This window comes from Indicator indicator, chromosome 8, assembly GCF_027791375.1.
Source record: "Indicator indicator isolate 239-I01 chromosome 8, UM_Iind_1.1, whole genome shotgun sequence".
In the NCBI taxonomy this organism is placed as follows: domain Eukaryota; kingdom Metazoa; phylum Chordata; class Aves; order Piciformes; family Indicatoridae; genus Indicator; species Indicator indicator.
Window position 1 is genome coordinate 13489566 of NC_072017.1, and position 70874 is coordinate 13560439.

The 70874-nt window shown below is 39.0% G+C and overlaps 3 protein-coding genes across 4 annotated transcripts; 2 read left to right on the top strand and 1 right to left on the bottom strand.

The window, feature by feature from the left end:
• The first annotated feature begins 2764 nt into the window (after positions 1-2764).
• Positions 2765-30868, top strand: ACSL1 (acyl-CoA synthetase long chain family member 1). Of its 2 annotated transcripts, XM_054383060.1 has the most exons (20): positions 2765-2959; positions 7226-7340; positions 7676-7740; positions 8975-9076; positions 12522-12621; positions 12772-12950; positions 15667-15699; positions 15877-15928; positions 16713-16786; positions 17793-17870; positions 19997-20131; positions 21640-21774; positions 22505-22600; positions 23556-23628; positions 24259-24347; positions 27348-27464; positions 27807-27950; positions 28446-28547; positions 28627-28698; positions 28894-30868. In XM_054383060.1, exons 1-20 carry the CDS (start codon positions 2765-2767, stop codon positions 29032-29034), a joined length of 2097 nt encoding a protein of 698 aa, XP_054239035.1. In that variant the 3' UTR covers positions 29035-30868. The 2 variants fall into 2 exon arrangements, with proteins under 2 accessions (XP_054239035.1, XP_054239036.1); XM_054383061.1 differs by lacking the exon at positions 8975-9076.
• Positions 30869-33295: 2427 nt separating this feature from the next.
• On the top strand, positions 33296-44416 carry CENPU (centromere protein U). The gene is made up of 11 exons (XM_054383313.1): positions 33296-33346; positions 34570-34684; positions 36080-36185; positions 37356-37462; positions 38167-38238; positions 39261-39378; positions 39744-39822; positions 40759-40806; positions 42105-42166; positions 43411-43567; positions 44279-44416. Exons 1-11 carry the CDS (start codon positions 33296-33298, stop codon positions 44414-44416), a joined length of 1053 nt encoding a protein of 350 aa, XP_054239288.1.
• A 698-nt stretch (positions 44417-45114) lies between these two features.
• On the bottom strand, positions 45115-59750 carry PRIMPOL (primase and DNA directed polymerase). Its single transcript, XM_054383118.1, has 12 exons — positions 59571-59750; positions 58457-58548; positions 56989-57130; positions 54418-54565; positions 51065-51355; positions 49246-49408; positions 47978-48075; positions 47590-47673; positions 47401-47509; positions 46503-46585; positions 46373-46419; positions 45115-45417 (listed from the first exon to the last, which is right to left on the bottom strand). Exons 1-12 carry the CDS (start codon positions 59748-59750, stop codon positions 45115-45117), a joined length of 1740 nt encoding a protein of 579 aa, XP_054239093.1.
• Between the last annotated feature and the right edge of the window lie 11124 nt (positions 59751-70874).

Sequence of the window (70874 nt, forward strand, 5' to 3'; positions counted from 1 at the left end):
TAAATCTAGGTACTAAATTGCCTTTGTCATGGTAAAGACCCTGGATGTCTGATGTGATTGGTGCTTGAGCCAGGTAGATACTGAGATGAATCAGAGAAGTCTGGGAGACATTGAAGCCTCCTTTCCTGATGGGGCATATTTGGATGCATATTTTAAGAACTAATTTGTTCTCCCTGTTGCATCTGTCTCTGCTTTAAATACAGAAAACAAGAGTTGATACGACTGAGCAGATAGCATTAAATGTAAGAATTGCTTAGTCTAGCAGAAAACTCTGTCCTAACTTTTTGAGTTTTGTGCTGACAAGGCAGAAGGTGTAATAATAAAAAAGTGATCCATCAGTATAAAGCTAAGCAGTAAAACATCATTACGTAACTGATAACTGTGGTATAACTGCTCAAGAAAGGTTTTCTGTTACAGGTTCCTCTGCAAACACCTGGCCAAGGAAATGAAAAGTAGTGGTGTGCATTTCTTTTCATCTAAGCTGAAATCATAGCAGCTCTTTGACTACAATGGGAAATGAATGAAGTGATCATGTTTACTTCAGTTCTTGTTAGCTGTAATGGCACCACAGCCTCTTGAAAGAATAACTCTCTAATTACATTACATTCCTAAATCTTAGGGGGGGTGTGTGTGTGCAGGACACATCATGACTAATGCAGAGAGGAAAACAAGTCTGTTTTAAAAGTCAAAGGTGCTTATTGTGGGGCTGGAGGAGAAGAGCAAGCTTAGCTGTGTGTACACAGTTAACTTGTAAGCCAAGATTCCTTGTTAGAATGACTTCTTATTCTCACTGTTCACCTGTGTATCTTGAAACTTAATTTCATGCCTTAAGTGCTAATAAGCATGATTTAATGCATAAAAATGCAACAGCATGGTAATCCTAACAATTAAGTCAGTTTATTTATTTATTGCTTTGTGCTAAGGGAAGATGAAGAGGTTCCTTGTTAATACATTTTTTTTTCTCTACCTTCCGTTACTACAGCCTGATGCATTGTGGATTTTAAGTACAGTTTTCTGTGTATCACAGTGCAGACAACAAAAAAGCATTTCTCTAGTGACCCTGCACTTCATGTTTAGGTGATTGAAGCCCTATATCCAGGGGCTATGCCATAATAAGAAAAGGGAGGGGAGAGGGAGAGAGGGCAGTGCTTGCAGTCTGGGCTGTGCTCCATGGATCTGGGACCCTTCCAGAGATGGAACCTGATTCCATCCTGACACTGCCCCTATCCATGACCTTATTCCAGCCTGTCCTTCTGCTAACATTGTGAAACTGTGGACCCTTTGAACTAATTTTATGGCTTTTTTGCTCTTTAGCAAATCTTTGGTTAGGCATTTTGTGAACTAGACAGCTCTTCTGTAGCCTGGTTAAATAACTGCAACAGAGAAGACTTGAAAGGCAGACTGCAAACTAGGAATCCTTATGGAGAAATAAGAAATCTTAGCCTGGTACAGCTGGTTTTAAAGCAAGCATATAGGTCTGTCTGTTTAGATTTCAGTGTATCCTATGCTGCTGTCCTGCAGCAGGGCATTGTTATGCAATCATGTTCCAGCTATTTAAACACAGTTGGACATTCTTTAGGTCTTTTGTTTAATTTTTATTGTCCATAGGAAATGGCTGGACCTAAATGATCTGAATAAATGCTTGGCAATTCAGGCAAGCAGGAAAGTGTCACTCCCTGCTGCACCACTGGGATGGTGGCAGTGGCCAGCCCCTGGCTGGGCAGCTGAGTGGGTGACAGGTGCCTGTGGGTGCCTCTGCCAGCTAGGCAAGCAGGCCCCATTGGTGGGGTGACAGGGGTGTGGACTGCCATTGGCCCCAGGCAGGCTGGCTGCCTGCTGCTTACCTCTCACCTACTGGGCAGGAGCTGGTGGGTTTGGCATGTGACAGGCGTCCTGGGAGACCTTGGCTGTAGAGGAGAGCACCAGCTGAGCTGACTGCTATCCTTTTTTCCATGGCTGGTTCTTGCAATGGAATATCCGTGTCAGCAAGCACTAGCAGGGAGCAGCCTCTTTTGACTCTTCCTTCTGTGTGAACGTGACAAATCAAATGTGCTTCCTGTACTTGATTATACTGCTGTGTGCTGCTGCCTTGGGCCCCCTTAGATGCTGCTTTCATCTGCCTCATGGCCAGATATAAATTGTGGGGAAAATAGGAAGCTTGCTAGCATGGAAGAGCTGTGGGAGCATATCAGCTTTGAAGGCAGCTTGCTGTACTGAGCTTTCTGTGCATGATGGAAGGAAGGGTAGAAGACAGAGAGTTTATTTTACTGGGTTTAGATGAGAAATCCTGCTATGCTACCATAGGATTAGGATGATTAATGGAAGCAAGTTTACATCTTGCAGCCCAGGTCTCCCTCTCTCAGACTTCCCTGTTTTACACTTACTGTTTAAACAGTATTATGGTACAGTTACTCTACAGACAACTATTTTGCAGTTGTGAAATGCTGTCCTTAACAAAGCTTGCCTTTTTTTTTTTCTTTAAATGCACTGTCTGTTAAAAATAATATTAAAACCCTGAAGAAATCACCTCCAGTCAGTCCCACCTGTTTTTATGCAGTATGAACCAGTAGCTGCTTGCTCAAATGCAGCACAGAAGTCTAAAGGTATCGCCTGCCTAGTGGCAGGTCAGGTTATCTTGATAGTGGGAAGCTGGTAGGACAGAGCATACATTCAACAATGAATGGAAAGTGATTTTCAAATCTTTGTCTGTAACCTTCTTTCATATCAACAGATCCCAGCCCTGGGCCAACTGCACTGAGTTGCAATGCAAGCACATGAGTTGTTCAGACACCTACGAATGCCGGAGCTTGGGGATGTCAGGCAGTATGTGCGCACCCTCCCGACAAATACGCTGATGGGCGTCGGTGCTTTTGCAGCTCTCACGACCTACTGGTATGCAACAAGACCTAAAGCACTGAAGCCACCATGTGATTTAGGAATGCAGTCTGTGGAAATAGAGGTAAGTGTCACGTCATGATGCAGAATTTTGAAGCCTAAGAGACCAAATACTGATTTACATAAGGGTGTTTCTAAACTCTTAGTGGAGTGGGATACATTTCGGGGCTTGGTGTATCTGTGTGTTTGGTTTTGTTTGTTTTTTTCCTGAACTATGACTTGAACTCAGTTTTTCAGCTTTCTGAATTTGGAAACCAGTTTGATGGTTGAAGTCAGTGGTAGTAACTAGCATGGGAGAAAGACTGAGAACAGTTTTTGATCTGACTGGTGGCAGAAAACTTGTGCATATTAGAAATTGTCACAGGAGTTGTTTTCAGTTCCTGGCTATGTTAAATTAGACCTTGGTCAGTATGTGTGCTGGTGTATCCTGATTAGGCTAATACTTTTCTGTTACAATATTTTGTTCATAATAGCTGACAGATGAGACTTTATATTGGGTTACAAGCATGGAGAGGATATTAATTGTCCTCAGATGATCTATGGAAAGATCTATTAGTCCTGCCAAGAGATCCCAACCATAAAGTAAGTTGAAATTAAAGCTGTTCCAGGTCGCTTCCCATCTCTGTAAAGCTTTGATTTGGTAGGCCAGCACCCAGTGACCCATTTTAATGATCATTAAGTAAGCATAAAAATTGCATACTAGGTTGAGTATCAGTACAAAATCTTCCTGGAGGTAGCAGAGCTTTTAATTGTGGCATCTACTCTAAATGTGTGCCCATGGCCTTCAGAGTATACATACTACAGCTGCATTTGACTGAATGATACCCCATGTTCTCCAAACGCCCTACCTGATCTTTCCAGGGGAACTTCTCAGAGGTATAGGTGAATATCTTTCAGAATTCACTTGTATCCCTTGTCTGGAAGAGGGGAGATTAATGAGGAGTGATTCTAAATAAAGTCTGTTTGAGACTGCATTGCTGAGACTCATGTGGTACTCAATCACACACTATATTGTTAAGCATTTTAGTGCTACAGTAATGGTAGAAATAGGGTCTTTAGTCCTGTATTTTGCAAAGCTTGTGTACCTTTAATGTCTGTAGTTGTACATCTGAATCTGTCTGCTTGTAGGTTGCTCTTTTCATTGGTGACCAATAGCTGAATGAGTTTGGCTATTGATTTGAGTGCAGGTGTATGGCTGTCAAATATATTAAATTTTGCTTTATAAATATAAATGCTTCTATTTGTCTCGAGTTCTAATAAAGCATGTCAAGGGTAGGATATAAATAAACTGGCCTGTCTAGTAGTAAGAATCTGGATTGATGACTCTGGCTTTTTTTGTCTTTTAAGACATTCAAATATGAAGAGAGGCACTAAACTCATGAACACTTTTAAACCTAGTTACATTCTCCTGATACATTAACAGAACTCTAGCTTACCTTAGTCATGATTGTCTACATATCAAGTGATCAGTTTTACCTGGTGTGCTTACCTAGAGATTATAATCAAAATTATAAAAATGTATGGCCAACTCAGAATATTTATACTTCTTTCTGCTCAGAACGTGATGTTGATGGCCAACGTACCACTTGCTAGTATACTTGCCTGCTCAGAAAAGCCAGAATTTGGTCTTGCCTTTGAGGCAACAGTGTGTTTTGACATTACTGCTTATCCTAAGGAGCCTGTGTCAACAAGAAGCATGCCCATGGCTCAAACGAAAGCAGCTGTCTGATGTGACTGCACATGGAGAGTAACGCATGCCTCTGTAGCACAAGTCTGTTTCCTTCAGCTGTTACTGTTCTAAACCAGTACCAAAGTCCTACTTAATATGAAGCACTCACTGTGTAGTGGGTCAGTTTCCTGCAGCTTCCTGAAGTGCTGCAAGGGCTGCCTTTCATGAGTAATGAGAGGCTGTTCTCAAATTAATAAGATTTTATTGCTTAGCTCCTTGACACTTTGGTAATGCTGACAACCCCTTTGAGCGCTTACCTTTGTACCAGTCAGCTCTGTTAGATCTCACATCCAAATAACTTGTGTGAAATCAGCCAAACATCCCAATCCTGAGATTCAGATCTTTGGTTGTAATGACCATTGATTTTTAGAAGACACTGCTGGGAACAGAACTTTACCTGATACTGCACAAATTCTGGATGAGGACCCTTTGGATAGGCTCTTAAGACAGAGTTCTTGATACTCAAGCAAAATGTAGTCCAATGCCATAATCTCACCTAGCAGATTAATTCAGACCTGAGAGCATGAGGTAAGATCTAAATGATCTTCAGCATATCCAGGTGTATTTCACTGCATCTCTGAAGAAAATACTTGAATCATGACGGGCTTCACACAAGGTGCTGAGTGTTTTTAAGCGGAACTCTTACTCTAGAACTGTTGAAAAGTCAGGTAATTTCACCTCACTTTGTGAAGAAGAAAAAAGTAACCAGAACCCTAAGTTGGATATGCTTCCTTTTACTGAAAAATCATGAGAATGGATGGGGTCTTCTCAATAGTAGTCTGTTACAGCTTCTGTTTCTCAGAAAGACAGTGCAGCCGACCTTGTATCAAAACAGTGTGCTGGCTGTTAAGTTTTCTCCAACTTTGCAGGGCCTGAGGCACTGACCAAAAACTGCTTTTGTGGTGCTGAGTAATAGGGTGTGTAAACAAAACAGTAGTAGTTCAGACTAGGGGAAAACAAACACTTCTTCATTGTAGCTGGCTTAGGATATTGTTTCACCTCAAGTAGAAACTGTAGCACACCAAGCATGGTACCGATACATTGTACTTGTTGACATTACCAATGAATGTGATTACAAACTACACTCTAATCTTTCTCAGAGGAGTTCCAGAGGTGATAAATCAGGAAAATAGAAGCTGATCTTGGTAAGCCAAGATCTGTGAAACCAGTGCAATAAAGCAACCAGTTCTGTTTTTCCTTCCCGACAGAGACATGTACTAGTGATCTGTTTATTTCTTCTAGAGTAGATGTTGGTCTGAGTGCAAGTATGCTCTTGAATTTCTAATGTTATGAATTTTTAGAGGTAAGCCAGTCATTAACTTGTTCTGGGTCATGTTCACAGTGTAGGTTTCAACTTACTGTCAAAGGAGTGGCAAGCACTGCATTACCCAGAGTGTTTTGCTGAAACAAGTTAGACTTGTTCTAGTGTTAAAATATTTTTCTGTCTTTGTGTTTTTCTGTGGACACAGACAATATGACATCTTCTGCAGATAAATCTGTCTATGTAGCTTATACATGAGCAAATGCTCTCTGGTCTTCCAGGGTACTTTGTAAACAGAAAAATAAACCAGTGGTTGGGAAAAGCCTATGATTCCATGTGAATAGATTTTTGACATTGTGGGTAGTAGCACAATTTGGGCACAGATTTAGTTAATCCAGAATTTGACTTTGAAAGGGCCAAGAGTTGACTGCAACCACTGGTAGATAAACTTAGTGTTTAGCCAATATCCTCTTGTTTGACCAGCTAGGCTCTTCCTGCTAGGAATGTGCTTGTAGGTGTCTGTCCTTATAGCAGGACTAATATGTCCCAATAGCATAACTACAGTTTGTGAAACTTGATCAATATAATGAGATTTAAGCAGTCAACTCTAAAAAGGCTATGTTAAAAGTATGAACCATTAAATTCTTGCATTGACTCCCAACTGTAGCCTATAAAATGCTCATTTGCTGAAAAATGGTGGTTTTAATCCTCAAGACAGTGTTGTCCTCTAATTAGATCAGGAGGAAACCTTTGGTAAGATGGAACTTTAAACTGGATGGATTAAAGGACTCAATTTTTATCTGGTACAAAGTAATATGAGAGCAGTTAGAGTGGTGTTGGCCACCTTTAATCATTTAGGTTTTGAAAGCACAGTATGGATTACGTTTTGTAATCTTAGAAACAGATTAGAATCTCAGCATTCGTATTGTATCTAGAGAGCTCTGAGGCTCTAAATCAAAGAGCTTTAGAAAGCTTGGTTGAATTAATTATGCTGTATGCTGCAACAGAGTAAAACATTTAAGAAAAAACCTTTGTCTAGTAAGGAGTGTCAAAGAGCATTTTGTTGTTCTCATTTGTTCTGTGCTATCACGGATATCTGAGGAATATGATTTTCCCTCGCAGATTTTGGTAATGCAGGGAGCAGTCTGACTCTTCAAACAGTGTTCTGGGAAACCTTGCAGATCTCTGCCCTGATGGTGAAAAGAACTGAAGTTGTCTCTGGCAGAATTTGCCAAGGCTTATACCAAAGCTTAACAGAGGAAGTGTTCTTGTTCCTTGTGGAAATTCCTGTTCATTTATAACTAACAAATGTGTTTAACCTTTCTAACTGGTTTTCTTAGGGTAGTGAGCATGCTCGAAGATCTGCTCTTCTTAACAGTGATGACCCGTTGATTTACTACTATGATGATGTGAGAACAGTTTATGATCTCTTCCAAAGGGGTTTGCAAGTATCAAGTAAGTCTAAAAATTTTCCCAATGTGAATAACTAAAGGTCTGGACTCTGAAAACAGTTGGGGTTAGGGGATATCTGCTGAGCAATACAATAAAATGTATTGGATGTGAGCTTTCTTGAAGGGACCTCTTGTGAAGCAGAGTTGTGTGACTGAAATCAGTGCTGTTCTGTAGCCTAAACATCTGTCACCTTCCCCAGCTTTCTCTTTTGAAAAAAAGTTTTTCTGAAGGTTTCTACGAGGAATGTAGAGGCTTAACACTGCAAGTGTAGTTAGTATGATGTCAAGACAGAGGAATCTGGGGTTACATTTTGAGTAACTTTTTAATATCTTTTTTAGATAATGGTCCATGTCTAGGTTTTAGAAAACCAAACCAGCCATATGAGTGGATCTCCTATAAAGAGGTAAGTAGTCTCTCTAACTTAGTGCTAGACCTGCTTTTGTTTGCTGATACCCATTGATACAGCATCCAGTAATGTGATATGACAAATCTTAATTATTTATAGATGCTTTAAAATAATAGAATATTGCAGAAAGGTTCTAGTTCCTATCAGTGTGTTTTAAAGAAACATCCTCAAGTATGTACAAGGGGGAGAAGAATATATCCTGCGTTTGGTTTAATGGTTTTATTTGGGATTTTTTTAATCTTGGCAGCTTTTAGCATCTCATTGCTGAACTGTTTAGAACTTTGGACACTGCCTCTAAATGACTGCAGCTTTAAAGTAGTATTCAGGGACTCAGACTGCTACTACTTCAGGTGCTGATTGAGAGGCTTATCTTACACTAGGAAAAGTCCTATCTACAGATGTTACTTGTACTTCTTGGAAGTGTGTCTCCATAGCACTGAATGAGGGTTGTATAGAGTGCTAAAAAATGTTTCAAACTAGTAACATGCTCCTTCATGATTGCTAAAAATCTTTAACAGTGGCATGCTTTTAGGTAGTTCCTGATTTTACCAATTATTGTGTTCCAGGTGTCCATAAACCTTCCCTATTGCCTACTGTTAAGGTTATTAAACACCTTCTGTATGTAGGAGACATCACTTTTTCAAAGGTGATTTTGCTGATCACTTGTTAGGTGCTTTGCTGTTTGAGTTGTGTGACTAACATTGGTTCAGGTCATTCCATATGGAAAGAATTTAGAAAGTTGTCTTCCCAGCCTTCTTTTATAAAACCAGCTGGGTTTTGCCTCCCTGATTCTCCCACATTTTGAAGAGAGAAATGCCATTCCCATAGGCACCGAATGAAGCAGAAGTATGGCACGTGTAGTGCTTGTGATAGAGTAGGAATGTAATGCTAAATCACTTCAGCATCACATCTGGATTTTAATACAGGTACAACAAAACAACCCTGCCTTTGTCTGTGAATTTAATGTTTGCACTTGCATTTAATACTTTCAAGTCCAGCTGGATCAAGTGTGTCTTCCACAGACAAAGTGTAAGTGTAGTATCTGCAATCAGTGCATTGTAATGGCAGGACAATATTTAGGCTACCTAAGTCACAGAGGACATCCAAAATAGCCTAGAAAACCTCTGTCTGCTTCATAAGTTATTTGTCTTGTTACTGGAAGACTTAATATAGTATTGAGGGATGTACAGTGATGAGCTGCTTCTTTTTATCTTCTCTTTGGCCTCTCCAGGTTTCAGACAGATGTGAGTATGTGGGCTCTGCGTTACTTCACCGAGGCTTCAAACCATCTCAAATTCAATATATAGGAATCTTTTCACAAAACAGACCTGAGGTAATTTAATTGACAGTGTGTGTATTGATGGTCTAGCTACTACTGAAGTGCACATCTCATCTGTTGCCTTTTGGTGGTGTACTGAGCTTCCCTACTAAGAGTTGATGTTGGGAAAAGGCTAAAGGCTGACATCATAGACCCACAAGCCATAGACATAGCATTTTTAGCTAAGAACCAAAACTGATAACTGATTTAGCTCTTTTCTTCCCAGAGATGAGTGTAGAAGGCTGGAGAGCAGGATGAGAATCAGCTAATCTGGAATAATTTAAGTCATTCTCTCCTTTTGTTAGTTTATAGAGCAGGCCTGTTTAGTGGGAAGCTAATACAGTACTTGGTGAATGTAATTATCATTTGCTTTCTCTCTTAAAATGATGTTGGAGTACAGTGTAATTGAAAGTGTTTGGAAGTCACAAGTTGGGCTTTACACCCTTCAAAACCTGAAGAAACACTTCAGTGATTAAATATTTGGACAAATAAAAGATGGCTAAAGATGATAGATCTCTCTGGCAGAGGCTCTAGGCACAAAGATTCTGGGAGGGAGAACCACTGGTGCAGTACATTAAATGGGCAGAAAGAGTCAAGAAAACAACCTAATTAAAGTTCCTCTGAAAAAGCAAAATTATATTTTGACTTTAAGACCACTATGGGCATACCTAGATTAGATTAACTAATTTCTATCTGTTTTTAACCCAGAAGTGGTTCTAGATTGCTGTTCCCTGAAATATTCAGTAAATATTTTCCACATTTGCTTATTAAATTTATTTAATAAGTGAGAGAAATTCAGTCCTGTATTTATGCACATAGTAGCTCGAGCTAGTACTTGCTGTATTAAGCTCAATCAAAAATCTGTATTACAACAGACTGGATATTAATTTTTTTGAAAAATATGTGGTCCTGTTGATTAAACATTCAGATGGGTGCCATTATCTAGACTCTTACATATGTAGTAGCTTACTGCTTGGCTTTTCCTGATAAAATTCTGGTTCTAATAGTTGCACTTTTTTTTTCTGCAATAAAGTCTGGGGTGTCTCTAAAGCTGCTAAATGACATGGTGTCACAGGCTCTTGAGTTGAGTCTCCTGTGCTTATGACATTGTGGACTGGAAGTGAAAAAGGGAGCCAGGTGTTAGTGTTGTGTGAGTTTGAACTGTTTCTCTACAGATATTAGGATGCAAGCTCTTTGCTGAGTGATTGGATTTTCTGAAGGAGAGCATGGTAGCGTGGTCTGCTCTTAGAACACATAATATGCTTGAGCTTCATTGCTCCAGCAGGCTTGTGAGTTGGGTCAGGAATGAGCTGGAAAGACTTGCTTAAACCAGTAACTTTAAACCTGGGATTTCCCCTGCTGAGAACCTACTGGATGGGTGTTGTGACATCCCCAACATAATCGCTAATTCAGGCAGGAGATTGCGAAGGTTTTTTGTGCAAAATCATTCACATTTTCCAGTTCAGGGAATAATTGCTGGGGAAATCCCCTAATGGGAAAAATCCAAATATGCTACTTCTTTAAGTATTCACTAAAAAAGTAAGCCTGGATTGACACAAAGATATTACTTTCTCTTTTGAATAACTGGAAACCACGTGGTTTGGATTGAGAAAACAGGACAGTGAAATATAGTATTTCTTAACAGACCAGAGCCATGTCAGAAAGGAAATTGAAACTGAGTCTGTATTCAGTGCTAGTTGCTTAATGGGGCTCAGAGTGGGAACTGAAATGTCCAGGTTTAATATTTGTATTTAAATACTCTTGACTTCAGATGCTAAAATGGAAGAAAAAGGTCTTGGTAGTGCAGAAAAAGATGTTGTATTGAGAGTGATGGTATGTAAGAGGTTGCAACAGGAAGCCTTTATCACTGTGTGTAGCTTCTGAGGTCTGCTGTAATAGACACCCCACCCCCCATTAAACTTAAGGCTGCTGAATAGCAGAACAGCTGCCCCCTTGTTACAGGTACAGGTGAATGCTAGCTGGGAAGAAATATGCAGTTGGCCCTTTCATGTCTGATGTAAATGTGCCAGCTTAGACTTACCTGTATGTCTCCATGAAATTCTGTCCAGTTACATGTTAACTGGCCTTGTATTAGCTTTACTAAAAACCTTTTCAGACGAGAGATGTGCAGTTTTCTGAAAGCATTTTTGCAATAGGTAAAAAAATCTGTGTTTAAGGCTGTGTCAGAGAACTTACTTTAGGGAATTTGCCCCTACTAAACAATTTGTGAAAACTGAGATTTAGCGATTTTGTTAACATACCCTCTGGTGGTTATATAGAATAAGCAGCTGAATAATATTTAAATGTCATCTTACAAGGGTGAGGTAACTGGCTCATGTCCTGCAAAAACATGGGAAAGTGTGACAGAGTTTGGGGGCAGGGAAGGGAAACAAGCACCCTTGTTAATACAATCCTGATTGAATTGTATGTTCTGCTAATTTTTCTCAAGATGCATGTTATTTCTTCCTGTAACTGGAACTGAATAAAGGTGCTATGTTGAAAGGTTTTTAACACTCTTCCTTGATGGGCAAAACCTGAAATGTTGCAGATCCATTGACCTCTTAATGTGTCCAGAGGGTCCCATTTCAGGAGCCATATGCTATCTTGTAATTGATGTAGCTAGCTGTTTTCAAGCTATGCCCCATAGCTACTGTCTGGAAAAAAAGCACTATCTTATCCTGGTGGTACTTTGGATGGAATCAGGCTTGCTGTAAAGCATTGTCAGCCTACATCACACTGTAGCTGCAACTTCCATTATGTGAAGTACTACACTTGTTAGCAGGCAGATCCTCCTTATTGCAGCTTGCATGGGTGTAATTGCATTTCTTTATAGAAGTCTTCAGATTAGACTCCTTTAAACAAGAATGGTTAAACTTGAGAAATGCTGGGAAATTTTCTGGGGCTGGCTTTCCAAAGGACTTCTAGTGTAACTGCATGTGTTGCATGTCTGGCCATCAAATGACATGTAACTCATGTAGAGGTAAGAATACTCTGTGTATATAAATGTGTGTCAAGACCTTCACTGATTGGTATACTGTGGTATTATGGAATATTGAAGGCCCTGGCTACCTTGATAACCCAAAAACGAGAGAGAGAGAGAGTGATCTTATTCAGTCCCATTTTGTTAATTTGTAAACTAAGGAGACAGTTAAGGTTAACTGCTTTTCATAAGGGTTTAAAATTGCTCTTTGGGGCAGACTTGAACTTTATTGAATTTGATTCTTTCCTATAGCTCCTTGTTGTTTGTGTTCTTTCCTCTTTCCACAAATACAAGGCTTTAGTAGATCTTCAAAGTCAAAAAATACAAACTGCCACCTGTTTTTTCAGAAAGTCTTATCCAAATGAGCCCTGTCCTATTATCTTCCTTGTTGGAAACAAATCTGAGTCTTTCTTGGAGGTCTGTTTTCATAACAGTAAACAGTAAATACAGTGACTTGCATCTTCCTTTTGTTTTGTGCAGTGGGTTATCATTGAACAAGGGTGCTATGCATATTCCATGGTTGTGGTGCCACTCTATGACACACTGGGAGCCGAAGCAATTTCATACATTGTGAACAAAGGTAGGATACTGTAGTAGTTCAGCAACTGAATGCATGATGGCAAAGCTGTAGCCTTCTTCTGAAGAGTCTTTTATTACCACATTCTGATGTATGAATGGATCTAGTCTAAATTAAACTCCTCATACTGATAATATCATTCTCTTTCATCAGCTGACTTGTCATTGGTTTTCTGTGACAAACCTGATAAGGCTAAACTTCTGCTGACTAGTGTCGAAAAAGGGGAAACTCCAATACTCAACACCATTGTTATCATGGAGCCTTTTGGCATGGATCTTGTGGAACGTGGCAAAAAGTGTGGGGTGGAAGTCTTCAGTATGAGAGAAATAGAAGTAAGCACACTTAACTTGCTTTACTGCTTTCATCCTGTGAACTTGTGGAGGAAGAAGACAGTATCTGTTGAACAGATTTTTAGGACCATGAACAAAATGTGGTGGATTAGTTTAAGAATTAACTTTCTCTGGGAATGAAGTTTACATACAAGATATTTTTGAAAAATGGAAGGGAAACTACTTGCTAATAGTATTTCACACCGCTCAAAATGTAAAAAGCATATATGCCAAGATAGCAGAACAAATGCATGTTAACATTGTCCAGACTGAACATCAGATGTGAGTTTTAAGGCTGGCCTATGTGAAGCAGTACCATAACTATATATGGTGACTAATACTTCAGAAATAATTATTTTTAAAAAAAGCCTGTGAAACATGGCATTTTCCCCTGTACCCTTTGTGTACAAAATGCTTTCAAGGGGAGGAGGACAACAGCAGTAAGTTGTTGCAGGGTAAAATGCAGGGGAATGCAATTTACAGGCTTTTGGAAGTAGAGGCCATTTTACTTAGTGACCTAGTGGCCAAGTCTTGGTTTTGCTTATATTTATTTTGTCTGTATAGAACTCTTATGCAAGTCTCTTTCATAACTTCACTCATTTGGAGAACTTTGTCCCAGGAACAAATTGCACAAAGTACATTTTTACTGTGATATTATGAAACTGGGTTTAGCCTGGTTCCAGATGGAGTTCTGGTGTAGGTGTGGCTCACTGGGATGTTTAGTGTGCCTTAAGTGCGTGCCCTGTGCAGGAGTCAGTAACTAGTGTGAAATACTTCATTTCATATAAACTTGTTTCCATAGTTGTCTTAAGTGCTATGTTAACAGAGCCACCTTCTGGTAAATACCTAAAAATGACAGTGTGTCTTTTAAAAGGTTAACTGTATTGTAGCTAGCCCCAGTAAGACTGCTAGGTTGAAATGGGGCTAAAAACATTATGCAGAGTAAGAGACTTGGAGCTCAGTAGCAAGAGGGTTGGGTTAAACGTGGAAAAACATTGGCCTGACTGAGAGTTTGTACACTAAATGCAACTTCTTTCCTTGAGCTGCACTACAGTTTTTGGCAGAGGAAGAGGTTTTCTGCTGGATCTTCTAGCTGCAGGAAAGCAAAACCAGGGTGTGACTGTATCTTTAAGCTAGAAGCTTAGATGCTGAACTAGTGATTTCCAGTAGTATTTTGTAGCTCTTATTTAACAGCGATGCTTGGATTAATGTAGTATTAGGTGCTCAGTGAGCTTCTTCTCTAAATCTGGGAGAAATTAAGCAAATTGTTTCTAATAGTGTTTCAGGGAGCAGGCATAGTAACTTCTGTCACTTTTTAAGGGGTAGAGGCTTTTAGTATCTCTTGAAAGGTAAATATGAACTGTTTAGAAGCTTAGATTAGAATAGAATGAACATTTCTAGCTTTAAGTACTTGTTTTCTGGATTTCTGGTTTAAGCTTATTGCTCAGCTATGCTTTACAGGTTTTGTGACTAGTTCCTCTGTATCTCTCAGATGCTGTAGGCTTGGTTTCAGAGACATAATATCTGTACTTATGCTGTGGTTACTTAGAGCTGAATATATGTGAATAAATGGCTACTCAGTAGGAAGAGAAGTGGGAGTTCTGTTCTAGGACATCAGAAGACGTGTAGGGATATTAGCTGTACATTCAATAAATGCTAGATCTTACTCAAAACAGGCAGTAGGGAGGTAATGAGCTTCTGGTAGTTCATGAAATGCAGATGCTATTTTGAGCAGACAGCTACATTGTCATAGAGGCATTTTTTGCATAACAGCACTGTTTCAAAAGGGCACTTACAGGTATGGGACTGTTAACTCTGTTTCTGGACATTCCCTTTTTTCCTAAAACTTTGGGTAATCTAAGGTACCTTTTACTAGAGGAAGTCTAGGGCTAGTAAAGGAGTGCATAGTGCTATTGTGCACTGGGAATGTGAAGGCAATAGTAAAATCGAGGGTGCTTCCAAAGCTATGCTTAACAAAAGGTCCATTTTAATTTGCAGAAGTCTTTAAGCTACTGTTGTTTCTAGTCTTAAATAGGCATGACAGTAATAAGTCTTGATTTGAAACTTTAAAGCTCCTCAATATTGAGCATCAGCTTTAAGATCTTTTTTCTCAATCAGTTATATCCTTGATGATAGAAGGATCTTCTTGGTATCCATTCTCTTCTGCCTAAAAATTATGACATCATTAATGGTCAAGCTTGAATAATTGTAAGGAGGTAGAGAGAAGAGGAGGTTCTGGAGGCGAGAATCTTGTTCTCTCTGTGCTTCAGAGAGTTGCAAACCACCACTGACCCTCAAGGGGAAACTTAGTCTTCACTCTTACAAGTGCTGATGTTGGTGTGAGGTGCTTGGTGAGATGTATCTTGCTTCCTCTTCAACATTTGTCAGTGGTATGTGTCTTCTTCTTGAGGTATAGAACCGAGGTTTGTCATAACACTGTTTAACATAGAGCTTCTCTAGTGAGTGGCTTCTGGTTTACTATCTGGGAAAAAAACTGACTTAGATTAGTTATCACCTTTGCAGAACACTGTAGCTATTCTGTGCATCTTTAAAACATCCTTTAAAGCTTTCATTACTCTTTTTATATATTAAAATGATGTAATAGACTGTCTGAATAATGGAAAATGATGGTGTTTGTCTAGTAAACTTAGAGCAAAAATGTTCCATGCCCATATCCAAACTGACTCTCTCCCCCTTTTTTTTTTTTTTTTTTTTGTAGGAGCTCGGAAGAACACACAGGCAAAAACCTATGGTAAGTATGAAATTGATACTTGAATTAATCTGAAGCTGGATAGCTTTCTGTAGATCAAACCAGCAAATCTCCTTATGCCCAATAGCTCAAATGTAACATTAGTATTTAATTGTTTTGTCCAGGAAAATCTTTTTCCTTGCCATCTTAACCATGCTAATACTTTCTTAACCCTCATAGCCTCCAAAGCCAGAAGATCTAGCAGTCATCTGTTTCACCAGTGGAACGACAGGTATACCTCATTACGTTATGCGGAATTATTATCCTGTATATACAAAATCAATTCAGAAGCCCTCCTATTTTTTTCAAGACTCTCCCTTGGTGCTGTAACTTTTTGGCAAGTAGTAGCTGGGGAAGTTTTATGGTAAGGCTCCCTTTGATTTTTCCCATTGATCGATACAAAGTTGTGGTGTTGGGGGATGGAGGTCTTACATTTTGGGGCTTGGAAATAAATGCTGAACCTGTATTTCCATTACAATGAGGGCTCTGCATCAGACTTCAGACTTTTAATTCTTCCATAGTTGTCTTTTGTGCTGCGTGAGCAAAATTTCTTCCTTAGCTCTAAGCAGCCTTGCTGTAAGATGAAAACAAGGACTGTCAAGAAATCACACACTTGACATTTATGAATTAATATGCAACACTGGCAGGGAGCAGAAGGGAAGAGTACAACAACAAGCTGCGTCTTTAAAGCACATGTGAGAACATAAATTAGTATGGGTTTGACAGCTGCATCTTCACGGAGGTGCTGAATTTTGAAGGAAAGAATCTTATCCAAGAAACATGACAATTTCTTAAAGATTTGCTGTCCCTGAATTTGAGGACTTCAGCACAAACTTACTCCTTAACTGTTACCAGCTTCTTGAAAGTGTATTGGCAAGTTCTCTGCCTTCTGTAATTGATATACAAAGAAAGGTATTAATATCAAAGAGACAGCTGATTTAGCAGTTTTATCACTGCTTAGTAGCTTAAAGGACCTAAAAATTTCATTGCTACATCCTGATGTGCTTTTTCCTTAGGAAACCCCAAAGGAGCAATGATCACTCATCAAAATGTAATCAGCAATGCTTCAGCTTTTATGAAAAGTACAGAGGTAAACTGCAAGGGTTAATGTGTATTTACATGAAGAGAATTATCTCAGGAGTAAAACAACCATTGACATCTCATTAACTTTGGTCTTAACTTTTAGTAAGATCTAAGTGAAAATATAACTTGACAGCATCCTGCCCATACTAGGTCAGAAGTCAGTGTTTACTGTTTTCTTCTATCAGGGTCAAGAACTGCACAGTTTGATCTGGTCCAGGCTAAATGTTATAGAAATCTTGATGTCTCTACATCCACAAGCTGTTTGTCATTAGTACAAGTACACACAGAGGGTTTGTGTGGAGGCTAACCTTTTCCCCTAAGGATGGGAGAAGCTATAATGTATTAAGCCTCCAAAATACTTAAAGCCATTATGTAAATCAGCAAGCAGCATGACTGAATTTTCATTTGATAGTGTTAACTTTTACATTAGGCTACTATAGTTCATCTGCAGGTTAGCTAAGAAGGTGGCTCTAACACAGATGTAATTAAAAATAGTTGTACATACTTTGCCAAGTACTTGGCATATAGAACTGTTTCAAAATTAAGCAACTGATTTTGCAATTGGCTCCTGTAAACACATCAGCCTTATGATAAATTGGATAAGCAAACATTCTAGTGTAAGATGTAAGTGTGCATTTATTTAAAACCCCTAAGGTACACTACTTTAACCTTATTCGTTACCCCTTCCCTCCCAATGTATACAATGAAACTTCCTGTGATTTCTATCAGAATTTGTTTCTCTTCATAATCCTATGAATGTTAAGTTGAATTCATCTGGTCACTGTACTCAACTCCAAAATACTGCCTTTTCTGCAATGGGTGTTTACTCATGCTGGAATCTTTTTAGTGAAATAAAAACAATGAAGCTTCATTCCAATACTGAAGCAAGGGCCATGCTCCAGAGTTCAAACAGTAGATTTCATTGTTATGTTTAACTTTGGCAAAACAAGGCATCAATGAGAATTAAATTTAATTTTCTTCAGATTAATTAATTTTCTTTCTAACACTTTCAGAAAACACTTAAGCCTTCCTGTGATGATGTTCTGATATCATTCCTGCCCTTGGCTCATATGTTTGAGAGAATTGTTGAGGTAAGCATCTGTTTGTTGTACTGAATTACTGAGAAGCTTGCTTTTCTTACAGAACGTGTCTCTTGAATCCCAATGATACGCACTCTTCCGTTTTGGCTTTTGCACGTGTGTATGAGAGCTTGAAGTAAGGGTCACAAAACCAATATCCCATAAATAATACCCAGTGGGTACTACACAATTGATTTTCACATTGAAATAAACATTAACCTTAGAGCCAGGGTTAACAAAAAAATCTACTAGAACAAGACAGTCCCTGAGCACATATACACTACCTACCTATTCCCTCTAATATCATCAGTGCACTATTAAAAATCCATGCCATTCTCTGGTCTGCAAACTTAAAATGTATGTGGCATTCTGTTTGTCTACCTAAAACTAATTTTAAGGTGCTTAAACTTACCATTGCTTCCAAGAAAATTCAATAAGAAGGAAGGAATTTTGTATCAGTGGAGTTCTCTTCTAGGAAATCAAAATGGCTTTTAATGCAATTTTATGATGAACTTTGAAGTTCTCTTAGCTTGTATTACCATACAGTGAAACCTGGGGCTTAATTTTTGAGGATGAGGGGGCTCATGTGGTCTTAATACTGGCAGTACTAAGGACCTCTGAGCCCAGAGTTGAGTGGCATGCATTACTGAAAGGATGCAATTTAGGTGAGGCTGCAAATATGTCAAAGGTAGTCACATTCCAATCCACATAGGGAAATAAACAGCCTCTGTGCAAGTATAAAAAGGCATATGGAGACAAATTATCCTGTGATTAGAATCCTGAGCTCTCTACCTTAGGTGTATATATATACACACGTAAAAATGTATGGGTGCCTGTGTGTGTGTATATGTATTGTTATAAACTCTGTTCCCAGTCTTTAACTAGGTGTACAGGTGCCCTTAGGCTTTCAGCACTAGTCTAGACACCAGTTACGCTCCAGTGACTGATTTACTTATTCCTGTCTTGCACTAGAAGGTACAAGCTCTGTAGGTAACAGCTCTGCTTTTGATCATGCAGTAGAAACAGGATGGGAACTTGTGTTCTAGAAGGTAAATTGACAAGAAAGTGCTTGGATCTCAAGTATTCCTCTGCTCTTTGAGGATTTTACAAAATAGGTGATTACTTGTATAGTTAAAGAGATTAAGCAAGAACACTTTTGGTAGAAAGGAGAAAAGATTTGTTACTGTTTGGGGTAGGTATAAACGTAGGCTCTGTAATAAGCAATCTTCAGAGTGCTCTTCTTGTAAAGTTGATGCTTGCTGGTTTTTGGCTTCCAAATCAAGTTAGAGGGTTGGTGAACTTGACAGGACAAATGCATTCCCACCTAGCAATGACAGCTGCTGCTCAGTCCATCTGAACTGATGTATTTGCTGCATTTTAGCAGATGGTGGTAAAGCACAGGTGAAGGGGAAAAGTGACACCTAGCATGTCTCATGCAGAAAAGATGAGAATGGGTGGCAGGAGATGAAGGAAGAGGTGTTATGGAGGAAGCAGAAGAAATATAAATATTTTTTAAAAGAATGAGACCCAAACTAGGAGGAAAAGGGAATGTATAGGTACGGGAGCTGGAGCTTCTGGACTTTACAAAATATAGAGCACAAGAGAATTAAGTCTGCCTTCCTTGGTATAGGTCTGAAGAGATGCAGAAATAAGCAGTGGCTCTCTTAGAATCTTCTAATGAGCACCAGAGTAAGAAAGAATGGCATTCAAGTAGCACAGGGCAGAAATTTCCACTGGACGAGTAAATAGCATGTGCCAATTTTAAATGCAGAATTTGTTTGTTCCCTGGTATATACTATTTTAAAATAAACTTTTAAAATATTTGAAATAGAGAAGTTTTGCTTTTCAATCTTTTGTTATCTGAGTCACTGGCATTGTCTTGTTTGGTCAGCTGCCCTTTGTGGATAGGGGCTTTTGTGCTGTATCTTAGTCAGTCTTTGGCCTGTATACACCAGACATGTCTTGCTGTTTGGTCTCTCTAGTCCCATTCTATAGTCTGAGAATGATACAGAACCAGTTGAGAAGCTTGAGAGGATTTAAGGGTAGATTCCACAGTCCACTCTGCATAGGATTATTGTACTTACACAGCTAGAACAGATACATCCTGTGTTTTCAGAGTGTTTTCTTTTTTCTCACAGTGTGTGGTTCTGTGCCATGGAGGTAGAATAGGATTCTTTCAAGGGGATATCAGACTGCTTATGGATGACCTGAAAACGCTGCAGCCAACTGTATTTCCAGTAGTACCAAGATTGTTGAACAGAATGTTTGACAAGGTAAGTCTGCAGTCGTAAGTCTAGATTTCATGAAGTTTGTGCTGCCAGGATAGGAGCAACTGTTGTGTTCTGGGATGTGAAATCGGCATGCTAGCAAATTTGTGTGTCTCTAAGAGCTGAAAGTGCAGGGAGTAACACTGGTTGTATGAAAATACTTTAAGGCAGCAACTACTAATGTTGAAATGTCTGACTAGGGAACTTGTTTCTGTCTGCTGTGGTTAATGACAAACTGTTTACGTTTGAGCAAGTTATTTCAGTCCACTCTACAGCGTGAACATGAGGTTTAGCATCTGCATGCCAAGCTTTTAGCCTCTGACTCATGGAGTGATATTTGCAAATCCAGGTCAGGTGTTTGCCTATGTGTGTGTGGACACATACAAGCTTTCTGCATAGCACCCAGTGTTCTAGCAGGGAGAACTACATCAGCAGTCAGGAGTGCTGGGGAGAGGGGGTGTCAGCAGCCACAGTCTCTCCTTTGCTTGTTACTTGCCTGCTCAGGGTCATCTGAGATGGGAATTCAGAATTCTCTTTCTTGACCTTCAGATTTGGAAATTATCCTTTTGCCATATGGATGATTGAATCTTCTTAGGATCCAGCAGGAGGGGTTACAGGGTATAAGTCCTGTGACTGCTAAAGGAATGGCAGAGCTGTCTACACTGTCTTAGACACTACAGGGCTCCAATGAGACCAGGGAAACAGCAAATAATGCAAGTTCTATTTGGCACCAGGAACAAATAGTGCAACTTCAATCCATTTGGAGGACCAGCCTGTACTGCTTAAAACCTAGCTCTGCATTCTGCTCCTGCATTCTGTACTGGAATTTGTGAAGCAGAGCCAAGGCTTGTGACTCTTCTCCTTTCATGATGTCCTCTTGCTTGTTAACCTTGGTGCCCTGAGGCTTTCACACTTTTGTGGCACTGTTTCAACCTCTACCCAGCAACCTAGCATGTGAAGTAAACAAGTAGGAAATTAGAATGGTGAGGGGTGTGTAATGCTGAAGAGCTACTGAATCTTTCAAAGTGAATAGACTTGTCTGCAGTCAGCTGTCAAGTCTGCTTTGTGGCTTCCTGAAAACAAAAATCGAGTTCATATATGCAAGGTATCTCCATTTGGTATTTCTGAAGAGACCTGCATCTCTTCAGAAAGCCTTGTGTTAATTTCCATATGATGGTGTGCTTTTCAGAATATTCTGAGGATCAACTCAAATTTTGATTATGCTGAAAGGGCAGAGTTTTCATTTTCATTTGTTTTCATTTTAATGAAGAAACTGAATACTGAAACAGTATCACAGTTTGGGAAGCAAGAATTAGTTAAGTGCTAGTTTTCATGGATGTCTCTTGACTAAAATCAAAATCCACAAGGACCTCTTACTAGAATTAAGACCCTTACCAATAGAGGTTTTTTAATTTACTTTGCTTTCACTGTTAAGAGTGTTTATGCATGCTTCTGTAAGGAATAAAAAGGAATGCTACTCTGATGCTTCTAACCACAGATGTTTTTCTTAATAGATTTTTGGACAGGCAGATACTTCATTAAAGAGGTGGATGCTGGATTTTGCTTCCAAGAGGAAAGAAGCAGAACTCAGAAGTGGCATAGTTAGAAACAACAGCTTCTGGGATAAAATCATCTTCCGCAAGATACAGGTATGCTTGACAGCCTCAGAGTCTGTTTACAGTTGCTGAATTTCATATGAATGGTTATAATCTAGTGTGGCTTACATCACCCATTAAAGACCAATTGCCTACTCAGAACACAAACGAAAGCAGTCCTTTCATTGCCAACTTTTCTCATTTCCCTTTGTTACAATAGTATCAGCAAACTGTATTAGGGAACTTCACTCTAAAACAGTCTGGTGCCTCTTACCACTTTGAAAGCAAGCCTTGCCTTTCTGAAGGAGGAATGCTAAATGTGACACAGTGCCACCTGTAGCTCCTACTGTCTCCTCACCAGCCACTAGTAAGCTATGCCTGCTGTTATATCTGGCACTTACTTGCTGTGGCTTTAACCTTGGTTGTGCAACATGCCCTAATGGCTGCTTTTTATAGCAGTTAGTATGTATGAGAAGCTGATACAAGGCAGTTAAAAATAAAGCCATTGCTTTAAGGCCATGAGTTAAACACCTCAGATTATTGGCAGAGTCCATACTGTAGCAGCAGCACAGCATAGTTTTTGTAGGTGCTGTATGTTTGAGGTACCACTGTTTTCCAGCCACTAATGAGATTAAAAACACTGCAAGAAAGGTAGCTTGCAACAGGAGACTAAATTTTAATCTCTAATATTTGTGGGTGACACTGTAGGTGGATAGTGACACAGAGACTCTAGAAATCTCTCTAAAATGTTTTTGGTGTCCACAGTATCTTGTGTCTGTTGTAGGCAAGTTTGGGAGGAAAAGTAAGGCTGATGATTACAGGAGCAGCACCTGTATCTGCAAGTGTACTGACCTTCCTGAGGGCAGCTCTTGGATGTCAGGTGAGATTCCTGGCCTCAAAGGTTTCCAAAGATTTTAATACTAAAATCCCAAATATTTTAATACTTCAGGTTTGTTAGAGCAGTTCTAATATTCTGATCGTTTGGATAATGCTTCTTGGAGGCTACATGAGTGTCTGTTCCTTTCCATGGTTTATCACTTGGACCCCTAAGATTTCTGTATTCATCTTGAGGCCTTTATTACAAATGAAGTAACCAGCTGAACTATCTTAAGGAAAAGATTGGAGGGGGGAGGTTGTAAGCAATAAGTCATGTTCTTGGATAAATTTCTGGGGCTTCCTTTGCTTACAGAATTATTCCTAAGTGCTGTAGAGCATCTAGTCAACATGATGATATTGTAGTGTTGTTGCTCTGAAGATGAGATTGTGGGGAATCACATTGCATACATCATGTTTACCTTCAAAACCCCTTCAGAGTATATGCTTTTTGAGGTAAAAGCCAAACAGCAATGGCACAGGATGGAATAAATGTGTTGAAATTTAAGGGATAGAAAACAAAACTACTCGAAGATATGAGGTTTCTGTGACTTCTTCAAGTTCTTCAGTAGTGCACTGGTGTACCAATGTGTTCTGCACAGATTAGGGAAGATGTCTTGTTATGGAATAATCAGAGCTGTGATGGGGTAGAAGGATTCCATTCCTGGCTGTCTTGGACAGATCTGTCTTTAAACAGTGTGTATAAAGTCATCACTAGTGCCACTGTTCTTAGTTTCTTCCTCTTGCTCCCACTGTTGTTCTCTGGTCTCACATACCATGGAATGAAACGTTGAGTGAATATTGGAACTGAAGGTGGAATATTAGCACTTTTTAGAAGGTGCTGTAGATTTTAGCTGCAAATTAAAAAAAATAGAAAAAGAAGCAAAATATTAATCTCATTTTAATGAATAAACTGCATGTTGAAAAGTAAGACTCTTAAATCTTTTGGTTTCATATCCTAGTTCTATGAGGGTTATGGACAGACTGAATGCACAGCTGGATGTTCACTCTCAATGCCTGGTGACTGGACAGCAGGTATGGTGTTTAATGGTCTGCCTGTCAAATTCCAGAATGCTGAAATGTGGTCCCTGACCACATTTAGTATCCAGTACACATATCATGAAGGATAAGATTGTTTATCAAATGAAGTTCTACCCCTAAACAGTTAGAAATGTTCAGGAATACAAACTTTCAATAGGTTTTGTCCTTGTAAGTTGAAGTAGGTTCAGGAGAGAGGATATCATAGTATCACACCTTTTAATTTTTACAAAATAGGAATCTGTTGTGTATAAACAGTGCTGGAAATTTAAAAGGTGCTTTTTTTAATGTTGGAACTAAGTCTGCATTTCAGTCAACTTATATATTTAGCTCCCTAACATAAAGAATACTGAAAGTCACACTATAGTGAGACTTTCTGCTTAAGCATGAGGACCCTGATGATAAGAAAAAGCAACCCTGAGTAGATGGTTCAGCTTGTAAAATTCTAGGGATACCTGGGAATGTACTATTTCAGTTTAGGAAGTTTAAGCTGTTACTGTGTTGCCATTGGTGTAGTACATTACTAGAAATCAGTCTTCCATCTTTTACATTAGCATGTAACCAGCTAATTGTTTTAATAGCCTGAACTGCTGTTTAGTCAGGTTCTTAAGTGTTACTGTTTAATAGGTCATGTTGGAGCACCCATGCCATGCAGTATCATCAAGCTTGTTGATGTACAAGAAATGAATTACTTGGCAGCAAAAGGAGAGGGTGAGGTAAGTAATTTCAAAAGGTCCATATAAACCTCTTATGAAATCTTGGAAAATATTGGGTTTGTTCTGGAAATAACTCCTTGAATTTAGTGGAAGTGCCAAACATGGCCTGCTACCTAAAATCAAAGATATCTGCCTCGCCTTCTTGAAATGTCAGCCAATGATTCACAGAAGCAAACCAGAAAACAGTGTATTTAGAAGAGAGAAAAATCAGCTTACCACAGAATAACAGATTGCTCTATTTATAGTTGTATGACCAACATGCCATCTTCCAGCTGCAGGAATGCTGAGAAGCTATCTCATACTGTATTTATCCTTCAGTAAAATACTAGCAGAGGATTTCCTCCTCACCCCCCACTGCCAAGTGCTGGAGAACAGCTGATGTGTGTAGTTTGTTACCTAGCTTGTGATGTGAGATGAGGTAGTTTATAATGGTTGGGATGCTGCTAAGAGAAAAGGAGATAAAATGGCATGAAGGCTACTAATGATTTGTGACAGCTGCCTGCACTTTCTTCTGAACTTCTTTCTTCAGCCTGCACAAATGGAACATTTGTGTTTTTACAAATCGCACTTGGAGGACTCAGGTTTGTGTGTAATGCTATATGCTGTTTTTTATTTTCTCCCAAGTGAATGATGTACAGCTTGAACTTTGTGTATATGCTTTGATCAGATGTTCATATAGTAATTTTCCCCAAGCCCTGAAAGAAAATCAACTGTAGTGTTTCATATGCTTTTGAGGGGCTTTGGCAGCCCTTCCAGGGGGTGAGAAATGGATAAATAAAAGGGAACCTAACGAAGTAACTTAATATATAGTTTGTTAGTCACATAATCTTAATTTGTTTTGGTAGTAATTTGGATGAGACTAGATAATCATTGGGCTTTAATTTGCAGAAAGCATTTAGCTGGGTTTGGTGGTGGGAAACTGTTTGCAACAGCAATATCAAGATTCTTTTCAGTATTGCCTGTGACCCCAAGTTTAGTCTTCAGCAGCAGTTTTTGCTTTGCTTTAAATATACTTTTAAAGTTTGGTCTGATAGAGGAACTGAGTATAAATTCTCATAGTAAGAAACATTCAGGTAGTTTTCAATAAAACTTCTAGAAATGTTTTGTTTGCACTTACTGTGAAGGCTTTCTGCATTATGAGTTACTTTGGACTTGAATAAATATGGCAGCACCTTAATATATCAGTTATCGTTTTAGTCTTTCAGTGTAATTTCCTCATTGTGAAATATTCTAAATGAGTGCTTGTAACTTGTTTTACAGAGCTGAGGCCTGTAGCTATAGAATTGTCTTTCGTTATCCTTTGCTTAAAATAGATCATCTTCCTCACTGTCTGCTCTTCAGCTTGACTAAACCTTCCTAGTCATCTGTTCTGAGAATAAGCTTTCAATATGCTCCATTCTGTTAGCATTGCTTTTCACTTTTGCCAGTTACATGTTCAGGAACGATAAATTGGTGAACAGAATTATATATGCTCGTATGCAGATAAGGTGTTACTGCCAGCTAGCAGGACACAGATAAATGGTTTGCTGTCTCTGTTGGGAAAAACTGGCACCTGCTGCCATCCTATGATTGTAGGAGCTATGAAAAAGGAAGCATTTTATCAGTTAGCCTTTGGCTTTACTGTGATAGAGTTCTCCTCTGCTCATATCCTTGTAGATGAGCACTGTTTTATAGAAGAAATCACTAAAAATACTTGAAACTGATTTTTTTTTTTTCCCCAAGAGTTGGTCTCTGAACTACAATAGTAACTTCTTCTAGTCTTGAGAACTGATATTAGTAACAATCTTATCTACTACTAATCTCTATGACTAATAGTTGGTCTAGTATTTTATCAGCCCTTATGGTTATTTAGTACCCACTTGCCTCTAACTTAAAACTGGATTTTCTATCCCACTCCTCTAGATTTGTTCTAGAGTCCTGATATTATTGACCAGACCCTTCTTAGAGTTTCCTGTCAACCATGCATGCCAAGCCACTCCCAGGCTGGTGTGAGGGTTTGAATCCTTTGTTGCCTTGGGACTCTTGTGTAGAGCTTTGGGGGTTTGTTTGCAGTGGGCATCTTTAAGTTTTGTTTCCATCTTACCTATCTCTGTCCTAATTTCTAAGGAGGTATTTTATAGTCTTGCTAAAAAAAGTCCTATGCTGTGTCTTTTCTCTCCCCACCAAATAAAATTTACCCAACCTTGGGTGTTACATTGAGAAGAGAATACTTAAATCTGGAATCACCTCTGGGTACTTCAGGCTCTACTCCATGTTCTTCACTAGTTGTTTTACTTATATGTTCTCTTACTGACAGATACTCTACTAATTGTTTTAATTTATCTTGTAAGGTCTGATCTGATTCACTGGTAACTCCTTCACCTATAAACCTTTAATCTTGTTGCTCCTTTTCTCATACCTTCTAAGCATGTTTTTTTTGAGCCTACTAATACCTTTGCATCCAGTTATATCCAGGGAAGTTGTTCTTGCTTTTGTTTGTGGCACACAAATCCAGACAACCCTCAGTTTAAAGAAATTGCAGGTTTTCTTCCTAGAGGAATCTTGAGTGCTTTAGGGCTTAAGGTATGAACTAATGTGTAAGGATAACTAATATGTAATTTGCTTAATATATAGCTTTTTCATCAGTAGCTTTAGCACTATTGTGCTGTTGCTTACCAAAGTTGAAACAAACACATTGCCAAGCTGAATGGTAATATCTCTAGATCCAGCAGAACTTCTTCAGATAACGAAGTTTCTGGTAAATTGAGATTGTATTCAAATAGCAGGTAGGAACACTGCTACTAGACTGGAAGAGAAGAGATGCTTCTAATTGCTTCTTATACATTATACCAATGGAAAGGGCTAGGTCTCTAAAAACCATGAGTAGAGATTCCTTTACTAATGCATACACTTAATCTTGTCTTTTCAGTGGGGGTTATTGAAAACCATTGAAGAAAGTGTTCACTGCAAACCATTAACTTCCCTTCATAGCAGCATGCATTAACAAATGGCTCCTTTCAGGTGTGCGTAAAAGGGCCAAGTGTGTTTCGTGGCTATTTGAAAGATCCAGAAAAAACAGCAGAAGCTCTGGATAAAGATGGCTGGCTTCATACAGGAGATATTGGGAAATGGCTACCAGTAAGTTAACTTAAAATTCTGATATGCATGTCTGTAGTTAATAGTAGTAATGTACAAAATATCTCTTTTCTTTGTTATTTAACACAATGAATTAGGTAATTTTAGGAGGAGGATAATAACGGTTGTAAAAAAAAATCCAGGTGCCTGGGGCTAAAGTACTATCAATGCCAATCCTGAGGCTTTCCCTAGTTTAGGGTAGATGGGTGCAGAGCCTGTTCTCTTCTAACAGTTTGACAGCACTCTGGCTCTAGCCTAATGGCTCTAGCCAGAGTGTTCCTAAGCTGTGTAGATTGGTTTTCACCTGAAGTACCTCTTCTGAATGAAAGCTATTTCTGTCAACAGAATGGCACATTGAAGATCATTGACCGGAAAAAACACATATTTAAACTAGCCCAGGGAGAGTACATAGCACCAGAGAAGATAGAAAATGTGTATCTGAGATCTGAAGCACTTGCTCAGGTGTTTGTCCATGGGGAGAGCTTGCAGGTAAGCATTCTTCAGGTAACTTAAAAGAATGCAAGAGGAGACTGCAGGAAAGAGTCCGTCTTTCTTCCCACAAGTCTAACTTTGGGACTGAAACCCCAGTTTTCTTCAAGATTGAACATTTATTTGTTGAATGTACTTTTGACTCCATCAGTTACAAGGCTTATTTCTGGATTTAGTTTCAAACCAGGTAGTGAAGCTGGATTAATTTAACTGAGTATTAATGACTGTATAGAAATTGCCAAGTGTGCAGAGAAGATGAAAACAAGATGTCCAGGTTTCTGCAAGTGTAAATTGAAATGTGAGTCTTAACAGGACTAATTCTAAAGTCCAGGCTTCTGAATTGCACTCCTGTGTTCAAGTAGCAGAAAGCTGCTGACTTCACAGCAGGATCAGAAATGCTGTTTAAAACCTAATGCTGACTAGTAAGAAACACATATGAACTGAAGGGTTGGACTTTATTAAGCTCCTTTTCTTTTAAAAATCCTTTTTGTTTAGGCTTTCTTAGTAGGTGTTGTGGTACCTGATCCTGAGACTTTGCGCAGCTGGGCTAAGAGAAAGGGATTTGAAGGCTCATATGAAGAGTTATGCAAAAATAAGGTGAGTCATATTGAAATACACAGTTTAGCTGTTCTGCATCAATTCCTTCAAGTTATACAATGTATTCCTGTATCCACAGGATGTCAAAAATCACATTCTGGAAGACATGGTGAGGATTGGGAAAGAATCCGGTTTGAAGTCATTTGAACAGGTAAGATGTTTGTGAGAACCAAACACCTAATTCTTCAAACTTCAAAGCCAATATAATTTGACTCCTGAAACTGCTTTTAATTTGCATCTGGGAAATGTTTAAAGGGAGGGACTTTGAGATGATGCCTAGGCAATTTTTTAACAGCCTTGTCTATTTCAAGGAATGCAGTTTGGCTAGTAACTGTTTCTTTTTCAGGTCAAGGACATTGTCTTGCACACTGAACTGTTTTCAATTGAAAACGGCCTGCTGACACCAACACTGAAGGCAAAGAGACCAGAACTGCGAAAATATTTCCAGAAACAGATAGATGAACTCTATGCTAATAACAAAATGTAACTGAGAATGGAATGAAGGTGGCACATGTCTGTCTACTGTTGGCCTTCATATCTGTAATTTGACTACAGCAAACATAGGGAAGGAAACTGTGCAATCATTAACGTGTACAAAAATGGGTACTTGCCATAGGAACATTGGAGAAATGGAACACTGCCTTACTGTCAAGTTGTGTTACATACTGTTTTTATGGTGACCTACAATTTCCAAAAAGAGCCTTAACTATAAATGGTAACTATATGTAAGTTATTTAAAACTTCCTTGGACAAAAATGGGACTCTCCTTTACCAAGGAGCTAAGGTTTTCTTATTGCCAGCATGTTTGCTGTCTGCAGTGTATTTTGCAGTTGTCAATTCCACAAAGGATTTGGCAGGTTTGAAAATGCCTGTAAGTTATCTTGTATCCTCAGAGGATTACTTAATCTCTTAAAATCAACCACCAAAAAGACCCCAAGCCCTTACAGCTGTGTAGCTGTTGTCTCTTCTTGCATTAGTCCTAATATTAACTAGGGCAAGGCATCTGAGTATTTTGTTGGGTTTTTTTTTTCTTCCTCCCTTCTAGACCTGCAGCCAGTTCCAAGATGTACTTTCATAAGGTAAAAGTCAGAACTCCATGCAAAGGAGACTGAATACAAGTTCCTTAGAGCAAGTCTGTATTTGGTGGTTCTGCACTAGAAGTGTGGATGCAGTTAATTCAGCAAGTGTAGCCTTTGCTACACTAACACAAGTCCAGAGTAATGCTGGCCCTGTAAACAAACAGATCCTAACTCTGGCAAGAACACTAGAGACCTAAAACCAAAACCATTCAGGAGGCTGGGCTATGTTAACAATCAGGAAACACTGCACCTGTACTAGCCACTTGTTTCCCTGTAATGAACATATATTTAAAATGCATTTTTTAACATGCCAGATCCTCTGTAAGCAGAAGAGCTTCTGACATAACCTCTTAGTTTTCTGTGCTTTATGTATGAGCCACTGAGTATTCTTCACTGAATAGCAAAATAGGTCAGGTAGAATGTTTTTTGCCTGATGCTTTGCAGCAATTGGAAGTATTTATGTATGCCAACAGAACTGTGTTGGTACAGGACAGGTATTTGTTCAGGGATGAAAACCTAATTCCCAGATAAATTACACAAGTAACTAGTTACCTTTTGAGAAATCAGCAGAAATAAGCCTTATTACAGTCGAAGTCTTGATACCCTTAACAGAGTTGGTTTTGCATTAGCATTCATTGCAGTTTTTGAAAACATGGATATATGTAAAATACAAGCACAACAAGGTTTGCACTAAGGTTTGTGTGTGATTGTAATGCACTACTCCGTAGCATAATTTCATACATGTGTGCGATTCAGGTACACAAATCCAAGTCAACTGTTAGAGCAGTAGTTTGTTACATTGGAATTCAAATGTTTGCTTAGTGTTGGCTATTTCTATGTTTTATAAAACCAAAACAATTTTCAAAACCAATGAAGGAAACCAAAATAAATTTCTGCATTTCAATTCAGTGAAGTGTTTCTTTATCAGGGAAAGATGCTGCTGACTAACACACCCAGGTGTAATCTGGTAACGCTTAACATGATGTAAAACTCTGCTGCTACAAATGTCATGAACTAGAAGATAAATGCTGGTTGTTAAAACTTTACTTTTGGAAGGTAACTTTCTGATTTTATTATGGTATTTATGTGTGAGTTTTTGGCCAAGATCTGCAAGAAAGGGATGCTGTTTTTTGTAACTTGCTCCATCAGTATTCTTTAAGCAAAACTATTTTTTTTTTTGTACTCAGTATGGACTCTGGCAGGTACTGTTCTTGCCATCATAAACACCTTTTGAGTGAAATCTTGGAGTTTTCTTCAACTCTTACGTTGATTTTTTTTTTTTTGGACAGTAGTGGTTGTCCTTCCTGTGTTGTCATCTCCTATACAATGTGTCTGGCTTTAATCAGGGGTATGGTATGTGAGATTTCATGGCCAGTTTTATCAGACCAGGGTAGATGAAGCACAACAACCAAGGTAGTTTAGAGTTCAATGTTAAGATGGATGTTGTGAAATAATACACACACTTCTGTCCCTACCTCTGGTAGACTTTCTCCTTTTGAGGAATTTTGTGTTGTTCCTTCATAAAATTCTTCTCCATTTTTTAATTTTAATGTAGTATTGAATAAGTATGATATATAGGGTGCTTGTAAAGACAGTATCACCCCACCTCTCTTAAGGGAGATGGCCAAGAGCTGGTTGAGAACTGGGTCTAAGGTTTGTTCCTAACACAAAGGATTATAGAATCATTAAGGTTGTAAAAGACCTCTACAATCACCAACTGTCACTGCAACACTACCCTCACCATTAAACCATGTCCTGAAGTGCTGTATCTGCATGTTTTTTGAACCCTTCCATGAATGGTGACTGCCACGTCCCTAGGCAGATTGTTCCAGTGCATTGCCACTCATTCAGAAAATAAATTTTTCTTAACGTCCAATCTAAACTTCCCCTGGTGCAGTTTAAGGCTATTCCCTCTTGTCCGTTCACTTGTTACCTGCATGAAGAGACCAACATCCGCCTCACTACATCCTCCAGTCAAATAGTTGTAGAGAGCAATAGGGTTTCCCCTCAGCCTCCTCTTCTCCAGGTTTTTTAAATCCAAAGTGGGATTGGGATTAATTCAAATTCCCTTAGCTTCTCCTCATTAAGACATGTTCTTCACCCTTCAAATCTTATCAAAGCAAGCTTTCTCAGGAGCCAATTATCACTGCAGGAATAAAGCTGTGCTGCTTGTAGTTTGTACAGTACCTTTGGCTCATGAGGCTAGGTGCTACAGACAGCACGTTAGAACTCACCACCTGTTAATCCTTAAATCATAGTTCACGATTTTGGTTTATTTGTTTGGAATAAAGGGAAGGGAGTGGGCAGCAGGCACCAGTAGATGACCTTTGGGAGAATACACTTTCTAGTAGATGTGAAAAGGGTTACACAACTAGTAAAACTTTTTACTCATTTTAATTGCTGAGTAACTTCATACCACAGCTATGGAATTACAAGTTTTTGGACCAAATTCTACTTTTTATGGCATGCTGTTACAGCAACTACTCTTTTTGTGTGCTCTGATTTGCTTCTTAACTGCTGCAACGTTTTGACCTTAGGTCTCGCTTAAGTTTGCAAAAATGATTCGGTTCACTGGTTTCTAGGGCGGTAGAAAGCGTCGTGGCTTGTTCCTGTAATGCCACATAGCATCGCTTCGTGGCTTGTAGAGGAGAAAAAAGAAAACGTGGATTTGCGTTGCGGGTTTTGTAGTGTAGATAAATCAGGCACCAGATCCACGGTTAGGTGAATTCTTTTGGAACACTGACCACTGCATCTGTGGTCAGCACTCAACCTGAATATGCTTATCAGCTGGGGGGGGGGGGGGGGGAATCTTGCTGTTTGGAAGTAACTCGAAACAGGAAAAAAAGAAAAAGAAAAAAAAAACAACAAAAACCAAACAAACCAGAAAACGGGGCGGGAGGCGCAGAAAAAGCTCCTGACAGCGCAGTACTTCGGCACTCCCACTTCAGAGCGATCTGTGAGCAGCAGGGTTGGGCAAGTGCGTTACCAGAGTGTGAGTCAAGCGCCCACCTCCACCTCGCCTTCCCCCGCCCTCTGGGAGCAGGGAGCTCTTCCTTGCGAGCCCCTGCGCCGGGAGCGATGGCTAGGGCCGGAGCCAGTCAGCCACACCGTCCCCGCCGTTGTGTCGCTTCCTTTTCCGGCAGCGCGCCGCCCCCTCGCACCGCCCCCTCGCACCGCCCCTTTCCGCCCGTTTGGAATTGCGGCGGGAAGGCAGCGCCGTTGCCGGCGGCTGGGTCCCGGACCTAAGGGTGTCGGGCCGAGGGCTGTTGCTGTCGTTCGCGGAGGCGGTTGGGCTGCGCGAGGCGGAAACGTCGCCCGCCTTTTTTTCTGCCGCGCCGCTCTGGCTTCCTGCTGCTCGGAGGGTGCAGGGGGCCTGCGGTCTGCTACAGGCAGCGGCAGAGCAGAAGTAAAGGCGTAAGTGGCGTTCCGCGTTGTCTTGCTTTGTCTTGCGTGTACTCCTGGTTCCTAGCTTTACGGGCTGTGTAGGGCTGGCCTGGTCAAACCGAGTTTTACTTACTGTGAAGTGAGTTACACCTAATACGCTGAATTAACCGAGACTTCCCACTCTTTCCCAGGTACTGAGGCAGAGAAAGCAGAATTGTATCGAGGACGATTTTCCGGTAACTTTATTCTCAGTTGTATGTTCAGCAGCATATACTGAATAGTGAAATGTCCTCGAAGAAGGCAACGAAGAGAAGCCGTCCTGGAAATAAATTAAAGGTAACGTTTGCTGGGCTGAGCAGAATTAAAACAGCAGGTGTTCTGTTGCTTTACCGTGCAGATAAAGCAGGACATAGACCCCGGTGGATGCGTGGGTGCGGAGTCTTCTGTGGAGACATTCAAAACCTACCTGGATGTGTTCCCGTGTGACCCGCTCTAGGTGACGCTGCTCTGGCAGGGGGTGGGGACTAGGCGATGGTCCAAAGTCCTTTCCAACCCCTAAAGTTCTGTGATTTTGTTTTAATGTAGGCTTTGGTTGGGCACTGTGTGCCTTGCTGGGTGCAGTCTTGGAGTAGGGGGGTAGTTTCTTTTGGGTATTCTTTTTTTTCCTTTCTGTCTTTAAAGAGTAAGTACATCATCAGGCAAAACGGACCACTGACTTTTGAACAGGCAGAAGTCTGAAAAGCAAGCTTGTTTAAAGAGAAGTTTATAGAGAGAATAGTCAACGTGTCAATACTTGTGAGGCATTGCTAAGTGCTGGTAAAGTTAAAAGCTTAATAAGTCAATGTGTTCTGATTAGAATTCTCATTCCAGGCACACAGAAAAATTAGTATGGAAATTCAATCCCACACTTTTTATTTACAAATTATATATATGTATAATTTACCTATATATATATATGTAATATATATTGTATTAATTGTAATAATATATTTTTTACAAATAATAATAATATTAATTATATTGTAATAATATATATTTTTTCTAAATATTTCACAAACTACTGTCGTTCTGCTTTACCCTTCTGCTTTACAGAAGTGTCTGTACAATACCTGGTTTATAAATTCCACTTTCTATACGAAATCAGGCTATAGCTTTTCAATTTTCTTTTTCAAGTGAAAATAATTACATAATGTAGAGATAAAAGAAAAAATATTCTAACACCTGAGAAGAAAAAGCCCACAAATCGTAGAAACCAGGTATTAGACTGTTATAAGATTGCTAAACTTAGGCATAGTTTTATAAAATAAGCTGAAGCTTGTACTACTGTATGGTATCAAATAGAAGCATATACCAGGTTTATACTGTCACTTCTCTTAGATGAAAAAACCCTAGCTTGAGAAAAAAACCCCACACTTCAAATACTTTATATCCTAGCTTAGTAGTCGAGTCCTGATTAAACGTACGTCTGGTCATATATATTCTTGAAATTCATTGTCACATTTAATCTGGTTTCCACTCAAAACCCAGATGAACTAGCTGTTAATTTCATACCCATCTAGAAACAGACCACCAGCTCCCACCTTCGGAAATTACCACCACTCGAGGAACCAGATGTCTCAACGATACCGAAGGTAGCAGAAGCAGGTCAACTTGAGGAACTTGGCGATTCTTTTGGTTAGTATTAACCTCAGTGTCCTTTAATTTATGATTTTCATGAACAAACCATGCAGGCAAGATATTTCAGTTCTTACCTAGGTAAAGGTGTTATTTCTTTGCCGGAGAAAGTTATGGCCAGGAGAGACAGCTGGTTTTTGAGGTTGGTGTCGTTTTCTGTCACTTAGGAAGTAACAAGAACAGTAATAGGTGGAAAAATACAGGCTATCCAAGTTTTGTAGTCTGAACAGTAGAATTTCACACAATGTAACATTGCAATTGCATAAGAATTTGCATTTTAAAATGGAAGATCAATATCTTACTACTCTCTATTGAATCACAGAAATTACTAAATTAATTTTTGCTGTTGTGAGAGTATTCATGGCAATGAACTTGGACCTTCACAGGGATGTTCTTCTGCCACTTTCAAATGCTACTTTGAAAAGGAGCATTATAAAATCATACTGGATTTGATGAGGCATTATAACCACTGTTATGGTTCACACAGGGCTTGCTCAATGTATACTGGAAGAGAATCAGTTTAGATGGAATAGATGCCCCTGTGTCAAGTCATCTTATAAAGTATATATCTTATGCAATGCCTGTAAGAAAAATATTACAAAAATTTTAATTAGGAATTGTAGAGAAAGTTTTAAGAGTTATCTCTCAGGTGTAATAGTTATTACTCTAAGAAAATTATGGAAGTACCCATGTAACTAATAGAAACATCACTGAAAATGATAGTAGTAGAAGAACAATATAGTAAAAGGGTTGTCATAAGGGAAAGGCTGGAAAGTGGAAAGCTCTTTGTTTCTTCACTTCTATAGCATGTACTAAAACTGCAAAAAGGATGCTCACTAACTCCAGTGTAAGCTCACACTAAATTTTTGTGGTGGTGTGCTTGAAAAGATAAATCTGTATTATGGAAGGTGTACTAAAGCCATAAAGTTCTGAGAGTTCTAATCCATTTTCACAGCTACCTTCAAGAATTCCATATTTACAAACGTCCTGCAGCAGATGTAACTGCTAAACGTCCATGTTATATATTAAATAAATCCTGAAATTTAGAAAGTAATTGTTTAAAAGTGGAGGAGCTTGATGTGTGCCCTAGGAAAGAGGCTTTATATTAAATACAAGATATTTTGCTTGCTCTATGCCATTTGTGTGTGCTGAGCGTTCCTGTATTGTGGTATCATTTTGTAAAGGCAGATGAGTACAGAAACCATGAAGCTTTTAACTATATGGATTTTTTCCTGATCCTTAAATAATACTTTTAATAAGACTTCCTTCCTACTAGTGAGCAAACCACAAATACTCTAACTAAACGTCTAATGGCAGGCAGTGCTGGTATGTCCATGCTCTTTGCCTGATCAGATGGGAACGATTTTCATGCAGCTTATTTTCTGTTCTTCATAGATCACCCATTGCACAGTACTGCTGTAGATGCTTATGGAGAGGAGCGTTCAGACAGCGAGTCACTTGGTTGTGCTTCAGCACCGCCTAGGAAACATGCAGAAAGAAGGTTAGTTCTCTGAATGCTGCTGTCTAAAGTTAAAAAGTAGAAAAATTGAAAGATAGGTGGAAGCCAGTTAAATTACACATAATAAAGAAAATTATTTACAAAACCTTTTAATGAAAATTTTAGTCTAGTTCTCATTTGTTAAATTTGTTTAAAATCTGAAATAGGTGTTGAATGTAACAGCCAAACAATACTAGCATTTGTATAAGAGTGTGTTTGGGGAGTTTGCGGGGTTTTTTGTGTGTGGTGTTGTGTTTTGCTTTTTAGTTCCAACACCCCAACTCCACCAAGAAAGCCTTCTCCGTTTCTGCTAAAATAGCCTCAATAATAATTTTGTCTCTGTTTTGAGGTTTCCGCTCAATACAATGTGACTATCCCAGTGGTTAGTTAGTAATGGGTTTCTAAATTGTTGTGTGGGCTGCTGCTGAGAGATAAAGATTCCGTTCCCTTTGTATGGTATTTGCAACTTTGAATGTAATCTATTTAGGATACACAAACTAAATAACATAGCACTACAAAATATTCCCCAAAACACAAGATTTGGTAGTGTATGTGGTTGAAGATCCTTCTTTTTTAGCATTAAAGAAGCTCAGGTTTCCTAAAGCAGAGTCATCAAAATAAATAAAATAGAATGGTCCAGCAGCAGGGTCAGCTCAAGCTGGGTGCTTCCAAAGAGAGACCCTGAACAAAGAAATCCATTAGCATTTATACCCTTACAGACACTGCATCCGACCTTCATGTGATCTTTACGTGCCTTTCACATGCCCTTTGATCCTCTGGTGATTCTGTTCTGAGATCCTCCAGCACCTTCTGACTCCTTATTGGGTTCCTTCACTGCCTCCAGGCAGCAGACCATTGTCTTGACTAGTCACAACTGATAGTTGTGGCCTTGAAGCCTCCTTATTTTTTGATTGATGCTGGTTTTGGAGGCCCTCCCTGGTTTTGACTAAGAGGTACAGTTCAGTAAACCCAAGTGGAATTTCACGGCTTGTGGCCTAGGGCTTCAGCAGATCTCATGCTGAGAGAGTAAAGCTAAGCAACATACTAAGGCACACAACATTTTATCTCTAAGTGATTAATTCTATTTAAAACTTAGTTATTTAAGCTAAATAACTAGTAGCTCTTAACACTCGCTGATAGTGAGTTTACATGTGGGTATTTTTCCTTTCCTAGTGAAAAAATGAGTCGCTCAAAAATACCTGGTCGTGGTCAAAAGAAAATCAACACACCTGGTCCTGAAGATACACCCACTAAGGAGAAAGTGGTACAGAAAAAGGTGCATGAGTATTAGCAGTCAATTTAATTTTAACTTCTTCATGTCATGCCTGCATTATGCTCCATTGTGAGTATATATTAGAGTTTAACAAAAACCACTCAGTGTTGATTCAGTGTTTTTCTACTCTTTGACCACAATTAATGTAAAATGGTTTTTGGCCCATTTTAACTTCCAGGCACACAGAGGAAATTAACTCTGCAGACTTGAGAAAATAGGCCTGTGATAAAAGAAGCTATGTGGTAGTGGTTTGTATAAAAGCTTTTTGCCTATCAAAATTTATTGAAATTGTTGAAAATTGTGTTATAAAATTCAGTACAGTGGTAATCTTTTGTCAGTAAACTGCATGAGTGCAGCACTCTTACAGAAGAGCTACTGGTGTCACAAAGTAGTCAAAGAACTGGGACAGAATGTGGGTGAAGAGGAAGGTGCTGCTGGTCAGAGAACTGTTAATACTGGGCAGTGACTGCTGAACTGCAGGTGGCTGTGCTCCTTAAAATGTTTCTACTCCCACTGCACAGCCAGTGGCTGACAGGTCATTTGGTCACTGTGGGCTCAGCCTACTGTGCTGCCATTTATGTGAAATGGGCCCAAGTAAATGTTACTGACCTGTCAGTCAGGAAATACTTACCTGACTAATTGCCATCTCTCAGAATTATAAGTGAGTAAATGTAGGGCTTTGTTTGGAAGTTAATCTACTTTTTATATCACAGAAAGCTCTGAACACTACTCAAGTTCAAGTCAAAAAGAAGAGAACTTCAGAGAACACATCAGACCCTTCTGGTAAAGCAGACTTTTCAAAACTCCTGTAGAGCTTTTCCTCATTCAAGATGAATGCTTTCCCATAACTCATAGGTTTTGTTTCTTGTATGCAGCAACACACTGCTTCTCCAAATGGGTGATTTTAGTTTTGGTTTTGGTATCTACGCTCATTAACAATGATTAAATTAAGGGACTGGTGTGCCACACAGCTCTGACCCCTACGGTTTGCATCCCTGGACTTTTGTTTTACTCCCCTGAAGGGGTAGAGCATAACTGTGCATTATCCCCTCCATGCCACCTGATTCCCTTTGGAGGGAAGCCTGGGTCCATAGGTATGGAGCTGTGAGACACTGCAGTATATGCCCTCTTCTGGAAGCCTGGAACACCATCTGTGGGGCAGAACTTGGAGACCCCCTGGCTTACAGTATAGGCTGTATACAGCTGTTAGCATCAAGACGTTTGCGGTAGGGAGCTTCAAGACAGTAGCATTTTTTGGTGGAGAGAAATTGTTCCTTGGGTGTCCTCTTGCTTCCTTTGAGCAGTACCCTGCTACTTTCAAGTACTAGATTTACATTTGGAAGTGTATGAGGAAGCATGGTTGAACTGTTTGTGGAATTACTTAATAATACTATTTATACCAAAATTTAAATAAATATTTGTATACAACTATTTTTGAAGCTTCTATAGCGTTAGTACAAAATGTAACTAACAGCTCCTGGTTCTTTGAGGCTAGTAGCTTTTGCAGCACAAGCACCTGTCTGCAGTACACTGTGTCATTTATCAGTTAGTTTACTACTGTGCTCCTGAACTTGCTTGAAATGATGAAGTATAAGAAATAAGTTGTACATGATTGTTTATCCAAATTCTAAAGTGTTCCCAGATGAACATGTCCTAGTTTCTCAGCCAAAGACAGATGACATCATTTATATATCCCTCTTATCAAGTTTCATTTAAAACACTCAACTTTTAGATGGTTATTTTAATGGTAGGCACAATAACTTTTATTTTAGAGTGTGTACCTAACATTGACTCTGTTGTTCCAGTGGAAAGTCGACTGTCTGTACAGGTTTGGTGTTCCAAAGAGCTGAAGAGATCTTCTAGAGATATTACAGAACTGGATGTTGTTCTCACTGAATTTGAGAGAATAGCAGCAAATTACAAGTAAATATTTTGCTTTCCTGTGGCTGAATACTCAGAGTTTTAAAAACAAATTACCTGTGTTTTTGCTAATGGCCTGTCCTTTAGGGAATGCAAGATTGCATCGTTATGTTCTGATGTTGTTTTAATGACTATTAGGTTTCTGTGATACAACTATTTTTCTTTTCACATGTCATCTTGAGGTATTCTCCAAGGATTTGGTATTTTTCAATGTAGAAGTCAAGCTCTTGCAAGTACATGAAAGGTCTGCAATTGCCTGTGCTGCTCACTGCTTAGCATTGGGGTTTATTCATTACTGCAATGAATGTTTTCGGCTGAGATTTCTTTACTAAACCAAATGGGTTATTTTGTCCCTCTAACTTCTCCAGAGAAAGCATAGAATCAAGCATTTGCAGAAAAGCTATCGATGACTTCTGCTCTGCTTTCAAGGACCAAATCACTGATCATGTAAGTGCAGCGTGAATAAAATCAACTTCGTGGTAATGATTATGGAGCTGAGTATTACACGGGAGTCAAAATGCCTGTGGTTTTATATTTTCCTTATACATTTATTTTATGATACTTTTATGATACCATAGGTTGTGGTTTGCTGCCTCTGCTGGCTCTCATGAGAATTGCTTTTAGATGCAACACTGCTGTCATGTATATACAAGTATGTTGCATGTATATACAAGTATGTTGTAGAGTTGTCAACTTTTGAGAATAGGGAACCAGTTAATAATCCTGAAGTTTGTCACATCTAAAGCATTATGTAGTAAAACTGGAGAGCTGTATAATTTGGATGAGCAAACAGTTATGTCAAACACTGTTTTAAAAGCTCGTGGACTAGAGTTTTGGAAGGTTGGTGATTTAATCTTCATCCTGCATCTCAGTAACTTTTCTGTAGGGGCCTCTAACATGGTTCAGGGAAAATCACCCTTTTTTAACTCACAGTTTGAACCTAACAGTAAAAAGTTTATTAGCTTGGAAGGCTGACATTACTTCTCACTAATTAGAATGAGTACAATAAACTTTGTAGAAGTTGTGATAAGTTCTGGATAAGTACTAAAACTATAGTTCTAAGTGATTCATTAGAATTAGCAAGTTTTAAAATTACTATGTTTATACATTTTAATAGAAAAATTAAGCTAGGTAATATTACACTAACTGTTACAAGGAGTATTACTCTAACTGGTGCCAGATGATTAATTTTTTGCAACAGTCTTTCTCTGAGTGATACATAACTTACACACTTGCAGTTTCCTTTGAACCAGGTTTGTTTGGGTTTGTTTTTTCAATAGCTTTTTACGTTATTCCAAAATAATTCTTGCAGCTGTATGTATAGGAGGATAGAGATGAAATCAAGGCCCATCATCAATCTGTAATTCCTCTTTTCTGCTGTAGATCATGGAAGCCCAGGAATTAAAGAATGTAAAGAAAAAAAATGCTAAGGTAAATACATGTGGGACATCATATAGAGGTGGGCAGTGAAACTTCAAGAAATGGACTAGAAAAAAAAATAATTCACAAAGAAAGTGTACAGACTCAACTGTACAAATGGGATAGGGAGCCACCAGAGGTTTTTTTTTTTTTTTTTGAAAAAATGTAACTTTGATGGAATGCACACTCTATCTGTATCTTGCTATACTGGCATAAAAGAAGGAATGCATGTTAGGATGTGTAAGTCTCTCTACATTTTTAATGAGCTCTGGTGAGACCTCTGGAGAGCCAATTAAATATTGAGAGCTAACCTTCAAGAAACATAGATGAATATAAGATCAGGAGAGCAGCAAAGATGGTGACCTGTGAGGACAAAATTGGATTGCTTAGTTTAAAAAAGAGAAGTCTTGGGGAGCTGCATTCCCTAAAACTCTGTAAAAGTTCCACTGCTCATTAAGAGCAGGTAGTAATGGACTGAAAATGCAACAAGGGGAATATTGTCGGGAGGGGGAACTGGAGTAAGAGCAGAACACTGCTGTGGTCTCGTCAGGAGAGAGGTAGATGCCCTGTGGCCAAGGTCCTTAAGAGCAAGTTAGGCACTGCCTGCCAGAAGCTTTCTGCCCAGATGAACATCTTCCACAAACTTTTTTCAATGACAAAAGAGCTTTTAACAAGTAAAGTCAACAGAAAGCTTATTCTGGGAAGTAGCAAATAGTGTGCTAAAGCCTTGTTAATTTGACATGATATGGTAAGTTACTCTGCATGTAAAATGAACGTTTTGACACACCCAGCATTCACAGCTGCTCAGAGTTATCCTCAATTTGCCTCTTACATATTTGTTTAAAATCAGATTTGTAGTTCCTAGACTTAAATTCATGATTAGTTTTGGGCTTTTATTTTAAACTTGGTGTTGTATTAAAGAAAGCTTAATTATGCTTGGTGCCTTAGCTATGGTAATCATACTGAATATACAATCAGTTTAGTCTGCATTTTAAAAACAAACAAAAAACCTGCTCCAATTGGTCATGTACAGCTCAAAATGTCACATATTCTTTTTGTATGCTTGTTAAACCAGTGTTCCTTAAGAGAAATTTTGGATGGAGATGAGAATTTCACACTTTAAAGAGCTCTAACATGTGTAAAATAGAAATGTCAAATATGGCAGTTTATAAGGTCTGGTATCTTGGGATTTTCCACACCTAGAATCAGAAGCATAAAACCTCAAAGAAAAAAAACCCAATGAAATTTGAGTTGTTTGCCTTTGAAGTTATAGAAACTGCTTCCAAGACTCTTCTCACTGTTTGTTTCAGGTAATAACAGAGATCAAAAAGAAAGGACAGGAACTGTTCAAACTCAGAGAAGACTTAATTGGGTACGTTTCTAATGAAATATAGTGATAGCCTGAAGAACTGAAGGAGTCTGGTACTTTGCAGCTCAGAAGTGAAATTGTTATTTCATTTTATTTTGATGAAACTCTGCTTGTGCTCTCTATTGCTTTCTATTTTTACAGAAGCTCAGGATAACTTCTTTTTTTCCATATGTCAGTTGCCTAGACAGTTGTTTTTGCAAGTTCTCTTAGCTAACTAGTTACTGGGGATGGTATTTCAGACCATACCTTGTAAGGAAAACAGGTTGCATTTGGAATTGCAAAGGTGATGAATCATGCATTTACAGAGGTAATAAAGAGAGCTTTTTTGGTTCTGAGGTGACAGAATGACTTTCACCTTTACAATTTGGCAGGGATGCTTCTGAGTACATGGTATGCTTCCATCTCTTATGGCCACACGATTCCCCTTCTCTTAACTTGGCATTAATTTTAATTACCATTTAGATACAGAATACAGAAATTATGTTCTTTGGAAGAACTATTAGACTTATCTAAATCCACTTGCTTGCTAGTGACAAGCTTTATACTGAAACTAACACTGTAGGGAGCTGTGGGCTTGGGTCTACAAAGGCAGATAAAAAGCTCTTTCTATCTAACCATGAGAGTGTTTGGTTTGTTTTTTTTTGTTTTTATTTGCAGTACTAGGGACAAACTCACTCGAAGAAATAGAGGTATCCCTCAATATGGGTTTGAATCCCCTCACAGATGAAAGCTGTCACATTTTTTTTATTTGTTGTGTTTTAATCCTTTGATCATCTTAAAGGTTTGGGTTTTTTTATTGCCACAAAGTTAAATGAAAGTGGATGTTGGTGTTCAGTTTTTGCAGTGGTATTTTAATGGGTTCAGCCCTCCAGTTTGTTTAGGCAGAGGCATAGGTGGTTTGTGGATCCCGAGTGCGCTTCAGTGTAAGTGCTGAGCACCTCATCCTGCAAGCAGGTGTGTGCAGAAGCAGAGCACCAGGTACTTCAGCTTTTCAAGTGACGTTTCTTAGGTGCTTGAGTGGCTGTACTGTGAGACTCCGAGAGATGTGGAAAAAAGTGGGGGGGGGGTTGGTGGATTTGCCCCCCCTGCTCTTGTTTAAATAACATGCTAGTTCTAATTACACTAAGTTATACTAACCTACATTTTGTATTTCTGACCAACCTTTCCCTTGAGTTTTCTTCAGAGGTTCACAGTTACTCATCCAATAAGCAGGCAGATACAGTCATCAAAACCTTAATGTTTTTCAGAGCTGAACCACAACTGGTACAACTACAAAGAGAATATGCAGAGCTACAGGAAAGGCAATCTTCCTTGAAGCAAGCAACTGAATTACTTACTGATTTGAAGGAGCTACGGCATGACTGTTTGGATTATAGAGAAGCAAACCCAAAAGCAAAAGTGGTAGTAAGTACATATTTTGTTTGTGTTTCTGAACTGTTCTGGATCAACATGCACTCACACCTTTTTTTCCCCCCTTTTTTCCTGCACTGATGGGTATTTCTGTTATGTTTAGCCTTTATTAAATAGCAATATTTTGTTAATTGCCTTTAAGAAAGCAGCTTGAGAATCATTGCTGTAACTGTTGCAGTATCTCACTCGTCTCATGTTAGAAATTAAAATACATCAGAAAGGATTCTGCTACCTTACTGTCCATGTCCAAGAATTCAAAGGACTTAGAAGCATAGTAATTATCCTCAAGTCTAACATGTTTTACAGAATTAGAAACAAAAAATAGCAGTGAGAAAACAGTCTCTTTATTCTGTTGTTACTGTTCAAAGGTGGGGGAGACTGGTACTTACATGTCTGTTGCCAAGGTATTTAATGTTAGGAACGGCACTTGTGTTCCATGGCCAGAGTAACTTCTTAATGTAGTCTTGGAACTCTTTCACTTTGCTGTGGCTTATGACCTGGTGTCCTGTTTTCTGTTGACAATGCTATGTGCCTGCCATGTGTAAGGGAAATGCTGCCATTTCAGAAGACTCTCTAGTGCTGTTTGTTCTTCAGTTTTAAAAATCATGCTGTACCTCTTCAGATAGAGGGAAAAAACCCAAAGACATTTAAGTGATTTCCCCCCCAAGGGTTAAAAAGATGTTGCCTTCTTTTTCCTTACTACAGTATGGAACTTCCAGCCTCCCTGCTCTTCTGGTGGAGTCACGGAGAATTCTAGGAGCAGAAAGACATTTTCAGAATATTAATATGAAACTGGAAGAGGCTTTGGCTGTACAAAGAGGGAAGTTATCAAAGAAACCTTAAGTGTTTTTAATGGCCTTTTGGACATTTGTTAGGAACGATTATTATAATGGTCAGTGCTTAAAGCTTGTTTAGTCATTGTTGCTCTATTTTGCTTCAGTGTTTAAAAGAAGTCAGTGACTTAATCAGATTGTCACATAGTCTGTGTGAGAACTTCCTCAGCATGTCAATGGAATCAATGATGTAGTAATTCCAGTTAGAGCCATAAAACATCTGTGCTCCATTAGCAATGTTGGTCTTTAATCTCAGGCTATTAAGGTAAGGTGATTTAAAATTAAAAACACAGACTTTGAACTTTGATAGATAAAACTTTTTATTATATTTGCATTTGAAATAAATTTTGAAATAAATAATTTCCTCCCATTTCTGGAAGTAAATAAATCTCTTATACTCAGCTTATCAGTAAAACCTGGGCATACAACTAACAAAATAGAAACCACACAGCAGAGAGCATTAAAAGTGCTAAGCATTCATGGTGAGTTTTGAGTCCAGTACTCTTCAGCCCCCTTGTAATCTTCCATGACCTCCTTTTGCCTGTTGAAGATGATCCAGTTGTAAGGATACTTGTTTGTCAGCAGTCACTCTGTTCTCTGCCTTACAGCTCTGGGAGAGAACTTTCAAACTGTGTTGCACCATCTTTCACAGAAGGCACGTGAGATAAACAAGCTTCATTGTTAGCAGGCTGCCAGCCAGGTCTCTGGCTAGCTGCCTTCTTTATGGCAAGTGTTCTGTTCCCTTAAAGCTTCCAGAAGAACTTCATCAGGAATTTCTTCCATGCCATAATTCAGACTATCATTTGCAGCTTCAGCTAGTTCCACATCTTCAGTAGCTTGTAGGAAACAGGCATCATCGCTTGCATTGTCCCACTTACTGTCTGACAACAGGGAGTCTTGAGACAAGCTTTTTTGTAGAGATACTGAGCTGTTTGACAAGTCTGACACATTAGAACACCCATTTACTTCTTCAGTGCTTCCCCTTCCATCCATTACTGTACATTCTTCTTCCTTTTAGAAACAAGAATACTTATTCAGTCCATATGCAAATTGTCCTTGTACTTTTAATTGCTCTTATCTCAAAGTTTGAAACTTGTAGTCTCATGTATAATGGATACTACAAGAAGCAGACCAAGAAATCATGTTAATTTATAGCCACCTTAACCTGTGGAAGCTTATTTTAATAGGAATAGAAGTTTGCTGGTTTTCTAGCAAACTCCAAGTAGTCTATTGTCTACAGTTCCTTAAAGCAATATAAGGTTAAAATTAATTTTAGCATCTGTTCAAAGATCTGAAAATGCATTTAAATGCCACTTTCTATGAAGTAGCACTGATAGCTGTTGATCTGCTTAAGTGGAGCTTAATGTGCCATTCTCCAGTATGAAATTTAAAAATGTAAAAGTTGCAAAGATGCCTACTCAGTGGAAAAAAAAGTTTAGGGCTCAGAATCTAGGTGCCTTATCAGGTCACTTTGAGTACTCTACCCCCACAGGTAAACATAACTGCTTTTAATATACTGGAGTTGACTGAACTTCAGATTTGCAGGTCACTGATGTAAATTTGATTCTGACTGACTCAAGTCTTGAAGAAGCACTTTCTGGTTTAGGTGGCCCTGTATGAAATCAAACATGCACAGCAGAGCTCATCTTGGGCAGTTTTTCAATTCTGCACCTGCAGTTTATGCACTGGGAACTGCTGTTCAGACCAAAACAGAAGAAAGTTTAGTCCCAGGTGCAGTCAGGCTTTTCCAGTAACTCAGGCTTTATCTGTTGCTGACTTCTTTTGTGCTAGATCTGCTGCTGGAAAACTTAAAAATTAGTGCACCTGCATAGTTGCTCTGGGGAGCTATTCTGTACCACTGTAACAGCTGTATGGAGCAAATCAGATCGTGTGAGTGGGGACTTCCATAGCTTCCACAGACAGCTTTACTCAAGAACTTCAGTATATCAGTAGGAAGAAAACATACCTCTTTGAAAAGAAACGGGAGACATATCCTAGGTGGTAGAGGAAAACCTAAACCAAATATAGGGCATTAATTAAAGTTAACATTCCAAAAAGTATTAAGTATAATTTCTTAGAAATCACAGAATACATACTTTGTGATTTGAAGTTTTTTTCTCTGCAGACTGGATCGTGGCACTTTTGATACCAGACTTCCTTCTTTAGATCTACCAGAATCCTAAGAATGAAATCATTTAGGCTTCATAACAGCACATAAATGAAGTAAACTCATATAGTAGGAAACTCACAGTAAGTGAACACATTTTGTATGGATATTGCTTTCATACTCTGACATACTTACATTAGATACTTATTTTGTACAACCTGTTGTTTTTCCCAATAAACTTCAGGCCCCTTAAGTTGAAAATATATTTCTTGTAATATAACTAAGATTCAAAAGTGAAATATAGGCAACCTCATTATATTAAGCTTGGAATTAAAGATCATTAAAGTAAGATTAGTATGTGTGACCTAACTGTAAGATAAGATTGTTGTTGCTGCTGCTGTTGCAGACATTTCCATTATAAAAGCCAGATAAAATCAGTTTCCTGTCAGCTGATTAGACAACCCAGCCTTCTTCAGCTGTGCTTTAGAAACACCAAGCTTCAAGGAACTTGCTTGAGAAGCACCATGTTCACCTGGTGTAGTGAAAAATACTAGAAATACAAATTCGGTTATCACAAAGTAAATTTAGGGGGGGAAGAAGTTAGTGGGGCTTTGCTTTCTTTTTGTTTTCATGTGTGTTTGTTTTTCCAGGTTTGGTTTGGTTTGGTTTTGGTGGGTTTTTGGTGGGGATTTTTGGTGCCTTTTTTGTTTGTTTATTTTATTTTCTTTTTAAATCCTTATATCCCCACAGAGCCCAGAGAGCAGAAACTGTAACAGCTGCTGATTCTATCCATAAGTTTTTCAGCATTTTTTGTAGAACAGCAGTTGAACAGCAAATAAATAATGCAAACTGCTTTGAAGTGAACAGTGAGCAGTTAAGGAGCATACATTATGTTGTTACTTTTGTGAGCTCTTCCAATATTTTCACACCACCGGTAACCAGAAATGTCATATACAAGGATTTCGTCCGGAGAGAAATAATTCCATCGTCGGATCCCTGGGGAAAAAAAGGCAAAATGCTTTAAAAATACTGCTGCAGAACACTCACTCGTTTGTAGGTAGTAAAGCAGTCTTTACCTCCTTTACCATCTTTATTAACCAAAGAACAAACAAAAGAATCAATTTCTGGATATGGTGAATCCTGGTAACCTTCCATGGAATCTGTTAAAATAAAGGCCAGGCATAGATAGGGTTACTGGCTGTAATTGTAACACTGCTGTTACACATTATATAGACCACAGACAGAAATGTACCTGAATCATACCAAATCCTTAAATAAAACCAAGGATAAATTCACTGATAGTTTCTTGTAGATTGTTAAACTGCTACCCCCCACACATACCCCCAGGGTACAGAGAGGACTGGGACAAAGCATGGCAGCTACAGTTACCAGGTCTGTAAATCACAGCACATCTAATTGAGAAGTACTTTTTTCTCCTGTATAGTAGAAAAGGCTTTGAGATACCTCTATTACTTCTGGTAGTTTTACTGTTTAAAAAAGCAGACATTCTTCTATCCTCTTCTGAAAAGCCAGATGACAGAACTTTTGTGTCATCCCTTTCTCTGAAGAAAAGAGAGAAAACAAAGGAAAATGTGAGTCTTAAAGCATAACATAGCATGGTAAACAGTGTAACACAGCACCATATGGAGGGCATAACATAACATAGTCCTGGGCTACCGGCTCTAAGTGGTCGAGCTGGAGCAAGAGTTTTTGGTTCAGATGCCCTGCAGAGGTCCTTCCACGTTAATCTCGCCAGTCGGTGACTCTGCTCCCTATGTCCATCTCCGTAGCATTTTGTCTTCTCATTTTGAGAGTTTCCTCTGGCTTGCACCAGCAGAGGGCAGGTTTTCCTCCACCAGAACAGTAAAATTTGGTTCCTGGCAAAAATCCCAGGACCCAGGAGTGCTGGTTGGTGGGCACTCTTAAGGCAGTATTTGCCCTAGTGTACTATTTCTGCATGTGCACACTGTGAAACGTTTCACTGTTTGGTTTTTTCCGTTTCTACAATGAACTACTTTTCCTTGCCGTATTACTAGCTGGCAGCCAGATGATCAAAGAAGACTAAATTCAGCACAGCAGAATCTCTCACCCGTATTTCTGGCAGAAAACAGCTGACACCTCTGATCTGAGTACACTATACAATTTTTGCTATGGGATTACTGTCATCAGTTCAGGACAATTAACATTTTGGGATACAAATTTAAGTCACCACAAACACATTTTTAACAAAAACATTATATGCCTACCCTGTAGTGGTAGGTACCCTTCAAGCCTTCTTTCTGGTGCAGTAATGACTAGGATCATCTTATGATAGTGAAGGGTAAGACAGTATCAATACAGAAAACTTGATTATTGTATGTACCTGTATCCAACCAAAGGATGTATCTATACCAAATGGGAAATCTGGTATGCAAGCAAACATATACAAAAAAATCCTTCTTAGCTTTTTTAATCACACTTCAGAAAATATTTAGATTCTTCATATCTAATTGACTGTAAATCTATATTTTTTCCTTTCAGAACTATACAGAATTGAACTAAGTAACGGTTACATTTTGTCATTTTTTGTGTGTACAGAGAAATGAAGCACAACTCGGAGACTGTGCCACATATTCTGTGTTATTAAAACTCCTCAGTGACACAGTAACAATGTTCATTGATAGCAGGAGAAAAAAAATCACTACAATGTGTATTTCAAAACAGTTCAAATTCTATTGGAATTAAGCAGTTACCTAATGTTGCAGATCAAAGAGGAAAGAAAATATGCTTCTTCCAAGGAAACGTCATCTTCACAGTTAGGCACAAACTTATTATCCTCTGCTATCTTCAGAATCACATTTTTTCCTGCTTTTGATGATTTATACATACGGAAATTTCTGTTCTTTGTATAAACTCCTACAGGAAAAAGAAAGTGTTTCTTAACATAACAATGCTGGCTAGGATTTAAGATACTTAGCACATTTAAATTAAACATTTTTCCTTCGCACCAGCTAAGGGTCTAGGGAATGGACAAAAACAATTACTGTGTCTCACGTCCCATAAAAGAAATGCAACAAAGCAAGATCATGCTCACGTGCACGTTTTTTGTGTTTTAGAATAATTAAGACACACACTCAACACCTCTGCATAGGCATTTTAATCATTCTGACATCAACATTGCTAGAAGTTTCCCTTCAGTGTAAGAAATTGGTACTTTCCACGTTAACTTTGTGAAATACAACTAAGCATAAAGAGATGCACCATTATTCTAACTGGAAAGGACTTCACATTCCTCAAACTTTCCACATTCATCAAACTTTATGTTTTCTATGGACTCCTGTCTCAAAACCAATCAAACAAATGAGCAGGTATCTTAAACATTGCTTAATCTAAGAACTTACTGAGGAGGTAGGTGGGTGCTTTATTTGTGGCTTGCATTTAATGTTTTATGAAGATAAAAGAACTTAAAGTAGTAATAACGCAAGCATGTCAGGTAGCTTTTTGTCACTGCAGTCTTGTGGGGTAGTTCAGTATTTCAGTTACTTTGATTTTAGCTTTCCAGTTGTGAGGTAATGTGTGTAACAAATATTGCAGATGGTTAATTTTGGGGGACCAACATTAAGTTCTTCAAAGGTGACACAGTAAACTCGTTTTTGTTTGTTTAATTTCTGTTCATGAATATTCTTGAAGAAATTTTGCATAGTTAAGTGCAAACTAATTCTAAATGACTAGTAGGAAAGCCTACTGCAGGTCCAGCTTTGGGATTATGTTTCAACAAAGCAGACACACTGAAGAGGCCAGCAATAAAAGTGATCCTAAATTTCATGAGAAGAGTGAAGGAATAGGGTTTCTTCCGAGAAGTCTGAGAAAGAAACAAGATAAAGTCCTCATGTGCATAACACTGCTCTACAAAAAGATGCTGAACTACTTTTGTTTCACTGAGGGCAAAAAAGCAGAGAAATCAGGTCTAGGGATAGAGAAGGTGGAAATCTTCAGTTTGACTGTGGGTGTTGTGCTTCTGGAAATTCATAACATTTTTATACCATGAACTGGCTAAGCCCAGCTGGGCCATGAAGTGCCCAACCCAAAATTGCTATTATTCTGTCATCAAAGCTTAAACAACTGCCATTGCAAATAGCATAAAGCAGCTCAGTTCATACATGCAGAACGGTATAGAAGCCATGCCTGTAAGACTGGTTCAGTAACAAAATAGCTTCTAATGCAACTGAAATGACAAAAATGTAATGCATGCCATCCTCTTTTAACCCAAAGAGCAGCATATATAAGTCATTAGGAACAAAATCAAGAAGACAGCCTTGTGTGGCAAGAGTTTCTTCAAACTTCAGAACAAAATAATTAAATGCAGTAACGTGAGAAGTTCTATGGACCACAAATGTAAGGCTGCTTTCAGGAACAGCATTTGTGATCACAGTCTCAGCACATACTGTATTTGGTTTAAATTCTGACCACAAGAACACTGGTATTGTCTGTAATCAAAGACTGAGAAACATCTCATTTCTTCTTAACCTTTGTTGCATCCAAAAGAGGTTTGAAAGCACTTCTTATATTTACCTAGATCCACAAAAAGTTGCTTGTTGCCTTCTTTATCATTTACTATTAGAAAGGAAAATTCCAAATTTTCTCCCTGTTGTGATGTTGCCATATCCTTTGTTTTGTGAGCAATGGCTGGCCAGCCTTTGGAAGCATCTTCAACAGCTCTGAAGTTTGCAAGAGAACCATCTAATCCAACTCCTTCTGCAGAACACTGCAAAACATTTTCTGCTCCTTCTGGAATTGCAGCAGCAGCAGCTTTACTCTCCATTAACCTTATGGCAGGCTGCAAAATGGTTCTCACAAAGTTACCTTAAAAAACAAACAAGCAGAACAACCCAAAACCAGATGATGTCCTTTATGAGTCAAGAAAGAATTTAACAGTTCCTGTGCAAACATTTTTCAAAACAGACAAAGATGGAAGTGGTTGGAGCTGGGGCTTTTTTTTTAACCCTTCTGAATTTTTTAAAAGAAAAATCTTTTGACCAGCTCACTGCATGAAATAGTTCTGGTTAGTAACTAAGAAACTCATGCTTGGAAAAATTTTGTACTAGACTGTCCTTTTTTGTTTTGTTTGAAGAACATGTGAACATAAACAGCTGTGCCTGTATTAATTGTATCAAACAGCAACAATCTTCCTCTTTGCAATTTTACTACTGGGAATAGAGAACTGAGCAGCAAGGTGGTTTGGCAATCACCTCCTTAACTCATTTTTATATTTTGGATTTGTCAGCCACGTAGATCAATATGAATTCATTGATCTCTGCAGCTTTCCTGTGGACCTACATCAACTCCTATGCTTTCTTACATGAGCTATGAACTCAGTCTCTGTATTGTAATTATAAGTAGTAACTAATCTCAAACATTTCATACTAAATGTTTTTAATCCTATTTAAGCCCATGCATGGCTCCTCACAAAAAAAATCATCCAAACAAACAAGCAGAACAACCCAAAACCAGATGATGTCCTTTATGAGTCAAGAAAGAATTTAACAGTTCCTGTGCAAACATTTTTCAAAACAAAGATGGAAGTGGTTGGAGCTGGGGCTTTTTTTTTAACCCTTCTGAATTTTTTAAAAGAAAAATCTTTTGGCCAGCTCATATCCTAGTTTGTTCTACATAAATACCACTAACTCATCTTAAACAGTTTTCAAAACAGCCAAGATGGAAATGGTTGGAGTTTGTTTTTTGGATTTGGGGGGGGTGTGTTTCCTTATGGATTTTTTTTTTTAATCTTTTGACCAACTCACCACACAAAATGGTTCTGGTTAGTAACTAAGAAATCCATGCTTAGCAAGAATTTGACCTAAACAAATGAAACAAACCAACCAAACAAAAAACCAACTTGAAAATAAACAGCTGTGTCTATATTAATTGTATCATACAGCAACAATCTTCCCCTTTGCATTTTTTTATTACAAAGAACACAATGAAGAATTAAAAAGACACCACTTGAGTGTGTCTGAAAAAAATATTTACCCTCTTAACTTTAAACATAATCTTCCCATCACCTCAAAGAATATATTTTTTATATAGATTTAGTGAAATTGTGTAGTTATCTGCATTTTTAGTTATTTACTATAGCAGAGTATTTTGCACAAAGTTAAAATGCTTTAAGCCAGATTTGTTAAGCAGGTTACTAAAATGCATTAATGAAAAGTCTAGAGTGCAGTATTATTGGTAACATGCATGAATTTAACACTGATATTTACATATTTCAACTACAAAAAGTTGAAATAAAAAAAATAGCAGTTTTTGCTGCAACTTCACCATCTTGTTGAAAAGGGAAAGGCAGGACATGAATACCCAATCTCTAAATATATTTGAAGTCTGACAGTAAACATGCCAGATGCACTCACAGTGGAGACACAGAACACTAACCTAATGGGCTAGAATCAATACTTCGAGCTTCGACTTGAAAGAACTCACCAGTGTAATTTAGTTATCAAAATCATAGGCTAACATTGCTGTCATACCTAATTATTTATCATCCATATAATTACTTAAAAGTTTTATAGAGGCAGAGAAGTTGAAGGTCACACTTTTGAACTAAAAACCACAGTAATTCCATTTAAGTCTTTGAGCTTTTTTTGCTATTTACTAGCGTGTCACTCAAGAAGGAACTGCTCTGTGTCACACTTGGGGCTGGCAGCCTGTGGTATAAGCATTTGCTTGTAACTTTGACAATCTGCTTAGACTGCCATGTCAGTTATTCCTTCAAAGGTTTAGGGACACAGATTCCACAGCTCTTAAGAATGAGAAATGAGGTTTTATCATCTTAAAAAAAAAAAAAAAAAAAAAGCCTCTTTGTTTCAGAGTAAGGATCTGGATTTCGGCCTGAAGTGATGCTTAGGCCATGACCAGATCCAGCCTCTCCTTAGTTTGCTCTACCCCTTCAGCTGTTCAAGCTGATGACCTTTCATAGATAATTCCTCAGAGCAAAACAAAATCTGTGTCAATCCTACACAATTTTGATCTAGTGGTATATGAAATAACAAGACCATTCTAAAGGAAAATAAGATTTTTTTCTAATGCTGTACCAGGCTAGAAAGAAGCCCAGTGCTGTGTCATTAAATGTAACATGACAGTGCTGTCATTAAGAACTGAAAGCAAAGAGCCCATCTTCCCTGTGCTCCTTACAATCCCCTCTTTCCTAGGACATAGATAGTACACAGGAAGAAGCTACATAAAAAACACAAGAGGTATAAAAAAAGAAGAAACACAGTATAAGCTTTACTCAAAACTGGAATGAGGGAAAGTACAGAACTAGAAACAGAGGTAAGGGTGAGAAAGGAAAAGTAAGACTAGGCATGAAGACAGATAGACAGATTGTGACCAAGCAGACAGCACAACAGAAGCAGAAACCTGAGTGGGACCAAAAGTATGAACCCAGCATGTAAACCCAGGAAGAGAACATAACTTCTTGAAATCCTGTGGCTGTTGTCACAATTCCTTCTGGACAGGAGAAGGAATCGTCTAGGATGGAGAGGACCTTTAAAATCCTTGTGCTCAACCATTAAATTAACATACCAAGTCCACTGCTAAACCAGGTTCCTCAGCACCACATCTATGTATCTTTTAATCATCTGCAAGGATGGTGATTCAACCACTTCCCTAAGCAGCCTGTTCCAATGTCTGACAACCCTTTCAGTAAAGAAAATTTTCCTAAGTCCAACTTAAACTTCCCCTGGCATTACTTGAGGCTGTTTCCTCTCATCCTGAATGAAATAGAAATACGTATTCATTTCCACTGGAATACAGATTTGTTTCCATGTATTATTCCACTAAAACAAATATTCAAATGTGAGATGGCACCGTACAAAGTTAAAAGCTCACCTTTTATTGCTAGGTGTAAGAGAGAACAACATACTTACCAACATGCATATTGTCCTTAAATACAGTATTCTGGGGAAGAAATATTAAGTGCCGACTAAATTTTTCATCAGTACTGGAATCTAAATTCAGGACATCTTTGGCTGAACAATTTACATCATAAAGTTCTTTTAATTTTTGGCTGACAAGCTGAAACAATAAGCATTAATTAGGCTATTTTCTACAGTGCTATCTGTAAAACCTAACACAAATGTAGATTTTACATCTTTTTTTTCAAGTTTCTGTGCTCATTTTAAACACACAATTAATTTAATTCAATTCTAATCCAAACTCATAACATAGCAAACTTTAACCAAATTTGACATAGACTATTTCTTGAAGTAAGTCACTGAATATACTAACAGTGATAAGCTGAGCAGTTCTTCAGGTCAAAGGCTAATTTAGTGGCTCTATCTTCTGTTTTTTTTCCACCACCAAGCTGTTCACACCCACAGTGTGTAATTCAGGCTTGCTTAGAGCGGAAGTCAGAGGCTATCATGTTACAAAGGGCTGCTGTGCTAAGTCCCTGTTATGATTAACCAAATCATAGGTATGACTCAATGAACACTAAGCAGAAAACACAAAATGTTTCAGTCACTTCTCTCCCTCCTTTCTTCCTAGCTAGGGACATGCAAGCATCGGAAGTCTCACAAATAAATGGCCACTCATGGAGATTTTATTAGAACAGAAGACAATAGTCTAAAAACCTACTTTATTTTCCACCTCTGTCATAGTGAATTTGCACAATTTAACAAAATTGGTAATTAGCAAAGATATTTAACTTTAGGTACCAAATTGTTAAGTGCAGTCACATGATATTCTGTACATCATCATTTAATTCAGCTATAATGAACTGCCAATCGGAAGACACTTAAAATCAGGAGGGATTTATCCAAGCCTTGATAAAAGACTGCACCAGCTGGCAAAGACAATGAACTGAGGAATGTTTGAATGGAACTATTACTGATGCTACTCAGAAGAATTCACATTCACAGCTGTGAAGTGGCAGAGCACCTAAAACAATCTACAAAAGCAAACTTATCATATCAGTAAACCCACAGTGAATACAAGCATTCCAACAACCACCATTTTAGCGTTTTTCCCTTTCACTTAGGGAATGTATGCTTTAATTAAAACAGTACTTTTTACTTCATTAAAAATGACCACTAACAAAAAGATTCTACAATTCTTTTTCATTTTACTACAGAACAATCAAGATAAAGTATGTCACGGACCAAGTTGAACCTGCTGCTGTTATTCATACCATGCCACCGTCATGCCAACTTCAAAAATGAAAGTGCTGACTGGAGCAAAGTATGGGTCTTGAAGTTCAGAATGCAACATGGGAGGCTTCCTGTTCTGGTTGTTCCTTCTGGGTTCCAGATTTTCGGGTGTGCTCTCTTTTTCTGCAGACATGGCAGAGTGGGAGTCATGTAGCTGCTGGTTTGGCTTTCTGTTTTATGCTGGGTTTCCCTGTATTTCACTCTGCTTCTTCTGCAAATAGGCTAAGATAAGGTAATCATGCATTGTATTGTTATTAGATTACTAGACCTGCATTGGATTATTAGATTATTAATTAGATTATTAGCTAAGGTAATTATGCTAGTAAGGTGTGCTGCCAAAAGGCAACAGAGGGATGCCACGGTCAAAAAGACTGTAACAGTTGAGTGCCAAGGCTAACCTGCCTGCTCCCCCAGCACAGAAGTGAGGGCAAGAGGAACACACAACTCAGGGCTGAGATAAAGAGGTAAAGATAAAGAGATAACATGAGCACAATGCATAATCACCTTAGCAACTGTGCTGGTTTGAGGCCAGACAGATCCTCTCTTGCCCCGAGAGGGACAAAAGAATGACACTCACACAAACAGATTGGAGAGTGATAGAAAGTTTAAATGGAAAAGCCATTGGTGAAACTACAAAGCATGGTGCCAAGAACATCCCAAAGCGTGCAGAGTCCTTTACATAACACCCAAAGGCTTCCCAGTCCTCCCTTCTCCCACCTGAGGGTATACCCAAAACCCCCAATGCTCTTTCTTCCCCCCCTCCCTCCACTGCTAGGCTGGTCTCAGGCTAGCCAGGTCTGAGACTGCCTCCTCCTTTCTCCTCCTGGCATTAGGCCTGGACAGACCTAAGAGGCCTTGAGATACTCCCCCACCATTACCTGATGGGGAGCATCTCCCACGGGAGCAGAGGGGGAAGAAAGAGGAAGAGAATGAGTTTGCAGATGGACCTATAGGGGGCAGGATTTATGGGTAGAAATATGCTGTTTCCTGTGTTGGGTTGACATTCAGGACACCAGAGGTGTGGCTTCTGTGGCAGCAGCAGGAGGCACCCAGCCTAAACTGCCACAGCAACTGAAACACGAAGCCTCCCATGTTGCAATCTGAACTTCAGGGTCCATAATACTTTGCTCCAGTCAGCACTTTCATTTTTGCAGCTGGCGTGACTGTGGCATGGTATGAATAACAGCAGCAGGTTCAACTCAGTCCGTGACAAGTAGTACATACTTTGGTTTCATATTAAATCAGCAACAAATTTGTATTAACTCATGATAAGATGTTGCTCCAGTTTACCTCAATTAACTTTGCGACCATGCTCTTGCCATCTGCACCAGGATTTGCTGGTTTGTAGAACTCCAAATCAAAATAAAGTTTGCAAGCATCTTGTTCAGGAATTACTTCATAGCAATGCATAAGACTTGTTTTATAACCTTTGCTAAGGACAAATAAAACCAGATCACAACCTCTTATGATAAACTTTACACATGCTTATCAGCTGCAAACAAGGGTGCCACAAGTCTTAAATATTATTCTATTTTTCAGTCAACCACCCATACTGCAAAAAGAGTAGCAGCCATGTAATGCTTAGAAAAATTTGTAACTGACCAGCAAATTTCTGGCCTAGATTTTAAGTGTGTAATGTGTTCTCCCTGTACCCCCCTAGCCTTACAATACATACTGTCAACAGAAATGCTGTTGAGAATTTAGGGAATGATGAAAACTACAGTAAAAAAAAAAAAGTTATTCTTTCAGACACTAAAAATGAGATTACACAGGCTAATTTTCAAATTGAGAAAAAAAAATCAAGATTACTTTTCACATAAAAATTGACCTAGGTTTCTTTTATCTCATAATCATACATATTATAAAACCAAAAACTGGGGAAAAAAGTTGTCCTGGTGTTTGCTAGGACAGAATCCCAGGCCAGCCATGGGCTGCAGCCCATTAGCCACTCTGAGTCAGCCAGGACAGTTGACTTGAGTTGGCTCACAGCTGTATCCCATGCCATGAGTATCACACTCAGTATAAAGGAAGAAGTTCCCTACAGATAAGGGAGCTTCTTGATAGTCTCATGCTTGGGCTTCATATCTTCTTCCTCTGCCTTCTGTTCTCAGGGAGTACTTTCCTGGATATTGTGACTGCTGCACTTTTGTTGGGCTGAGTATAACATTATATATTTAATACTGATGTTGGTACCATTTGGCTATTTCATGAAATGCTTTCTCTTTAACCTGTGGGTCTCCTTTTCCCTATTTCCCTTTTTTGTTAGGAAGGGGTCATGAGGTGTTAGAGTGACTGCTGTAGTTCAGCTGCATATACAGCTAAACCCAGACAAAAATTCAGCACATGATCAAATTGGCAATACTTGAAATTACATTTATAAATCTCAGCCTATAAATTGGTAACCAGACATCTCAATGCCCATTTAAATCAACATCTGACTAATTATAGAAATGTTTTTGTCTCCTATTGGCATGATGCCCTGAGGAAAGCTGACAGCAAAGGCAAATCTACTGCTACTATATTTAAGTTCAGCTTACAGGGTCCTTAATTCACAGGAAATAATGGCAGTCTGCAACTCTGAAGAAATTTGAAACCTACTATAGAATTGATGGGACAAGATCAAAACCTCAGACTACCCATTATGGCTAGTGGGGATAGCTACCCAGGAATAGCTATTACCATTAGTGTATATTACCATTATGTGTCCAGTATGCTTCTATCTTATGGTAGCATATAGGGTACCTTTCCAAATACTCACGTGTAGTAAAACCAAAGCTCTTTATATGTTGTCACAAGGTAAAATCTCTGTCCACTTTGTGTGTCCTTTTCTAAGGCAAATACATGAACATCCTTTAAAAAATAAAAAGATTGACTTTTCTTATGTAAAGAACTTTCAGAAGTTCCTATTTGACATTAATTTCTTAGTAACTAAAGGTTAGTGAATACTAGAAAACTGTAAGTAGATCACTTATCCTCTTTCAAGTTAAGTAGCATCTGATTTCAGCTACATGAGTAGAAAGTTGAAGCTTTTCTTTGTTGTGCCTTAATGTGAACTCTCTTTACTCTGTGAAGTTGTCTTTTTTTTTTTCTCACTAGTAGTGAGTACACCTAACAGGAGGAGGAACAATGTCTTGAAAGGAGCAGCCTCATGAACATGATGGTAGTGTATGGCTTTACAGTAAAAATTCTTTAGAGTCTCTATTATCTAAATTAAAAAATGGAAATCTGAAAAGAAAATTAAAAACAAGCAAACAAAAACCCCAAACCCAACCTACTGCCAAGCCTGCCAGTCTGTTTTCGATAATGCACTGTCAGGCTCACCAAAACACCTAAAACAGTGTGGAGGAAAAACCTGGTACCTTCTTTAAAATCAGTAACCAATTTAAAAAGTATTATACTGAAAGCATTTTGCATAGCATTTATTTGGCTCATGGCTGCTTTTCATTTGAACTTGTTACTCTGATGTCATTGGAGAGCTGTGTTGTTCTAATTTTGTCTCTGCCTCTCATGTGTCTTTTTCATCCTCAGTTTTTTCCTTGCTCTCTCTTCCTACTCAGCTCTCACTAACTGCCAAGCCTGACAGTTCGGTCATCTTCAGAAGGAACAAATCTATCAACTACCATGTTTCCAAAAAGCTCTCTTAATGTTAGAGGTTAACGTCACATATCAATTCATATGTTAGAACTAGCAATTCTTAGAGCTACCTCCAGTGTAGCATGGTCTCCTACAAAGACAAGAAAAATACTTGCTGTATCAGGAATGAGAAAAAAGGGGGTGTGGTGTGTGGAAATTACAACCTGGTAAAGACTTTACTGTTAACCAAGCTTTTAAGTACTTAAAGAACAGAGATAGTTAGTTAACCAGTAATTTACCTCTTTGCAGGTTTTTACATAATTAAAAGCTTCAGCCTGCCGACAAAATATTTTCCAAACAGAGGATGGCAGAAAGGGTTTGGATAGTTTTGGTTTATAAACTTGAGGAAGAGGGTTTCTTTCATAGTGAGATGCTAGTTCTTCCACTTTCTTCAGTCTTTCTTCCCATTTTCTCTTCATTTGTCCTAAAGCAATTACAAACAGTCAAATCAGTATCAATTTCTGTTTGACTCAGTTTTAATATATTCCATACTCATCACTGCTCAACAAGTAGTTTTATTTAGCATACTTTATTAACCAAGAGTTGCCAATATTCCAAATCAGCACCCAACCTTGCTATGATGATGATCACTTTGACATCGAATCTTTCCATGCAGTTTTGGAAGATCCTTGTATTAATACTATCAAGGACAAACACAACAGAATAGAGACAGAAGGGGAAGGCCTAGGAAGTTTCATTTTTGTTTACAGAATGGTATTGCATTCCTCCTCAAAGTATGCACAGTGTTAACTAGCTACGCAACATTAGTAAGGAGGGAAGAAATACTATTACTTCTGCTTTATGATTGGAGGGACAAATAAGGTAATTTTTACAGCCCAGCACTTGAGTTCCTGAGAAAAATTTAGAGTTCAGTGACTCCAGCTCTGAGCTCTGTATCTCAAAGAACTGAAATACAAAATAAGGTGTTATTGATCAGGAATGCTTTCACCTGCTTTAAAATTTCATGTACTTTCTTGCAAAGGTAAGTGGTAATCTTATCTCTTCTCAGAAACAGCATGTGATGCAATAAATGCTTCCTATCTTGTAACCTTTACACTTCTATTTGCATTAATCCAAATGCTACAAAGCAATGTAGTAAACCACAGCCACATACTAGCATGTATAAACATTTGTAAGTTTCATTAACTTTTTTCTGGAAAATTAATTACTCCTCTGAACATCTGCTAACTGACAAAACTAAGAAAGTGTGAAATAAAGGAAGAAGAACAAGAAGTAAACAAAGATGAAGGTGAATCTTTTTGGTCTGTCCTGCATAACCTTTTACCAACCCTTGGTTCTCAAAAGAACCTCACATTTGTAATGAAAGATAAAGATGAAAGTGATTATACTCAAAAGTATTCAACCCTTTAACAAGCTGGATCTGTTAAGGTGAGTTTAAGAATCTAAACATTCTTGTGGGCCCTGAAGCCCTAATTTCAGATCTTCTGAATCCTCTTCCAAGTTTTCCACAGTAAAGGTTCCTGGTCACCTAACATTTCTGCCCATGGTATGCCTAAGCCTGGCTCTATTTTGCCAATTTAGTGCTTATGTTGAGTCTAAGTATTTTTTCCTTCTTAGAGGGGTCAGACATACCTCTATAGACTTTGTCAGTCTCTTGACCTGTGAATTTCCTCCTCTCCTTACCTTTTCTTGCACTTAGTGTGGTATTTGGGAATGGAAATAAAATTGTAGACATCAACTGGTGTTTCTCAGAAGTGGTAACACAACCTTCAGTTTCCTTTTGATGATGTTGACTCTGTAAATTAACTGGGTACAAAAGTCCTGTATCAGCACTTTCCCACAACGTGGCCATTAAAAAGAAGCAAAGGGCAACTCCTATAATTCTCTGCTTGTTTTACATTTCCTAGTTAGCTCAGGAGATATTTTTGCAGAGACACAGCTAGGAGGATATCTGAACCTGAGAGAAAGAGGATGATTCACATTAAAGTGAGATCTGTTCCTGCAGTCCAAGTGCTCTCGGATTTTTAGCAGCCCCAATGTGTCAGGTCTTTTCAAGGTAATTTCAGTTCCTGTATCAACCTAATACAACATACCTATTCAGACAACATCTAATTTATACCTATGAACTAGCCTTCTAAGTTCCCTGGAAAATTCCCACTTAATCTTCCTTTCTTCTGTTCCACCAGAAGTGGTGTTTTGTCAACATGTTTGGCCTTCAGTGTTTTTTGACTCAGCAGGGCAATCACATGAAAATCCTGGGAAAATAAATGTATCTCCCAAGAGATGGACTTAACTTGCTATTTAATTTTCCCTTTTGATGGAAAATGACTTATTTTTATAGTGATGAGGAAAATGGATGCCTTGTATTTTTATGCCTTAGATGGCTAAGGGTTTTTTTTGTTTGTTGGTTTTGATTTTTTTGTTGTTGTGTTGGTTTTTGGTTTGGTTAGGTTTGGTTTTGTTTTTTGGTGGGGGGTTGTTTGCTTTTTTTATTGTTGTTGGGTGTTGGGTTTTTTTGGTGGGTTTTTTTTATTTGTTGGGTTTGTTTGTTTAATAAAAAAAACAACCACCACAACAAATGGACTTGCCATTCCACGAACAGCAATTTTCTCCCTCAGGTACAGTGGAAAGACAAGTACAAGCACAGGGTTTCATCATACTGTTTCAGTGTGAGCTGAAATCTCCCCACATTGACAATCCCTAAATTTCAGTTAAAAAAAAAAAAAAAAAAAAACCAAAAAAACCCAACCACCACCCTTAAACTCTGTAACAAAACACACTATCCACACCTGCTGAGAAATGAAGTTTAGATATGCAAATCAACTGCTACTCAAAGTAATATGATTACAGTGGTTTCCTGGGAGGTGTATCATGCAACATAGCTCCATGCTAGCATTCATGCTCGTCTCTGCCTTAAAAGAACATATTAAATAATTTTCTCTTCAGTGCTAAATTTAAGATCAGTAACAATTATCTTAATTATCCATATGCTAAGCTGAACTGTGGTATAATGACAAACATTATTCATCTTCCCTCAACCATAACAAGAAGCATCAAATTTTTGTCTTGCACTCTTAACCGAAGAAACAGCTTCTTACAACTAAGATTTGAGAAAGTTGTACAAAATGCAGATGGTAGACCTGGTGATAAGAACTCAAAAACTCTCCTAGTTCTTGTTGCAAGAAGATGGACATTTTAGTTTCTAATGTTTAACTTATTCTGATTCCTGCTATCAAAGGTCAGCATGCAAATATGAAACTAACTGACATGAAAGTTGATGATGAAACTGAAAATTATCCCTCAGCTTCAGAGAGCTGCTGTGTAAGGCTGAGCCGGCAGGGCAGAGGGACACGAGCAGGTAGGTGTATTCAGGCTACGTTTGTCAATCGGCAGTGTGAGTGCTAAGCTTTCAGCATGCAGCAATGGGAGATAGACCCTGCCTGCTCTGCTGTAGTCCAGTACACCCATGATTATCTAGCTCACTAACAGCTGAAACATTTCATTTGGTAGACATCTCCACAGGTTACTGAAGAGGCAGAAAGCACACAGGAGAACTAAAACAAAAGACAACAACGAGGTTTGGATTACAAGTCAAACCTAAGAGCATAGAGCACAGCGTAACGCGTGGCTGTGGGGCCGCTCTAACAGGCTCAGCACCCAAACCCAACAAGGCTCCCAAGGACACCCCTACACGCGTGGGAGCTGCGTACCGCAGCCGGGGACCATGGGTGTTGTTTCCCCCGTGCCACAAAGCGGAGCCGAGGGGCGCAGAGCCCGGTTCGCGGCAAGCAGGCCCTGCAGCGGGCAGCAGGAGAAGCCATGGCGCAGCGGTGCCCCAAAGGCCGCAGGCAAGGCAGATGACGCTCGGCTCGGCTTACACAGGAGCCGCTTCGCCCAGCAGGACACAGCCTCAGGAGGGATGGGGGAATAAGGTACGGAGAAATCACCCCCTGCCACAAACTCACCACCTGAGCCCGCGCACTGCCGCCAGCCGAGTTTGAATGGCGGCCCGCTGGGCGGGCTGCGCGGGCTGACCCGCCCCGCCCCGGGAGGAGCCAGAGGAAGCAAGGCAACCGCGTTCAGCCGGCGTGCTCCGTCTCTCCCTGCGCGCTGAACCGGGTGCAGCCTAGCCGATCCTCGGGGACAGCAGGCAGGAGTGCAGCGCTGGTGGAACGGGAAGGCGGCAGAGCCGGTGGGTGGAAGCGGCGGCGTCTGTGACGAACAAAGCGGTAGGGATGTGGGGTGGGGCTGGCTGGTGGGAGATAGGGCTGACTGGTGGCTGCCAAAAGGCTGTTGATTCTCCGGCTCTGCGGGACCTCAGTCGCCTGGGGATGGCCGCCTTCACCCCTCCCGTAGGGAACCGGATGATGAAACAGGAGTCTACTTGCACCTGGAACACTCCCGAGGCGGGCCCGGCTCGGAGCGCCGTCTTCCTGTTCGCCTGCCGGTCCAGGGGCTGCGGGTGCAGCGAGTCCGGCGGCGGGGCGCCTGCTTGTTGGGGACGGCAGTTCCCGCTCCGCCCGTTGCAGCGCCTTCGCTCCCGGTCGCGGCGGGAGGGGCCGGGCCGTGGGGCCGCTCCGGCGGTCGCCGCTTCCTCCATGCCGGAGACGGAGCGGAGCGAGGCTGAGTTATGAAGTTATCTAAGCTATCCAGAAACTTAAGGCGGCCTGTTTTCTAATTTAAGACTGGGTTTGTGGATAAACTGCCTGAACAAAGGAAAAAAAAAAAAGTTTATTTTAAAAACTGCTCTCCGGCGTCTCTCCGATAGACTTAGCTAGCTGGAAGCACAGGGCCTGTAACTGTATTTGGATGTACCAAATAAAGCTCGGATGCAGCGGGTTAAACCTCATCTAGAAAGCGGCTGTGCGGTGACCCGGTTGCTAACTGAGTGTGCGACAGCTGCGACTTCATCCCAAGGGAGGGTCTCGGGGCGGCGGTACGGATGCTTGCCTCTATTGTACTGCCCTGCCAGCGCTTGGGAAAGCATACTTGAGGCCCTCGCAGCCCCTGTAATGAGTGTTTTCATAGCATGTAGAAGGCCCTGTCCAATGTGTGGTCAGTCTTTGCCCTGCTAGTACCCTCCAACTGGTTATAATGAGAGGTAGATAAAGAAAATAAAACATTACGCTTGAAAATAAGGCATCTTCCCCTTAATAGCCGTGTCAGGCTTCTTAATACTCGCTACAGTGGTGATGTGGTTAGTGGTGATGTGGTTAGTAGGTATAAGAGAACAAATAAGGAAGCGTCCCGTCTACTCTCAGTGTAAGTTCAGCCTTGTTGATGTTGCAGATTAATGTTGACCAACTAAAAGTCTGTTCCTGTATGATCAGAGTGCGGGCCCAGTGCCAGTGCTTTCCAAAAACTACATCCAGATCAGAAGTAATGTGAGGGGCTAACACAGTATTGACGTGCTTCCACCTTTGTTAGTAATATTTAATAGGGGCTACACAGAAAATGCAATAGTGTGTTTCAGATGTTTTCAATTTTTTCCATACAGTCAGTTTCCATATATTTGTTATGTTATTGATTTGATGGGTGTGAAGAAAAAGTTAACAGCTCAGATGCCACATTAATTATATAATTATGGGTTATCATTATGCATTGTGAAATGCAAACCTTTTAATTTGCAAATCTGAATTAATATCACAGTATGCCATATATATTTATATACCTTCTTTCAATGCTTGACATTTTTTACTTACAGTCATGTGTCCTTTTCTAGTCTTGTAAGTTTTACAGTACTAATTTCTGGTTTGGACAGCTATTTTAATATTCCTACAATCAGTGCTTTGTAGCAGGTGGCATCTACTGAACATGCCTTGTCTCCTATGGTTTACATGTCTTAGAATGCAGTTAGTAACTAGGCACCAGTTATTTGCTTCCTTCCCTGAGTACCTTTGGTGTTATTTTTATCACTATATCATTTATTTCTCTGGTTGGTTCACAATTCAAATAAATAATGCTTTAAAAAGAAACCTGGCACTTCTTATGGCAGTGATCTATGATGATGTGAATTTGTTTTTATTAGGTCAAGGCAGAATAAGTAAAAGGCATGAATGGAGTAGAAAAGGTTGTTTTATGTGTAATTTTCCTATCAAAATAAAAGCATTGGAACAACTGCATTAGTATAAGGCAACATATATTTTTGCTTTTATTGCTATTCATAAAGGCTTTGGCCATTTTTGGTAGCTTGCTGAGCACAGTTTCAGACCTTTTTCAACCACTCTATTTTTTACTACATACTACCTGTAAAGATCAATGTAGTATCATCTTATAAGTGTATATGCATGAGTGTGTGTATATATATGTCTCATAGGGTTTTAAAAAAAGCTTTAAGTTGTTGAGGGTTTTTTTGGGAGGGGAGTGGTAAAATACTGTAAAATAAACTTCCTAAAATCTACAGAATATGTTCTGCTAGCTTAAAAAATGCTGTTGTTCCTTTCACCAACTTAAGTTTCCTTACCGTTGAATGCTTGTCTTACCTAAGCTTTCACAGAAAAGGAGCAGAATAACAATTGCTAATCAGGAGAGTGCATTAAGGATTTCATTCATTCCACCCCCCCTTCCCCCTCCCCCCTGCAATACCTAACCACTGCATGAGATCATCCTCTATAGGGAAATGTGTATTCTGCTTGACAGAACATGACATCATTGCGTTACCTAAACCAAGATGAGGCAATTCTTAGCAGTCTGCTAGAATCAGCACCATCCTCCTGACAGCATTGCTATTACCCAGCCTACTGCTTTAGAGCAGAAAACATCTGCTGGTTAAAAAGTGCATTTGAGTGCCTAGCAACCAAACGGATATCTCTTTGTGGATATCTTTTGTTCGTTAGAGAAGTGCAGGTGATTTGGTGCCTTAAGGTGCTCAGAAGTTGATGCATATTGAGGGTGAGTTACAGATTCTGTTCTGAAGGAAATACATGTGTATTTTAAGTACCTAAGGTTATACCCATTTTTCTTCACTCTCTAGCTTCCGTAGATATTCTTAGACAAGCTACATTTGCGATGCAGTACAGTGCAGTTAGCTCCAACACATCATTAAGCAGTTGAAACTGTTGGCGGTAAGCTAGGCTTGCAGAGGCTTTAGTACCAAATATTTTTGTGAGACAGCATTACAAAACGTGCTTTAGATTTGTCAGAAACAAAGTATTGTAGTTAATTGTAATCATAGGTTTTACTAGGTATTTCATTGGTTCTTCAGCCTTGGATCAAGGACACCAATTTTAGAGCTTTAAGGTTGCAAAAGGAGATAAGTTTTAATTTAAGGTCACTTAAATGTTGAAGATCTTACTGTTTGCAGCATGCTTTAACATTTATGTTATAGAAGCATTTAATGGTCTCAGTGTATTGGGTTTCCAGTTAGCCTACTTAAGTCTGCTGCTGTTTATCAGTGTTATTCCCAGCAGCTTATTAAAACCAGACCCTAACAGGGTGCGCAATGTGTTTGGAGCACACCTGATGTAAATCCAAGGCATTCTAGTGATCCACTTACTCTCCCTTACCTGCTGGCCAGAGAGTTGTTAGCTTTCCCTATGCTTTAGCTGAGTCTTTCTCTAAGTAGTTATCAGTAGCTGAGGCTAGAGAGTAGGTGACCACAGCCCATGTAGGCATGTGTTTACTGGTTTACACTAGCTGGTGCAGTGCCTGCAGCCCTGGCACTGTAGGCTTTCACAGTGCCAGACAGCTGGAGTAAACACCTGGATTTGGGCAGAGTTCAAATCCCTGCTGACAGGGCCATGCTGCTCCCAGTACACCTGCTGGCTGCTTTCAATAATGCAGTTGGTACCTGATGCTGTGCTCTTTGATGTGGTGTGATACTTCATACTGTTGGCAGACAAAGAACAATCGAGGTAGGAAGTTAACATTTTCCCTGTCTCTCCAGGGACAGGGGATTAATCTCAGCCATGATGATGGATTATGACTGAGCACATAGTGCTTCCCCAGAAGAAAGAACAGCAGCAGTTGCATCACAATTGTGGGCCTGTCTGGTTGGATGTTTCCTACAAAATAAAGATTTGTTCAAAAGTGTCAGGGTGTGAGAGCTCAGGAAAGCTTGGAAGTGTGGTTGAAAAAGGCATAGAAACTCCTGGTTCTGGTGGAGGAGGGGAACTTCTAGCGCTCTTGTCAATGAAAGCCATTCTTTCCACTTCCCAGGGATCAGAAACTGTGCTTTTCAGTTACAGCTGGGTGGTTGTACCAACTTCTAGACAAGACACTGTTGTCAATGCTGATGCTCCCTGCCCAGAGATAAGACATAGAGTTGGATCACTGTCATGCTATGGGTCTTAGGTACTAGAATTGCCCTTTGAAAGTACTAATAATTTTTCTCATAAGGAACTTCTAGGAAATTAGGGTTTGAAGTTAGGTTGGATAAATCCAGGTCACAGTGCTAGGCAGGCAAATTCAGCATCACAGATGCAGTTCTTGTCCCATGTGTAGTGGGTTTATGCTACACAGAAAGTGGAATTTGCACTGAAAGGGTAAATAATTACATGTACCCAGAATTTGGAAGTTAAATGAGATTATTTACAAAAAAAAACGCAACTAAATATAAAAGCATAAAAGGTAATAAACATATACAAAAATATATTTACCTATGAAACTAGATAATAGCCCAGATAAAACTTACTCATCCCTATGTACAGACCCAGACCTTGCTGGACAAGAGTCCAGAGGGATGTTACTAGCTAACAAGTTATTATCTCTATCTCCTGTTCCTGCCACTATTTTTTACCAATAGCCTAAACAGAAACTGGCAAACCAAGCAAGCAAGGTCAAAGGCAGAGACAAATAAGCAAGGCAAGAGAGTGAAACAAGCTGTGTTCCCAGATTATATAGGATTTTTTTTTATTTTTGCAGGCCAATGGATTAAGATAAACATATCTCTTATTATTCTGTTCAGCCCCTTTGAAAAGTCCACCCTCAGGACCATCCATCCCACTGGGCTCTCGAATTCTCTGGAAAAAATTTATTTACAATGAAGACATTAGTCTTAACCTGTAACATCCATGGTACTGCCTTTAAAGTATTTTAGAAATTTCATTTCTAAATTATCAAGCTTATCTGATACATTTGTAATTTGATTTACAGGAAATTTCCGGTGTGCTGCTAACCTACATGATACAGGTCTTGTGTCTGGAATAATTTTTGTGAACAAGACAACTTCTTAATTATGTCAATGCTACAAGATACAAAGAAATAGTACTCAGAGTAACTTTGAAAATCTTTGAAGTCACAAAATGTGATCTTATATCTTCTAAGAAAAAAGGAAAGAAGGTTATACATTCCAGATTAATGCTTCTGATGCATCAGTAATTGTTCCTACAGAAAATGAATGTTCATGGTGTACTAGCTGGAGTGCAGAGATGAAGTTAAGAGACTTAACAATAATAACAGTGTGATGGTATAAGATGACAAATAGTTTGCTACCAAGGAACATGAGCCTTAAATGAGAAACTTCATCATATCTGACCAGCAAATCTTACTACTTGGTCTGGCTATTTGTACATCCCTCTTTACTATAAATATATCTACTAAGTATGTTTCTCTGTATTTTTGCCTTGTTTGTTTCTTGAGGTCTAAGCACTACTTAACTTCAAAGCATTTATTCCTTCTCCTATCTGATGATTTAAAGTTGTGATGCTTAATCCTTTCCTGAATCCTGAGTTAAAGGTAACTTGTGATAATGTGTTCATGAATATACATGGAGTAATTGGAAGGGAGATTTATTGCTTTTAAATAGATTTCTGTCTTGATAATCATCATTTCTTTTCCTGTGTTCTTGTAAAGGTAAATAGAAACACACAGCATGGAGTTAATTTCATAAACTATTTAAATGTACATTGTTGTGGTTCTATGTTAGATATATTGTAATTGCCATTATGTGCATCAATTAGGATTGGGTGCAGTGATGTTTCATTTGCAACAGGGTGCAGAGAAATTATTTCTCAAAATATTATGACCCAAATCTAATCTTTTATGTTAGTCTTTGCACATATCTGATAACTTGTATTGCTTGGGTTTGGATTTCAATTTTTGTCTTGCTGAGATGAAAGGATCCATACGTGACACTCTTCATAATGCTAAAATGCTACTAACACATGTAGGGACATTACAGTGTTTAAAAGAGAATGATTTTCAAATTTTCTGTCTCTTATCCTACATTTTGTAGGTGTTTTTCAGTGATTTGGTCACAGTGATCTGCAGGCTGTTTTTTCCCCATAGCTGTTTCAGAACACAATCATTTAGAAAGATATTTCACACTCTTTCAAATATAAGGCATGTAGGGATTACTCAGAAATGCTATTGTTTTTTTTTTGTCTACCAGTGCTCCTAAGCTAGAGTTGTTTGATATGAATGTCCCCTTTTAACATTTCTGGTTTTCCCATAATTCTAAAAAATTGGCCTCTCTTTGTGTGAGGCTTTAAGGAAACCTAACAAAAATAAGCAATCTGAAGGTGTTATTTCATATGGAAAATTAACTGCTATATATTTCTATTTTCCTATGTTTTAAAGCTGATAATCAAGACCCATAATGGCAGACACAGGAGATGGACCACATGTGGAGGAAGATCTCACCGATGCAAAATCTATTCCTGGTTCCAAAGGGTAAGTGAGGTACTTCTGGGTTCAGACTTAAGGAATCTTGTGCTGTAACACAAGGTGAGAGCCATAGAAGAAATGATGCATAAAGGAAGAATTTCTATTATGGAAAATTATAAACAACCACTACAGTTGTTTTACTGCCTTTGAAAATACACAGCCTGTGACAGAACAGGCCATATCTATATACAAGGAACTGAAAAGAAAAACACTTGGCTTAACAGTAGCTAGCTGCTCTTGAAAAGAGGCTTCTGTCTCACCCTGGGCTGAACGTTCAACCCTTTCCTTGAACTGCTTCTAGAGCTCACCTGAACCTGTGGCAGATAGTTCTGCTGCTTGCATTACCTGCTGTAGGGTTTTATGTGCAGCAGAATTACAAGTGCAAGGGGAACTTAGAGGAGTGGAAGCAAGGAAACTGGTGACAGCTACTCATTACACTGATGGAACACTCATCAGATTGCACTGTCTCTTGTAACTTAATTCATTTCTAAAGTCATTCTTCTAGTATTTCAATTAAAACTAGATTGAAGAGCATTACAAACTTTTTATTTGTAGAATACATGATAGCAGCTTCCAATCTTGTAACCACTTATCCAATCTTGTAACCACTTATCAATCTGCTTTAATGGGAAAACTCACACTGACTTCAGCATACATGGACTGAGTAAAATTGACAGGCACTGCAGAGTCACGAGTGGTGGTGTGGTTGGCAGAACTACAGCTGCATACAGAGTCATGGTCCTTCTAGATCTTGAATGTTTACTTGTGAAAATTCAATGGTTATGACTTTTGGTTAGAATTTATAATGGACTGACAATCTCAGAGACCTGGTCTTGCTTCCAGGTACAAAACTTTCAAAAGATGGTAGTAAAAAACCCAACTGATTTCTTATTGATGTAATAACTCATTTCCTTAAACTAATTTTTCATATTCTCCTGTGAAGAGGCATCATTGTAGACACAGTTCTTCCTTGATTG

What these genes read in the sequence shown, in the direction of transcription:
- ACSL1 (XM_054383060.1), top strand. Translation starts at nt 2,765, where the DNA reads ATGCAAGCACATGAGTTGTTCAGACACCTACGAATGCCGGAGCTTGGG. An exon ending in CACACAGGCAAAAACCTATG is followed by an intron (nt 15,700 to 15,876) that starts GTAAGTATGAAA and finishes TAACCCTCATAG; the next exon opens with CCTCCAAAGCCAGAAGATCT. An exon ending in TGAACAGAATGTTTGACAAG is followed by an intron (nt 20,132 to 21,639) that starts GTAAGTCTGCAG and finishes TTTTCTTAATAG; the next exon opens with ATTTTTGGACAGGCAGATAC.
- CENPU (XM_054383313.1), top strand. Translation starts at nt 33,296, where the DNA reads ATGTCCTCGAAGAAGGCAACGAAGAGAAGCCGTCCTGGAAATAAATTA. An exon ending in TAAAGAAAAAAAATGCTAAG is followed by an intron (nt 40,807 to 42,104) that starts GTAAATACATGT and finishes TGTTTGTTTCAG; the next exon opens with GTAATAACAGAGATCAAAAA. An exon ending in ACCCAAAAGCAAAAGTGGTA is followed by an intron (nt 43,568 to 44,278) that starts GTAAGTACATAT and finishes TCCTTACTACAG; the next exon opens with TATGGAACTTCCAGCCTCCC.
- PRIMPOL (XM_054383118.1), bottom strand. Translation starts at nt 59,750, where the DNA reads ATGAAGAGAAAATGGGAAGAAAGACTGAAGAAAGTGGAAGAACTAGCA. An exon ending in TGGTCGCAAAGTTAATTGAG is followed by an intron (nt 54,566 to 56,988) that starts GTAAACTGGAGC and finishes TTATTGTTTCAG; the next exon opens with CTTGTCAGCCAAAAATTAAA. An exon ending in GCAACTTTTTGTGGATCTAG is followed by an intron (nt 49,409 to 51,064) that starts GTAAATATAAGA and finishes TTTTTCCTGTAG; the next exon opens with GAGTTTATACAAAGAACAGA.